Source organism: Silene latifolia, chromosome 6, assembly GCF_048544455.1.
Source record: "Silene latifolia isolate original U9 population chromosome 6, ASM4854445v1, whole genome shotgun sequence".
NCBI lineage: Eukaryota > Viridiplantae > Streptophyta > Magnoliopsida > Caryophyllales > Caryophyllaceae > Silene > Silene latifolia.
Window position 1 is genome coordinate 116996907 of NC_133531.1, and position 72089 is coordinate 117068995.

Genomic DNA, 72089 nt, shown 5'->3' on the forward strand with positions numbered 1-72089 from the left:
ACATAGCTGAGGATACCCGGACCCCAATTATACTAGGAAGACCATTCTTATGTACAGTTGGGGCCATCATTGATGTCAAACAAGGGCGTTTGACTCTTGCAGTGGGAGATGACGCGATTACTTGCAGTCTGCCCAGTACTCTTGCTCGGCCAATGATAGAGGTTACCTGTTATTTTGTTGATATAGTTGACGAATCTGTTTATGACTTCTGGTCGGATTCTTTTATAAAAGACCCGCTAGAAGCTTTGATGCTTTTGGATGAGTGTGCAGATAACTCAGATAACAATGATGCTGTGTTGGATTTGCTTGAAGCTGCTTTAGATGAGCGTGAACTCACCGACGCCGAAGGAGAGAGAGTGGAACAAATGATTAGTACTCTTTGCGCCATAGAGGTAAAGGTACCTAAGCGTAAGCCTCTTCCTTCTCATCTTAAATATGCTTTCTTAGATGATACAGAGCAATATCCAGTCATTGTTAGTGTTAAACTTGATGATGATCAGCTGACTGCTTTGTTAGTTGTGCTTAAGAAAAACAGGAAAGCTATGGTTTATTCATTGGATGACATTAAGGGCATTAGTCCTAACATTTGTATGCATAGATTTGAGCTTGAGGAAGATCACAAGCGTTGCAGACAGGGTCAGCGCCGGCTGAACCAGAAGATGCAGGATGTTGTGATAACTGAGGTAATGAAGCTTCTTGATGCAGGTATTATCTATTCTGTTGGTCATTCTAAGTGGGTGAGTCCAGTTCAAGTAGTCCCTAAGAAAGGAGGGACTACTGTGGTCAAGAATGACAAAAACGAGTTGATACCTACTAGAGTAGTAACTGGATGGCGGATGTGTATAGACTACAGATAGCTGAATGCCGCCACAAAGAAAGATCACTTTCTCCTTCCTTTCATTGATCAAATGGTAGAAAGGTTAGCTTCTCATAAGTTTTTCTGTTATCTGGATGGGTACTCAGGGTTCTTTCAGAACCTTATTCATCCAGATGATCAGGAAAAGACTACTTTTACTTATCCTCAGGGTGTTTTTGCTTATCGCAGGATGCCTTTTGGTTTGTGTAATGCCCCTGCCACCTTTCAAAGGTGTATGATGGGGATATTTTCTGAGTACATTGAGTCTATTATGGAAGTCTTGATGGACAATTTTAGTGTCCATGGAAGTGATTTTGCTCAATGTCTGTCTAACCTTGATAAAGTGTTGCAGCGCTGCATTGAGGTTAACCTTGTGCTTAATTGGGAGAAGTGCCACTTTATGGTCAACGAGAGAGTTGTCTTAGGGCACTTGGTTTTTGACAGGGGTATTGAGGTTGACAAAGCAAAGGTGCAAGTAATTCAGCAATTACCTCCTCCTGTTAATGTCAAAGAAGTGAGGAGCTTCCTCAGTCATGCTGGCTTTTATAGCCGGTTTATCAAGGACTTTTCAAAAATTGCTAAACCACTTACACAGTTGTTGCTTATAGATGCCCCCTTTGTATTTACTGATGAATGTCTTTCTGCTTTTAACAGGTTAAAGCAGGCCTTGATTTCGGCACCGATTATACAGCCTCCCAACTGGGATTTGTCTTTTGAGATCATGTGCGATGCTACTGACTACGCACTAGGAGCGGTGCTAGGCCAGAGGAAAGACAAAGCTTTAAATGCAATCTACTATGCGAGCCAAACTCTGGATGAGGCTCAAGTGAAGTACACCAATACTGATAAAGAGCTGCTAGCCGTGGTTTATGCGCTAGAAAATTTCGCTCTTATTTGATAGGGTCAGAAGTTACTGTTTTTACTGACCATGAAGCGCTGAGACGCCTTCTTGCTAAAAAGGAAGCTAAACCATGCCTGTTGAGATGGATACTCCTTCTTCAGGAGTTTGATTTGCAGATCAAAGATAAGAAGGGTGCTGAGAACGTAGTAGCTGATCATCTGTCGCGACTTTCACAGCAAGAGGGCGAAGATTCTTTGCCTATTGATGATTCTTTTCCCGATGATTCTTTATTTGCTGTTTTATCCTCTATTATTAACTAAGACCCTTGGTATGCATATTTAGCTAATTATGTTGTTAGTGGCACGCTGCCATCTGACCTTTCTCATCAGCAGAAGCAACGTTTTCTCTATAACGCTAAGCAGTACTTCTGGGATGATCCTTATTTATTTAAGACAGTCTCTACAGACGGTGTATTCAGTGGGAGACCAGAGTGATCTTGGAGGGTTATCATTCTTCTTCTTATGGTGGTCACCACGGTCCATCGCGTACCGTGGCTAAGGTACTTCAGTCTGGTTTTACTGGCCTACTTTGTTTGCTGATGCTAAGGTTTTTGTTTCAGCTTGTGATGCTTGCCAACGCTCCGGGAATATTTCCAAGAGACATGAGATGCCACAAAATGGTATCCTAGAGGTCGAGGTTTTTGATGTCTAGGGCATCGATTTCCAAGGACCCTTTCCGTCTAGCAAAGGTAACAGGTATATCTTGGTAGCTGTAGATTATGTGTCTAAGTGGGTGGAGGCGATTGTTGCACCTAATTGTAATGCCAAGACCGTGATTAAAATGTTTAAAAAGATTATCTTTCCTCGATTTGGTGTCCCTAGGGTCGTCATTAGTGATGGGGGAATGCATTTTAAGGAAAAGAAACTAACTTCTATTTTGTCTAAGGTTGGTGTTCAACACCGGCGTGGTTTAGGGTATCATCCCCAAACTAGTGGTCAAGTTGAGGTCTCTAATCGAGAGATTAAAGAGATTTTAGCTAAGGTAGTTTCTAAATCACAGAAGGACTGAAGTCTTAAACTGGAAGACACATTATGGGCTTATCGGACTGCCTTTAAAACACCGATTAGTGCATCACCATATCGGCTGGTTTATGGTAAGTTCTGTCATTTACCTGTTGAGTTAGAATGTAAGGCTTGGTGGGCAATTCGTGAACTTAAATTTGATCCTAAGTTGTGTGGTCAGAACCGTTTATTGCAGCTAGATGAACTGGAGGAGTTTAGGCTAAATGCCTATGATAGCTCACGCATCTACGAAGAGAAGACGAAGAGATGGCACGACAAACGGATCATACCTCGAGAATTTAATGTTGGGCAGAAAGTGTTGTTGTTTAATGCTCGGCTGCGTTTATTTCCTGGCAAGCTGAAGTCCAGGTGGAGTGGCCCTTATACAGTAACAGCTGTCGCTAAATTCGGGTCCGTGGAGTTAGAAAATTCCGAGGGAAATAGGTTCAAGGTAAATGGGCAATATGTGAAGCATTACCATGAGGCAAATGATGCAGACAACCGTGTTGAAGTCCTGTACTTCGACAATCCTGATGAGCCAGCTAATTGAAGCCAGAAAGGTCGTGCGGGTTCTCTTAAACCTGCGCTTTCCGGGAGGCAACCCGGACTGTTTTATTATACTTTTGTTTGAACTTGTTATTTCTTTTTATGTTGTGTGTTTAAACTTTATACGCTGAACTTTTGCCGCTTGAATTAGTCTTGTACTCCTTTAGTGCGTTTTTGCAGGTGAATTGGTTCGATCGAGTGGAAATTCTACTCGATCGAACACTTTGGTTGGCATATCTTCTCGATCGAGCATCTGCTGCTCTCGATCGAATCCCTGCAAATCCACTTTTCTCGATCGAGTACCTCATCTCCTTGATCGAGCACTTCTGGCACCATTTCCACTCAATCGACCCTCTCTGAACTACTCGATCAAGTACTTGCGTGATCCTGCTGCTATTTTCACCTGTTGTGATGCTACGCAGTTACCTGTGACCTCCCATGTTCATGGTCGGTTTGGGGAGTTCCTCCTTTACGTTGTCTTGTAAGTTTTCCGACTCCAATTCTCCTTTTCTCATCAGTTTGCATTTCTTTCCCTACTTTTAGTACAATGAGGGCATTGTACGGTTTGGTTTGGGGAGGTATGCATCCATATCTGTGTCTGCATGTTTTGTTGCATTTCCGTTTGCAAGTTTATTTATTTTCGCATGCATTGTCGTTTCAATTCAAAAAAAAAAAAAAACTTCAAAAAATTCAAAAAATTCACGTTTATTACTGTATTTATGTTGAGTCGGAATTATTGAACTTTGACGCTACTTTGAGTCCTTACCATTGCCCTGCATATTCTTGACATTATGTTAGCATGGTAATGTGCATAATCTACGAGTTTTTGTTTCTCTCTTATCTGAACGAATAGACTTGACTCATATATTGGCAAGCTACATTTACATTCTAAGGTTAGAGCTTAATAAACTGGTGACATTCATGACCAGTTTCATGTAGGATGTGAGTAGTACTCTCTATAAGGCATGTAACATCAATTTGCATAAACATGAATTCAGTCTGCTTGATACCTGTACGCATTCGGTCTTTGGTTGGTGACACATGTTAAGAGAGGCAGTTTTTTTTATTTCATTCTACCCATGAGCTCCACATAGCCAAATTGTCCGTTTTGTCCTATATAGCTACAATCTATAATTTTGCCTACCCTAACCGAGCTAGTAATAGTAGCTGTTTGGAATGTTTCATTGCAGTTTGGTTACATATCTGATTTGAGAGGTTGGTGGAAATATTGAAGGGAATGAAAAGAAGAAAAATATGTAAGAGAAAAAAATTGTTGTGAAAAAAAAACGGAAAAAAGAGTTGAAAAAAGAAAAAAAAAAAAAGAAAGATCATGAAAAGTCATGAGACGAAAGCTTATTATGTTGTGATTTATGCTCCCATGTTCTATTTGTATCTTATGGGGATTTAATAATTTTATGGAGATTAGTGAGTTTTGTGTTGCAATTTAGCACCGTGTTGTATTGATTTATTGAGTATGAAGTTGGGATGTGTTTCTAGTTTGGACCCGTTGTTGCTAGCTTGGCTGCTAACTCCACACTTCCAAATTCATTATAGCCCCTTCTTACCCATTACCTCACTTACCCAAATGTAAGTCCTCGGCATGTGTCTTGGTCATTAGTTGGGTGGAATGCGTATGTACGGATTGTAGAGATTTAATTTTATTCATGTTAAACTGCATGCATGTTCTTATAGGTCGAGTTAGGTGAGTGTCTTTACTTCTTTCTATCTCATGCTTATATACTCACCCTGTGCCTAATTTGTGTGATGAGCGACCCGTGAGAGTCCGATATTTACGAGTCTTGCAAGGTCGACGGTTCAGTAGTTTGAAACATTGATTTAATTTGTTTACAGTTACCATTTGCCACTTTGTTAGTTGTTGCATTAAACTGGTTTGGGTGGGTGATTTGTAGCTGATGAGTTGCTCCCGTTCCGTTAGTTGTCTTTAGTTGCATTCATAGTTTGCTTGGGGACAAGCAAAGGTTTGGTTTGGGGAGATTTGATGCGTGTATTTTATATAAGGTTTTTACCTCATTTTTACACGCATTTCTGTGCTATTTATGTGGCGTATAGCTACAAATGCCCCTGAATAGTCTACTTTGGTTTGTCTTGTGTAAATTGCAGGTACGGACCAGAAAGGAACAAAATCGAGCCTAAACTTGTCCCATCTGCATGCATTTTTGGAGAATAAGGAATCGGAGCCCGGAATCCATCACTTAGAGACGCGTGAACTGACCTCGGAAGGTACTAAGGAGTCCATATGTGCTAATATAGCTCGATCGACCAGTTTTGCTACACTATTTGGTCGATTGAATGCTTTATCCATCAAGAATCACTCGATCGAGTTGTTTTGCTACTCGATCGAAATGGCTAATATAAGGAGTACTTGATCGGACTCTAGTTTCATTCGATCGAGAGGAATTACAAGATTTGTCCTCGATCGAGTGGTTTCATTTCACTCGATCGAGAGACTTTGCATTCTATGCGTGTTTTTGCCTAATTTCGAGTTGGGCTTTGTAATTAAATATAATCTAGGTTAGTAGTATGACGACTACTTTTTCTTCTCCTCTGAGACTTCGATACTCTCTTCTCTCTACTCTTAATACTCTTCTCTTCTCTTAGAACCCTAATTTGGATTGGAATCATTTTGTAATTGGTACTTTTACTCTTCTCTTAATTTTAATCCTTTATTGCTCTTTATTGCTTTCTCTTCCTTAATCTATAATTGTTATCATTAATCTTTCTTTATTCTTGTTGTCATGTTTAATCTTTATTGCTTGTGTATGATTGTTGTTTCTTCAATGATAATGCATAGCTAATTCCCCCTTGCTAAGACATAGGGGAGCCATGATTTTAAGGAGATTGTAAAATAAGTAATTAAGTTTAATGCGAATTTAATCTATGTTGTTAATCGCTACATTTAACTGTTCTTGCTTAATTGAATCGACGCAATTAGTTAATAAATTACGGTAAACCTAAACCTAGATCGGAAGATTGGAAAGGGTGAGACCTGTAGCGAACATTAGGGCACTTTATTGAGGGCGGAAGCTAAGCTATTAGTGTTTTAGGGCGAATTGAGACCGGAAGGAGATATTCATTGTCCCATAAACTACACTTGCATTAACCTGAGACCTTAGATTATATTACTAGAGAATCATGGTGAACCGACTGTCTTAGCTGTTTTCTCTTTACTTGTTTACTCTCCACTCATTTGCTATCTTTCTCTCTTTTGACCTTTTTAGTTTAGAACAAACAATCAAACCCCCAAAGAACTGGTTACCTCGACAGACTTAGTTAAAGATGACATTTTCCCATCTCCCTGTGGAGCTCGACCCTACTTACTGCTAGCTTCTGTTAGTGTATTTAGGTATTTATTTTTGGTCCAGAAACGACAGTATCAACTGGTACTCAGAATGATCTGAGCTTACTTGGTCGATTGATCAAGCACGTAGGCGTCGAAAGCTTAGAGCAAGGTCTAGAATGCAAAGAGCGAAGAGAAGGGCAGACACTCGCGTGAAAAATATGGAGACCGGAGGTCTCTATCTATACTAAAAAATGTGAAGAGTTTTGGAATGACACAAACTTTGGAAAGAAATCACGGAAATATTCCGTAAACAGCCAAAACGGCTGGAGAAGAGGCGCGGCAGCTGCTGCGGTCCTTCCAAGAGGCGCAGCATCTGCTGCGTCATTTCCCCAGAGGTTTCCTCCTCCAGAAGAAAGATTTCCGCGTTTCTATTATGGAATTGCGGTAGATCTCTACTTCCTTATTCCGTAAAATATGATATATGGAAGATATTTTACCAAAAGATATAAAATTTAATTGGGAATAAATATCTAGAATATTCTAGAACATTCCGACTCGGCATTTTAAACGGTTTCTTAGAAAATAAAGCGGTTTTTGACCCGGACTCCAAATGAACTCTAATTACTGTCAAAACGACCGTATCAGTACGTAGATGACGACCAAGGGGTAGACTTAAGTGTTTAAGCTATCACCTAACGATAAACTTACAGACTGTCATAAATCGTTCCGCGTACCAAACATGCGGCCCAGTCATCATTGGGTGGTTGGCGGAAGGTGTAGAAATGAGGTATCTACAAATACATCCTATGCTATTATATAATACAAACCCCCTTATTATACTCACTAATTACCAATAATACACACACTAACTACTAATTAATTATCCAAATTAGTTTCCCTCAAAAGTTAAGGTTTACTACAAAATAAGAAAGGATAGATCTTGACTTACAATGGTGGAAGGATGAGAATAAGGTAAACAATACCCTAGAACAAGATTGAATCCATGGAAGAAGGTGTTTATGGGGTTTTAGAGAGAAGGGGGCAGATTCTGAGTGAGAATGAAGAAGATAGAATGAATGAGGATAAGGGGATAAGATATCCTTATACCGTGTTCTGATTCAGTGCCACTCGATCGAGTGACGAGTCAACTCGGTTGAGTGTCACTCACTTGGTCGAGTGTCACTCACTCGATCAAGTGCCGAGTCCACTCGGTCGAGTGCAACGCAGTTCTCAGCAATGACCAGTTTTCGTAAAATAATCATGTCTCACACGTTTCTTGGTCATTTTGGGCGTATGACCTACCGTTGGAATCGTCGTAAGAGAACAAGAAATTACCTCCAATTAGAATCACATCAATACCATGTCTAGATCTCAAGCTATGACAGTTTTAAGACGACCCATCTATAGGCGGATATTATAAACAACTCCACTAAGTCTAGTATAGGTTATACTCGGTCCCCTTTATAGTCATAATTCACTCCCGAGTGGCCTCTCGTCTAGCACAAGGTCTTATCACGCATCCCAAGGTTCCTTAGCGGGTCCGAAAATATCCGGGTATTACACGCGGCGAGTCCCAAGTGCGCGCGGTCGTGCAACTCACGCGACTTGGCCAATTTGAATTTTTTTAAAGGATTTCCATTTCGAAAATCCCTACAAATAATCAAAAATAACCCAAGCCTAATTGGCTCTAAATAACAATAATCCATCCCTAATTGCCTCTAAACAACAATAAGGGAACTGAAACTTCACCTAAGAAAACTATTCTAACTTGAATTATATCTAATCTAATTACAAAACAAAGTTAACAAACTATAATTAAGAAAATGCATACCTTATTAGATCTTGAAGTTGTTTTGATTGATTGTTTTTGTTGCATTTTTTTTAACATTTGAAGGAAGTTGTTTTATTTTAAATTAGAATTAGACCTTTTACTTGTTTTGATTGGATCTTGAAGTTGTTGTTCTTGTGGTTTATATTTGAAAGAAATTTTGAAATTGGAATATGAAGTATGAAAAAGAGACGATGAATAAAGGCAGGAGATGAGTGAAAATGAGTAAATGAGGGAGTTGTAGAAATGTGCGTATTTTTAGGACCGTCTACAAATTAAATTAGTTAATAAAAACCGTCTCCAAAAATCAACTACGATATACCGAAAATTAGTTATAATAGAAACTGTCACAAAAAAAAATCAATTACGATAATATGATAATTAGTTATTATAAAAAAAAGTCACCTAAACCCAATTATGATGAAATGATAATTAATTATTATAAAAACCGTCTCAGAAACACATTTAGATTAAACGATGATTATTTTTTTTACGGAATTACTTTTTCACATACGGACTTTACTCTTTCACATACATTTTTTCATAAAATTTTCATATCACACTCTTTTTTTCAAAACTTAATCAAATTAACTTTTATATGTACTTCTACCCCTAAAATCGAATCTAATTACTCTAAATGTGCGATTATTTAGATAGGAATATTAAAGAAAATAACAATTATTCAACTGATATTTAACTCAATTTGAAATTTAGTAGTAAAATTTATTGTTATTAATGTTTTGCATAAATCGGTGGAGAAGGGAAAGTTCGGTATAATCAAGTTATAGATATAATATAATGATAGCCCAATTACAGATATGATATAATAAAAGCTCAATCACAGATATGATATAATGAAAGCTCAATTATAGCCAAATTCATTTAGGCGGGAAAATTTGGGAGATATCTTATTCTTTTAGTTTAAGGGAGATTATTAATAGGGTCCCCATATTTCTACGAGAGGAATGAACTACTCCACGGGAAATACGGGTAATATACCCAAAGCAGCCCCCTTGTGTCAATTCTTATACCATACACCCAGGTGTATGGTACTTCCTACTCCCAATATTAAAAAAAAAAAAAAAAAATTAAATAACAAAAGTCCCCCACTACTTAATAGTTATCACTTTCCATAAACTCTTTCTTTCTCCCGTTTCAACCTACGTCTTCCGTTTCTATCAAAAAAAAATCGCCCATAAAATTTCATTTTCCATCCAACACAATGGTTTTGTAATCTTGATTCGAGTTTTGATTAATTAAATTCTAACTTATCAGGTATGTGTTAAAATTACTTTGTGTTTTGATTAATTAAATTCTAATTTATCGGGTTTGCGTTGAAATTACATAAACCCTAAAAGTTGTATAATACCGTAAATTAAATTGAGTTGTTATGTTTTATCTCTCATTATTTATGATTAAATTTGTGGTTTCGAGTGTGATATTCATCATATGACACTATCATATTCACTCAGAATTTAGTGAATATGATAATTTAATTTGATGAATATGTCTTATCAAGTGTGATATTCATCACTATTATATTCATTTTGATTTTAGTGAATATGATAATATAATTTGATGAATATGTACTATTTAGTGTGATATTCACCTTATGATACAATTATATTCACGTTGAGTTAAATGAATATGATAGTGTAATTTGATGAACGTGTGTTATGTAATGTGATATTCATTTTATGACACTGTTATATTCACTTTGAGTTTAGCGAATATCGGTCTAAATTGATGACTATGAACTGTAAATTTGATAAAACTCGAATACAAATAGATGAAAGAAAACTACGAATTTAATAAATTCAATAGGATTTTAAATTTGATAAATTGAGTAATTTAGAAAAGAAAAAAAAAGGTACTGTGAGAGAAGTAGTGGGTAGTTTATTTTTTTTTTCTTTTTCTTTTTTTTTTTTGCCCATAACTACCATGGGTGTATCTTACTCCCTACTCCTGGGAGTAGATATAATTTGCCCCCTTGTGTGATGTAAATCTTCTTCTGGGACCCACAAGACAATTTGCAGGGTTATAATGGACAATATTCGTGGCATAAGCTATTTGTGTTCGTGGATTTGTCGTCAGCCCCCTATTAATATGATGTATTGAAATTATTCAGTCCGTCTTGCTTGTGACGGAGATACCCGTCGCAAACTTGTGACGGAGATACCCGTCGCAAGCTTGCGACGGGTCGGATAGTGCCATATTGCTGGAAAATGGGTCGACAAGTTGGACTGTTGGCAAATAGTGAATGTGGACTACTGGACTGCGCACAAATAGTAGGTTGTGACTAATTACTATGGATGTATTAATTGCTCCAATTAAAAAAATAATAAACCACCCCCCTTCCCAATATTAACCTACTCTCTCAAACCTTTTCACATCCCTCCGTCTCATTTTCCTCCCTTTTCTCTCCACATTCAAAATTCTCTGAAAAAACCATCCGTATGCCTCATTTTATTTCCGATCATTGATAATTAGCCAAAAAATTAGAAAACATTTTCATTAATGATGGTGACAAAGCGAGCAGCAGTGAAGAAAAACTCAAGATCTGCGAGGGCTACGGATGATGGCGGTGGAGGTGTGTATTTCCGTTGATATTGTTCTAGATTTTTTGCTTAATGTTTATGATTATACTTCCGTGGTTTAATAATGGAGACATGCAAATGTTGGTAAATGTTATATGTTAGTTTGTTGGTTTTACTCAAGATCATGAACGATTATAGACAAGATCATACTCAAGATCATTAACGATTGTTTGATTATGTTGGTTTTGTTATTTAAAATTTTTATTAGTATGTTCTAGTTTTGTGATTATATGTTAATGTTGTTTTTGTTGTTATTTTGTTTAGGGAGTGCAAAAGGTAAGGTGACATTCAGTTTAGGGAGTGCAAAAGGTAAGGGGAAGGGGATAGCAGTAGAGGACGAGGACGAACCAGATGAAGAGGAAGAAGATATTGAAATTGGTGTATAGGTCTTTCATCATATAATGTACAATTTTTAAGATGAGTACAACGTGTGTAAATGTGTATATCTTTGGTGTGAATGTCACCTTCTAAACAATTCGAGATAGAAATAAAAAAATGCAGTAACTAAAGGTACATGTTATTCTTATATTTCTCAGAAAGGTCTATACTCTTAGGACAAATGTTGTTATATTTCTCACAAAGGTACATGTGCTGATATTTCTCACAAAGGTCTATACTTTTACTACAAATGTGACCCTGTTAACTAGATTATTTTAGTTGTAGATAATCATGTTGTTATATTCCTCACAAAAAGGATCAGATTAGAACAAAAAGTATGGCCATTTATAAGATATAAAGCAGCATGTGTATTTTATTTTAGCTTACTTCCTCCATTTGACAGGGTCACATTAGGACAAAAAGTATGGACATTAGTAAGATATAAAACAACATTTACATTGGACATTATATTACTTACTCTACTTAACAGGGTGACATTCGTCCTAAAAGTATAGACCTTTGTAAGATATACAAATACATGAACATATTCAAGTGCAATAATCTAGTTGCCATGCAAACAAAGTATCTCTCGACTTCGGGTTGTGAACTGTGATATGTTGCAATACTTCCCACTGCCCATTCTCGTTTAATTGCGATCTTAGGCCAGCTCTGCATTCGCACCGCGTGATTGCGGCATTCCTAGATTGGTTAAGAGCAATATGAGGTAAACCATTCCCATGTTTTCCTTCACATGAGCATACAAAGTATCTCTCGATTTCAGGTGTGCCAGGCCCGTTTGCTCTACGAGAAGTTGCTTTCCTAATGCTAAAACCAACAGTTTGTGAGTGTTTCCGATACATCTCGTAGATCTCTTCCCATTTATCTGTTGTCCTCCCAGATAGTGACTTGGAAAAATCAGTACCTAATGAAGTTGACGGGGTCACATTAGATCAAAAAGTATGGCCATTGATCAAATACAAAAGAATAAGTGCATTTAAATGAACTTAGATAGTGAAGTTCAATTTGCCCAAAAAATATAGACAGAAATAAACTATATTTTGTCCGTTCAAACTGAGAAAGTCAAATTGACAGGGTGACATTTGCCCAAAAGGTATAGACATCAATACAATACTAAAGAACATGTGCCAACTGAGATAGTCTAATTGACAGGGTGACATTTGCCCATAAGGTATGGACATCAATACATTACTAAACAACAATTGCAAACTGAGATAGTCTAGTTGACAGGGTGACATTTGCCAAAAAAATATAGACATGAATACAATATTAAACAACAATTGCAAATTCCATTATCCGTCTTTCTATAGTTGACAGGGTAACATTTGAACTAAAAGTGTAGACCTTTATGAATACCAACATGTGCATTTATATGAACTGCCATAATCTAGTTAAGTGGATCACATGAGAAGGAAAAGTATTGACATGAATAAAATAAAACACAACAACTGCATTTTACATTATATGTCTTATTCTAGTTGACAGTTGACATCTGCCCCAAAAGTAAACACCTTTGTGAAAGAAATGTGAACATTCTGTTGTAAGCATTAAAAATGTGTCCTAATTATACATATCTTTACTATTATCCGTAAACCCTCCTTGAATGATGACATAATCATCATCTTCGTCCACCATAGTAACATCAATTAAGGCTCCATTTTCGTCAGCCATTATTTGCAAGAAGTTCTTTTTGAGATATTATGAATGTAAATTTTGACAATTGATTTTTAAGACGCATATATAATTTTCAACACAAGCAAGATTTTAATGGGATTTATTTTTTTGGGGTTTCTTAAAAATGTTGAACAATAGACTCATTTGAATGGGAAGGATCACAATTTGGAACTGAAGAAGAAGACGCAGGAGAGTGAAGAAGAAAGTGTGGCATTAATGAGAGAGATATGGAGATATATGGCATTAAAGGCCATTAGGACTTATTGCAAATAATTGACAATAAGTGTCATGCAAAGTACACACATGTACAATATGCAATAAATGATCAACAGTGCGTTGTCTATACCATGTTTCCCGACCCGCGAAAAATATGGTATGTAATTGACCCGTCGCAAGTTTGCGACGGGTATTTCCGTCATAAGGGAGAATTTGTGGAAATTATTAGGGTTATCATTTAGAGAAAATGTAATCTTGGATGTGAATTTCCGAGTCGAATATAATGTTTTGGATGCTTTGGTTAGATCAGTATCACAAGTTGATCCTTGTTTGGCCATGCTGCTCTTCAAGTTTATGGTACGGAAAGACCACACACCAAATCTTCAAACTTTGAGCAACTTGAGTAGAAGAAGTTCTACCCATTTGTCTTGATTATTTTACAAATGTGATAAAATTGATGATGTGCGGAATTTATGAATTCTGCAAACTTATTACATCCTTACTCAAAAGTGTGCAGAAGTAGATCGTCCGAAATGAGGTTTGTCGGCGATTGGATTGACCGAAGTTGGTGAACAAGATGGTGTTGGTGAGTTGGTGGTGGAGGGAGATAGGGAAGAGAGAAAAAAAAAATCAATTGGGTGGGAGGGATGAAAAAATGATAGAGGTCGTATGTAAAAGAGTAAAATCCGTATGTGAAAAAGTACGATTTTTTTTACTGCAGTTAATTTGTGTTCAAGGGCAACTTGAAATAAATGATAAAATAGGTATAGGGAGCGTAACAAGGAAAATAGAGGGCGTTATATAATAATTTAGATTCGAATTGCCCTAAGAGCATGCACATTGAAGAGGAGGTCATCTTCCTCTCTTCAATTTTTTCTAATTTTTTCATTGGTCATAGTACTTTCTCTTTTCACTACCCAATTTCCCACTTTTTTCATAATCTTCCTCTCTTCTTCTCCACATCAAAGAGGATCTTATTTCCTCTCTTTTAAGTAGTCCCCACCACCCATTTTCTCTTTTATTTGGCACAAGGGCCAAGACAAGGACATCCATTTATAGAGGATGTCTTCCTCTTCCTCTTTAAAGAGGATGTAAAGAGGATATTGTCACATTGAAGAGAATATCCTCTTAACACTCTCTTTCATCTAAGAGGATGGACATTCTTCTTCAATGTGGATGAGGTTGACTCGTTTTTCGAGTTTAATGCTGGAGCGAGTAAAATTCAAAGAAGCGCCAGGTGGCAAAGGGGGGAATCTATAACAGTTATCTTGGCGCACAGAGTCGGATAACACAAACCCAGGGAGTCTTCTGTGAGAAATCAAAGCGCAATGGAAGTTCAATCTCTACTACACTACTCTTCCGCTATTCACTCTCCTCTCCACAGGATACCGGCATTCTACCGTCAATCTCCTCCCCCACAATTCAAACGAAGGATCAGTACGACGTCTTCCCAGCTTCAAGCTCTTACCCAATTCGATAACGGCCCCACCTCTTCTTCTTCCGGTCCGGTTCCTACTCATAAGGTTACCGTCCATGACCGTCAACGCGGCTTGACCCACCACTTCTTCGTTCCCGAGGTAATTTTCACTAATTTTCCAAATAAATATTACTCCCTCTATCCCCGTCTTTGGTTTACCATTTTTATTGTTTGGACGGGTGTGGCCCTTGCCCATTTCTAGAATCTGGCTGTATTATTGTCGTAAATTACACCATTATCTTGCAAAATGCGGCGTAATTAGTTATCCCTTAGTTCGACAACGCTACACATTGGTTGAACTTGTATTGATTAATTGTGTGGCAGGATCAATATATATTGCATACTGCTGAAGATCAGGATATTAGCCTTCCTTTCGCTTGCAGGCACGGTATTGCCTTTTCTTCTCTTTGATCTTTTTTTGGAGAGTTTGTTTAATGCTTGAAAATGTCTAATCACTCCCATACTTGTGCTGCGCCTTAACCTTGTGTGAATCTCAAGTGCTTGGCTGTCTCATTTTTGTTTTACTAGTATTTTGCAAATCTCATCTTAAGAACTCAACTTTGATGAATTGTTGCGGATTTGTATTGTTTTTCCCTTGTCAAGTACTCCGTATTAATGATTGCTAAACCCACCAAGTAACAACACATAATTCATGCAAGAAAACGATTCTTTGAGTAGTCATTCTAAGGTATGCTGGATGTTATTACAGTTAGATTGCTGTGAAGTGCTGAAACGGCATGAAGCTGAATACAAAGCATAAAACAATCTTACTTGCTTAATGAAATAAGCAAATTTTCCTTTTTAATTTGCTAAGAATATAGCCAAGGTATAGATTTTTTATTGGAGCACCTTGTTTTGTTGAACTATCCTAGGAGGCGTTTGACTGAGTGTTTTGGAATGGATTTAATCCATTAAATTGTTTGATTTGCTTATCTGGAATTTTGTTAAATACTTTATGAACTCTATATTCACCCTAACCCCGTAATCTCATACCAAGCATTCCTCCAAGTTTCCATTTCAATGCCAAACCAAACAACTGAACAAGTACAAATTGGTATGGGGTTCTAAATCCATACCTCTATGGTATCACGTTCTAATCCATTCCATTCCAACGTATTGTACCTAAATTAGTACACTTTGAATTGAGGATGAAAATGTAGATAATACCCACATTTGGATAAACATAGATAGAGAGACGGGAGTGAATAAGGTGGAAACTGGAAAGAGTTTTCCATCGAAATCTTTGAATTCGGAAATGGTTTTATTAATGACGGATCACAGATGCAGGGTAAATGGTTTCCTCATTCTCTTTCATCCCCTCGTCAGGCTCTTCTCAATCATTTACAAACTAGGGATGTTGGTTTCTTCTCTTTCTCTCCTTCACTTCATTTTCCTTTATCCAAAAAAGGGTGTCATCTTGTTAGTGATATTTCTTAAATAGATTGTAAATATGAGCTGTTCCAGTTGGGAGTGTTAAAAATTTTCGTGCTTTTTCATATTAATATTATATCTTTGACATGGGAAACTGCCTCTACTTAATGGGCGATTACTGTAAGCACCAGTTCAATTTGGTAGTGTATTTGAGAACAAAGATCAGTCAGAGTAACGAACTTTTTTGTTAGCAGTTTGGTTGGAAGTTCTGAGAACCAAAATATGTGTTTGTGATTCAGTTGTACGAACTAGGGTAGTCAATGAGGACTAAGTTGAGGAATCAATGTTTCAACATTCTCTGCTACCACCTGCGTCATATAAAAAATAAAAACACATAGACCTTGGTATAAAAGGAAAGATGATATGTCGAAAGCAACAGTCATGTGCTGAATTGAGTAAGAGAGTAACCAGCATTTCATACTATAGAAGTGCCAAATTTTCTTACACTCTCGAGCAGTCAAGTTCATTTTCCTCCTGTAAATAAAGAATCTAAAGACCATAAATCGTGGGTGCATTATTGCTGCTCTGTGAGTTGTTTGACCCACGGTTATTAAAGCTTAGTTACAGGAACAATGGTTGAGTTAAGACATTGGTAACCTGCAGCAGATTATGTCTTCACTGTGGCAATGCCACTGCCCTAAATCGTTGACTGCTCATATCAGAAACAAAAACTGTAGAAAAGAAGCAGTAGTAGCTTCTCCTTGCTCCACATTATTTCTCTCCTTCGATAAATTTTCACGAAATTTTAATGGTCTGCATTTTTTCTTTGTCACGGTGTTTGGGGTGATTTGGCCTAAAAAAGTTTTTCATTTGGTAGGAGTTTCCATTTTCAATGGATCAGGATCAGTCTCTCATCTATAAGTAGTTTGATAGATGCACAAAGCTTACGGTTTGTTAAGGCTGATTTATCACTCGATTTTCCAAAATTCCCTAGACTCGTGGTGAGATATGATATTTGCTCTTAACTGTGGAATGGCCATCATCACATGTTGATGAATAACACGCCTAAAACGTCGCTATAAAAGACGGTCAAATTAACAATTTATAAGCCACACTTTATACCAATTAACACTAATTATAAAACAAGTAAAGTAGTAAGAAGGGGATCGTACCCAAGAGAAGGGGAGGTTTTGTATTCGGTTTCCAACTATGCAATTAGAACAATTGTAACTAATTAACAAACAAGTATGTAAATAAGAGGGGGGGGGGGGGATTTTTTGGTTTGGTTTTCAAATATAACAAAAGCAAAACAAAATTCAAACAAGAGTGAGTAGCAAGTAAGCAAGCAAATTGATTTTAAGATGGAAAATTATCAAATATTGAGAAAGACTTAACCCAACCCAATTAGTGAACCACTTCGGTCGATCCTAGACACAATCAATCCCTTAATTATGTATTGTCACCTTATTGTGAAGATTACTCTCATAAATCTCCTTAATAGTGGTTAATGATAAGGAAATCACACTTAATCAATTAACCCAACTTATCAACCCACCAAGTAGAAATTACTTACATTGGTTAAATTAACAAGAAGATAAAAGCATGAGATATTCAATAAGGGTAATTAGGCACAATGAACACAATTAATACCTAATTATAAGTTAATCCTTTACTTGATGATTAAGGCAAGAAGAAATCACATTCATTAGCATAATAACAAGGTGTTGCAAAGATGAGATTACAAGGAAATCACACTTAATAATCCCAACAACAATGTAAATTAAGGAAATGTAAATTAAGGAACTTGATTTAATTAAGCAACAAGGAAATCACACTTAATTACTTTAATTAAACAAGATTTCCATAATAGAATCAATAAACACAAAGGATTAACAATAATAATAACAATTAGGGAAAGATTAGGGTGTCTTGCAACCAAAGTTTACACCTTTTTGAGTTGGATTAAGAAAGGGAGATTAGTTCTCCATGCTAGATCTAAAACCCAATTAAAAGATGATAATTCTTCAAATTACAAATTGATTCTACAATAAAGCTAAAGATGATGAAAACCTAATGGTATCCATCTATATATAGTCCTAAGATAAGAAGGATTAATGGGCCTTAAGATAGAAGCAAGCCCGTAACAAAATTGCGGAAACCCTTTATAGGAAGAATTTCGCACGGTGCGAGTTTTGTGCTGGAATTCCGCCTTCAATTCTTCCTTTGCTTGCTTCTTGAAAGGCTTTTTCAATGTCTCTTTGTTTCTTGTTCTTTGCCTTCCTTTGGTGCTTTTATTGATCCTTAAGTACCTTTAAATCCTCCTTGAAATTTCTTGTTAAATGTAGTAACACTTGGGATTGGTTAAAGAGCATTAAAATGTCCAAAAACCGCTTCCAAATGCCACTAATTGAGCTCCAAACGCAACGAAATGTAGGTAGAAATGGGAGCTCATCAAACACCCCACACTTAGCCCTTTGCTCGTCCCGAGCAAACTATAGTAAAGCTCATCACCGCTAAGCTAAAAAAAAGCATGGGTATGCTCAATCAATTCTCCTTCCTTCTCTCACGCACTGCCTTCTTATATCGCCCTCATCAAAACACAGTCACTTTCCGTCAAGACACCAACATAACTTACACTAAGTGACCCAAATACCTCCAAAGGAAGCCTCTCTTCCCTCACTCGCCTTCCTTATGCCTTCCGTCATCTTAGATGTTCCTAATTCCACCAATTCATTCTTCATCAACTCATCACAACTCTTCACTATTCTCCTTACTTCTCCCCCTTATCACTCCATTCATTTGAAACTCAAGATTGCCTATCATTACAACACCCCCAAACTCAACAATGTGACAACCTCAAAAACCTCCAAAACTAACTCAACACAATGCTAACGATTCCTCAAACAACCACCAATTCCACTCATTCAAACATACACCAAGTGTACCAAGCAGTAGTTACAAAATAGGCCTCCAAATCCCCCACCTAGCCTTGATACACTTCTAACCTACCCTTCCGACATTCTTGGGCTCCACCACTTATGTCGCCAACGCCAAATGGAAGAAGTAAAGCATGTGACACGATTTCAAGGTTTCAACATTTTCCAATTTCTTCCTAATTCCCTCATTTTGCCTAAACCGCCTTTTCGGGTTTTCACTTTAGCTTTTTTCTTACCTCTACTCTCGTGACTCGCCCTTGTTTCTTCATTTTGCCCGGACTCCGGAGTGCCCTTTCTGGTTTTCACTCCGACCTCGGCCACTTTCCCATTTTTGTCTAGGATGCCCTTTCGGGTTCCTAGCTGGGTTTTTTTTCTTTCTTTTCTTTTCTTTTTCTTTTCATTTTTTCATTTTTTTTCATTTTTTTTTCAAATAAAATGCATTACATGGAATGAAATATATACAATATATTACAAATTACCACTCATGTCCACCCCACACTTTGTTTTTCACTTTATCCCCAAAGTGTAAGTGTAAGGTGAACACCCATCTCTCGACTCAAGAGTGTGAATTTGAGGCACCCGGAGGTCCTCCTCTTCGTCTCCTAAATCTTGTCATCTCAATATTAGTTTCATTCATCTCCCTCTCTCCATATCCTTGGTATTGATTTGGAAAATTTCTCATATTTTGATCATTCATTGCCGCCACCATATCAAAGGTTGCTCTTTGGACATAACGCATCTCCTCCATGTCTTCTTGATAATGGTGGTAGCGGCGCTCATTGACTCCCCATCTTTGTCTCAAGGTTGGTCAACCGGTTAGTGACACCCGATTGCCAAGTTTGGAATTCTTGGTAGTTGAATTGGTTTGGCATGAAAGGTGGTTGTTGGTGTTCTTGTTGCATGGGTGGTGGTGAGAAATGAGGTTGCTCATGTGCAACATTGGGCGTGAGTTCATCAAAAGGAGCGTCTCCATATGGCAAGTCACTACAAGTTAAGGCCCCTCCAAATTGTTGTTGCTCACCACCTCCCTCTCCTTCATCCTCCGGTTCAACTACATGGGCTCTATCAACCCACAAATCCACAAAGTCATCATCGGGTGGCATATAGAAGTCTTCGGCACTTCCCCACTCCATATGGGAGGTAGGGGGACAAGGCAAGTACATATATCTTTGTGGCTTTTGGCCACCCATATACCAAATCACATGGAGGGGATTGCTACTCAAAACCTCAAGCATCCCCGCCTTTGTTAAATACTTAGCATTATAAAGGGTTGTGCCATCAAGTTCCCAAGCACCATTCAAGATTGGTACTCCCGTTTTGGCAATGATTTTCTCAATCATCCCCCCAATGAAAATTGTGCCTTTGGGTTCCTTTTGCAAGTCTCGACATCCCTTGACAAACAATTCCGCCCAATCCCGCCCAAGGTCACCTTCTCTAAAGACGAAAGAAACTCAAGGGTGACACATCTCCGTGTGATCTCGGGTTCCCCAATTAAGATCTCTAACCCAACCTTCCCAAGAAGTTGTATAGTCATGGGGAGCATTCACAACTCCTCAAGGGTGTCTCGGTGGAGAAACTTAGTCACCGCTACGGATGACTATGACTCGAACTTCTTCCATGTTTGGAGTTGCTCCCCACGCAACCCCTCCTTCCCCAAGTATTCTCGGTCTTCGGAACTCGAGGCTCCCTTGGTTCCCTTTGAGGAGGAAGCCTCGGATGCTTTTGTTTTACACATATCAACTCAAATTTTCAGAAATTTACTCAAATTTTGACAAAAGTTTTGGTTGAGGCCTTTCTACAAACACCTAGTATGCACTAATTCAAAGGTAGTGCTAACTAGCTATTTGGCAATGTAAATCCACCTCAAATGTTTAGGAAATGGTAAGGAGTCACTAACAACAAGAATTTGATGAAAAATTTCGAATTAACCCAACTTATCTTCACAATAAGGTGATCATACATAATTAAGGGATTGATTGTGTCTAGGATCGACCAAAGTGGTTCACTAATTGGGCTGGGTTAAGTCTTTCTCAATATTTGATAATTTTCCATCTTAAAATCGATTTGCTTGCTTACTTGCTACTCACTTTTGTTTGAATTTTGTTTTGCTTTTGTTATATTTGAAAACCAAACCAAAAAGCCCCCCCTTTATTTACATACTTGTTTGTTAATTAGTTACAATTGTTCTAATTGCATAGTTGGAAACCGAATACAAAACCCCCCTTCTCTTGGGTACGATCCCCTTCTTATTACTTGTTTTATAATTAGTGTTAATTGGTATAAAGTGTGGCTTATAAATTGTTAATTTGACCGTCTTTTATAGCGACGTTTTAGGCGTGTCAAATTTTGGCGCCTTCGCCGGCAACCAGAGTGAGCAATCATTTCATCCCTCTAGGGTCAGGCTAGGTAGCACGGACACGGACACGGACACGGACACGGACACGGACACTGACACTGACACGACACGGACACGCGATACGGCATCTCATGAAATTTAGGACACGGGACACGTCATTTAAATTTAATAAAATATATATTTTATATTTATTTATGTGCGATTTTATTTTTGAAAAAGTATGAAAATATTAAATTTAAATAAGTGAAGGTAAAACTTGACGTTAATTATAACTCATTCGCATTTCCAAAACCAAAAACTAACTTATAATCAACTATTTCGACATCTCATTACTAGTCTAAAGAACATCATTTACCGCTAATTCAACTTATTTCCCCGCCAAATTCAACCATATAACAATTCACGCCATTTACCTTAATTTCAACTTGATTCCGTTTGAAGGTGTGTCCAAATACCATGGACACGGCTCAAAATACCATGGACACGTGCCCAAATAAAAGATGAAAGTTAGACACGGCTTTATAAGTGTCCGACACGTTTTGACGTGTGTCCGACGAGTGTCGTGTCCGACACGGGAACGCCGATTAGGAGGAGTGTCCGTGCAACCTAGGGGTCAGGACATAGACATGCTCTGTTTCTCCACTTTTACTGTAGTATAAAATACAAATAACAAAATTGGCGCCACAACAATGTTTGCTTACCCTGTTATTCAATTATATTATTCTAGTGTGCTGCTATTTTTAAAAATTGTCTCCACTGTTCTTGTTTTATTGTGATACTCCTAGATTTTAGTAGCAACATACATGATTCTTCGTGGAGCTATTACAATTGTCCGTCCTTGCAATTGAGACTTGAGAAGCATATTTACGGCATACATTTTCTTGGGACAGGTTGTTGTACTAGCTGTGCAGTGCGGGTCAAATCTGGAGAGCTTCGTCAACCTGAGGCGCTGGGAATATCTGCTGAGTTGAAATCGCAGGTGCATACAATGCTCTCAGTGACATGTATTCCATGATCTGACATTTATTAGTAGCATATACTGTATATATTGATGCATGTCATTTTAGTTGTGCATTTTTGAACCATGAAGATTTTTCTAGTTAAAAATTGCTGGTGTCCTTTTCAGGGCTATGCACTTCTTTGTGTGGGCTACCCATCAACTGATCTGGAAGTAGAAACACAAGATGAGGATGAGGTAATCCTTCCATAGTTTCTTTCGCTAACTATATCTCTCGTGTTGTGTTTTTTTGAAAATCATATTTATTTATTTGCCTCACTTGCAATGAAGTCAGTGGTAAATCAGATGTGATGTTTTGAGAACATTTTATGTGTATGCAGCTTTAAAGGCATGTATTTAAGGCGTGTAAATTTTTACTCGAATGGGTGCAATATTCCGTATTTTCTTTTCCATCCAATCAATCTATTTTATTCAATCTACTCGTATGTATTTAAGGAGTTGTTTTCTTAATTTTTAAAGAACTTTTACTGGATTTGATATCTGGACTTTCCGAATCACTATGTAGGACCAATCTGAAAATCCAATATTCAATAATCTCAATCCGTATCCAATCTGATAACCCTGAAATTCAATTCAATTTAGTAACTTGGACTGGAGTGCTTTGCTATTTACTGAATTAGATAATCTTTACTGAAATGCGGTTGATATTTGCAGGTATATTGGCTTCAATTTGGGAGATATTTTGCCCGTGGTCCAATTGTAAGTTGTGAAATGCAGATCATTCAGAAACTACATTGGGTTTACTTGGGCTGGTGTGGGGACTGGGGAGCAATGATAGTAATACTGTAAACATTTTTCAAGGTTGGTGTTGATAACTAATACTAGACCGGTTATCAAATGCAGGAACGAGATGATTATGCATTGGAATTAGCCTTGGGTGATGAATGAACAACGTCCAAGGGATCTCACTCGAGATATATCTGAATCATCAGGTGTGTAGTTTTTTTAGACCTCGAAATCCAGTGAAGTCACTTGAATTCCAAAATCCTACGGAGTAATACATGTGATGTGATATACGATTAATATGTTATAAGTGTGATCCGGCATTTGCGATGTTCATTAGAGATAATTGTGAAGCAATGAAAAGCCCTTCCTTTTTACTCCCTCCGAATGCCTTAATAGACGCTTTTGATGTAATTATGTGTACGTTGTCATGACATTCTTCTCATATTATGGAATGTAAAATTGATAACTAATCAAACTTTCTAAAGGTCAAGCTTGCCACTAATGTGTCTAACGTATCTACGGATATTTCTCAAGAGACTCTTCATTCCCCCTTCAAGTACCCACATTAGATATTTGGTACTCAAATACTCCGTATGAATGCCGAATAAAGGCATTTCATTCTACTGGGACGTCTTTTTCTCGGACATTTGTAGCCGAGCTCAAGAGCATAGCTGAGGTATCTTAAATTTTTCGCCTATCAACTCCTGCATCTTTCCTGAATTCTCTAACTACCGGAATTCGACTAAGGATTAGGAGGAGCCAGTTTTAATCTATTTTTAGTCATGAGTTGTGAAAAGGAGAAATTGTTGAGACAAACACGAAATGAGATAGAAGCTACGTTACTCCGACACTTCGCTTAGATGCCGTGTCGCGTGTACGACACTTATCATGACCGACACGATACCGACACTTCACTTTAGACCAAACATTGAAAAATTCGCACAAAATAGTTGCGCCTGACAGTATCCGACACTCGGCACATGTCAGATACGACACCCGTGTAGGTAGGACATTGTAGTGGGATATCGCGTTCGAGTAACATGGATATCAAAAAACAAGAGGTAGGTTAATGTCTGATATAACAATTGACAAGACGAGAAGGGTTTGTCATTGCCCCCATATATGAGGGGGAAATTATGAGTTTAAGCCAATAGCAAAATTAAGGACAAGCTCATCTGAAAGAAATAGTGTGTTCTCTAAAAAGTACTCATATAACCCATTCATTTCTGTAAGGTTGATACAACTTGACAACAGTTTGTCTTGGACTCTTTAGTACCCTATTTTGGCACTTTTCTGTTTGGATTTATTTTTACACTATTTTTCTGTTTCAAGTATCATAATGTTGCTATCATACCATCTTCACCTTACAATTATTTTCAATAAAATATCTTTTTTTTTTTAAAAGTCTATATTCTTTTCCCCTTTGAAATTATTATTTTTAAGGATTGGATAGAATCAAGTTTCTAGAAAGTACTTTTATCTTCAATTCATATAGTGTTTTAAATTAGGAGAGGCCATAGCAGGACGTCACTTAGGCCCTCCTCTTTTCAGCTGAAAAGAGCTGAACTGAACGGATTTGAATAGAGTTGTACTGAATTGAATGGAGCTGAAGTAACAATTAATTTAAATAGAGATAAGCTGAGCTGAGCTTAGCTTAGCTGGAGCTGGAAAGAACGGGGCCTTAATAGTATTGGGTTCCTTTGTTTAAAAGTGACGGGGATTTCAAGGTTTTAACGGGAAATGTTCCCTTTTCGGTCAACGAAAGACGATTTCTAAACAACGATCCAAGAAAAAACAGATATAATCCGCTAACAAAGAAGTCCACTTGGTGCCATTCATACACAAACATCAAAGAAGATTACAATCTCATTGAAAAGGAACATCAACTCATCCAAAACTACATTTTTTTTTCTTGTCCTATTGTTACATAGGAAGGACATGGTTGCCACAATATACTCAAAACGATTCGAAATTTAACAAAAGAGGTAATCGCCTTATTTTTTGTTGAAAATTCAAAGGATAAATATTACATATAAGCTCTATATACTCGAAGATGGATGTCAATCTCCTTGGTTTGGAGATGTCATTGCCGGAAATGTCTGCAAATTAATTTGTCATAGTTTCATATTTTGGTCAGGAATGCTTCCTGTAGCCTGCAATATTTTTATCTTGTTAATACGACTGAAATTTATTCAGAAAATTAAGCGACACTTGACACCTTATATAAAATGGAATACTAATAAAAACGATGGCTGAAAATTTGTTCAAGGATTCCTGGTTTCTGTGCAGGTAACAACATGGAAATTATGTGGAAAATGAATCTGTATCATCTAGAGTATGTGGAATTTGTTCTACCATATTTTAGTATAATTGATAACTTAACATTTTGTTGTGAATGTTAATGATTTTATGAAACTCTTTTTTCCCGAATTAACAAGTCTAAAACACGAATTATGGTCAGTCGGACTGACACTAGAATCTGTATAATTGTCTTAACACCCAAATGTTACAGTAAGTCTCCCTTAAAATGGTCTTAACTCAAAAACGAGAAAATATCAACATTTAATAATAAAAGGCGGCCATTTAATGATGAAATTTTATAACGAAACAAAAAAACTGATGGTAACATTTTATCATGAAATATTTATTTTTCATAAAATAGTCTCATTTTATCCGTCTTAATTTGAGACGGAAAAGGTCCGACTGAAATAAGAATTTGCCCAAATATTAATGGGGGCATAAGAAAAAAAGTTGTAGGAGCAAGAAGCCAAGAAGTAAAAGGGGAAAAACAAGCTAAAGCAGTTAGTGTAATACTCCCTCCCAGTCACTATATTGTTCCCATTTGATATGGGCACAATACTTCAGGAAAAGTATTAAAATAGGAATAAAAGAGTTGTGTGGGGTTGGTGATAGGAGAGAGGGATGAATTATTAGTAGTTAAATAAAGAATTGTGGAGCCAAAACATAAAGGAAAGTAATAAAATAGGAGTAAAAGAGTTGTGTGGGGTTTGATGATAGGAGAGAAAAATGAATAAAATAAGAGTAAAAATTACCAAAAAAGGAAATGGAAACATTAGTTGAATAATCCGTTTCGGAAAAGTGGGAACATTATAGTGACTGGGAGGGAGTATGTGATACTAGAAGTCCATTTCTTTCAAGGAAATGGAGAGATCCCGGATCTTAAGGGTGTGTTTGGATAGCAAAAGTGGAGGGAAAGAGAGGGGGGGGGGGAGAAGGAGGGAAGAGAAAGGGATGGAAGGGAAGGGGAGGGAGAATGGAGAAGGTCATTTTCCCTCCAAATCTTGCCTTTGTTGGAGAGGAAATAATTTGGCTCGGAGGGAGAAGTGGAGGGATTCATTTTCCCTCCCCTCAAAATCCCTCCACCTCCATTTTGCTAACCAAACAAAGGATTTAGCATCCCTTCCTTTCTCTCCCCTCTCTTTTCCTCCAAATCCTCCTATCCAAACAGACCCTAAAAGGATAAGCATGGATGTATACCCGAGGGACTGATGCTTGATGTTTGACACTTAAACTGTTGAAAATAAAGCGAAGCAAGGAAGTACTTGTATTCGTATTCTAGTAACACAATGCTTGCTTCATTATGACGGCATTATAACGTGAATAATGAATGTCCTACAAGCTTTGTTATTAATTAGTCTTAATTATGACCACAAAATTGACACCAAATCACCATTTCATTTTCTAAGATAAGCTTAGTTTTATTATTGACAAAAATGTGTACTATTTATGTTTCACGTAAATATCTATAATCGAATTTATTACTCCAAGATAGGACCATTAGCAAGTCTATTTCCTTCACAGTCATGGCTGATTAGGAATTTAGGATTTAGGTTTATTCACAAAAATATGTCTACTCTTATAATACCCACCTTCTATTTTTAATGAATAGAAGCGATTTTTAATTAACTGAGACGTGAGAGTATTTTTGTAAGACTTGTAGCGTTTGCATTAGATTTCACATAATATTAACATGAGATTAAATATTTTTTGTCGAAAAACTAATGTAAAATAGTAAGGGAATTATTGGTTTTATATAGAGTATCTGTTTTGAGGGATTTTTGGGAATAAAAAGAGTGTATAAAGTGACTAACCCCAGCTGAAGTGACAAAATTGCAAACAGCGCATTTAACAGATCTAGCTCCATATTGATACATGAGTAGCATCCTGCAATTTCCACAGTTGACATGTGCCACTTGATTTGCTACATGCCACAACACCAAGATAACAAACACTAGTCTTATTATTCACTGCACAATTTGATACATTTAACATACACTTATAGAATGACACACTCCTAATTAAGTTTGTAATTACCTTCCATGGCAAGATTAATGGTATGACAGCATGAACATTGTACACTGGTTGCTCCTCTTATGTACATTAGTAGTGTGTGGCATCCTGCACATACCAGTTGCGCCATTTCTGTCCCTGTTCCCAAATTTTATGTTATTTCCTTATTAATGGGAATATTATTTCATTAGGGGCCAAAATCATATAGTAATAAACAACATTACTTCACTAGCTTTTATCGACGGCTAGCTAAGGGTTAGATATACACAACCATGTTCATATGTTGAAACCGTACCAAAAGTGAGTCAAGTTATGTGTACGATACCTAATTGATTTATACTTTAATGCCGATAGTCGTAGAAGCAAGTTGTCTCATTTTCCCAATTAGTAGGACATTTGCCCAATGATCATTGTTATAAGGTGTATCACATAAATGAGCAAACTAAAATAAGTTCACATGGTGGGATCTAGGGGGAAATAACTTTTTACATGGATGTGAGATGTTCCAAACTAGCAAAGACCTCTTTTGATACAAAACATGTTATAATTGATATGAGAAATATTGCTTAATAAAGAAATACAAAACATGTTGCCTTCGGTCATTTGTTTACCTATTCTATTTTAGAGGCGTCTCATTTATTTATTTCCCTTTCTATATTAGGAAAATTTTTAATGGGTTATTTGATCATACACAACCATTATAGTCCACTTGTCACTCACTAACAACCACTACAAATGTCAAATGGTCCCTTCCTCTTTCCTTATTTTTTGTGCCATACCAAATGTAAACAAATGACCGACAGAGGCGAGGCAGCATAAGTGATTTTTCTTAAGAAAGAAATGGTCCAAAAAATTGATAGAGGTCAATTTTCCATGGAAAATAGAGATGGCATATGGAGAATACCTGGGGGTGGAACAGAGGTAACAGCATTGCATACTGCACAACAAACAGAAGTAGCTCCTGCAGGATATAGTAGAAGATTTCTACACCCTGAACATACTAATTGGCTTTGTCCCCCTGCCATTAAAACATTTATTAGTTAACTGACTCGGACTGCCGAATAAGTAAACCAGAACGTAGAGTATGTATGATCATGACCTACTGATGCTAACTCATTTTCCAACTTATGCTGGATTGGACTTATTATTGATCTACATTTTCGAGAAATCACGACAGACAAGTATTGACCCCAAGACTTTGAACATTTTGAAAGTCGATTCTTCAGTTATTACCATATCCACATGAAGTAGCGTTGAGGACTTGAGGTGACCATCCCTATTAACCCCTAACATCGCCATTGTTTCCAAAGAGAAACTTAAATATAAAGTTATGTCAAAAAAGAAAAAGCTAATCAACTTTTGTACAGAAAAAAGAACTCATATTCTGTGTAGGAAAAAGATGTTTACCCAATTCATTTCATTCAGCAAAATATTCAAAATCCTTCCATCATTAGAATATTGTTTTTTCAAATGAAGGGAATAACAAATTCTCCTTTAAGATATCGGGTCAAGTATTATATATAGCTAAGACAAAAACGGAATGCATTAAGATTAGCGAAATACTATATGCAAGTTGAGAAAGTAGTACCATTAGAAGGTGGGGTGAAAGGAACAGGAGGAGGAGGAGTTGGATATGGAGCAAGAGGTACAGGCATCCTTCCTTAGATCTCCTATCCTTTTCAACCTCCAATAACTCAACCACACCAACTTTCTCTAATTCTCTCTATCTCTATTTATCTTGAATATATTCCTTAAGCAACTTCAATCTTACTCAAAAATTGCTTAAAGACCCATATTCATCTGCTGCATATATAACAAACAACAAGAAATAAAAATGTCAAGTAGTTGGTATTGACATCGAGTCCTTCAAATAACAAAGTAAAACATATAAGTAATACTAAAGACTAACGTTAATCATTGGCTACCGGACACTCGAGACCATATACACCCGATGTACCCAAAAATTTTCATACATAGGTAACACAAAACAGATAATGGTGAAAAGGTATTCTCAATTTCTCATATTGCTTTTAGTGTACACAAATTCTCATTTGTGACAAGTTTGTGACTTTTCACAACCGTTTTAAATAATGATAAACAAGGAAGATGGTAATGAGATGTGACAAACACCTTTTTGCTACGAGTAAGAATAACTATTTATTTTAAGACTTTTTTTAGCACCACAAACAAAAAGATGAAGGCATTATTGTATTAACAGTAGTTTGGTGAAGATTTGGGCAATCTTGATGATACATCATGTCAGAAAAATGCAATTTTCAAAGATTTACTAGGTAATGGGCAATCTTCATGATATTTTCATTCAACTTTTTTGTGAATAATTGGCATTTTTTAGGCTTTTTGCTTCTCCATAACTTCATTTTGCAGGGGGTTTTGGAATGAATGCACAATGATATGAATCAGTTGGAAAAGATGAAAATGAAATTATAAAGTAACATAATTTGATGTAATAAACAGGAGGAATTCATTATTAAGACATACCCATGAATAGAGTGGCAGAGAAATTTAGAGAAAAAAGTGGAAAAGTTAATGTTGAGAAATAATAATGGGGTGTGGGAATAGATTTGTATGAGCACAGTGTGGGGGTGGGGTATTCAAATGGCAGAGATGCAAGTTTTTTGTTGGAGAAGAGAGACAGTGAAAGGGAGTATAATTGGACAAGTAGTAACAGGAATTCAGTGGGGGGAAACAAAGGAAATATAAGGACAACAATAGGGTGGAGGCAATTGATTAAAATGGATTATGGATTAAAAAATTATTTGACTTTCTCTTACAAAGTTTACTAATCAGGTAGAGGACTAGAGGTGGCCACATGCCGGGTCGGACCAACTCGCACGATCCGGGGCGGGCTAGGTTCACTAAGCTCGATCCTGAACCGGCCCGGGCCGGTTCAAAGGGAGGCCGACCGGAAATTAGCCCATGGGTGGGCTCTCACAGGTTTAGTGTAATTTTTTTTTAACGGGTTGAGGGCGAGCCGGGTCCATTTTCTTCAACCCTGAACCGGCCCGGACATATCAAGGGTCATACTGGTCGAGGGGCGGATCGCCCGGGCCTGGAAAATGCAGACCCAAGGGACAAGCTGGCCCGGGGAAATGTAAACCCGAGGGGTGGGTCGGGGCGGGGCGGGTCGATCCGTGCAAGTGGTTAGATCTAAGTCATGGAATCATTGAATTCCTAGTAGTTACGAAGTATTTTTTTTTAATTAGAAAAGGATATCGTATTGTCTACTAGTTGATCTCTTTTAAGATGGATATATCCGTCATAAGTCTAAAACGGGTCAAATAACGTTCAATATGGCTATATAGGACAATTGTTTTCCTAGTCCTTAGCAGAGTTGCTTTGTCCTATCCCTCCAATTTAACCCGTCTTAAATATATCGGTGTTAAATAAGAATTTATGATCTTGTCTAGATATATTGGATTTTCAGGGTTTATTTTTGGTTGAATTAGCAAAGCTTGTGATAAGTGATACTCCCTCTCATTCATTGAAATCATACCAATACTTTATTTCGCATGTAAAACTAATTAACATACATCACTTTCCTAAAAGCAAAAATTTCTCATAAAACCTTCAAATCCCTATAGGGCCATAGGTAAAATTATAGGGTTGTACTTTTTCACATACTAATTTTACTCCTTTACATACGCTTTTTACATTTACACCCTTATCATTTTTTCCACCCTCAATTGATTTTCTTCATCTCCTTTCCTCTCACCTCCCTTCGTTCACCTCCATCCGACAACCCACTTCGTCCAATCATACTCCGGTTGACCCGTGTTCCAGCCAACCATGCTTCCTGCATTGTTACCCCACTAATCAATCCTTACTGCATCCTCTGGCCACTGAAAGTTTGTCAAATAAATTGGCAATCGCCATGGTTTGCATGTTCTACAACGGTAATTTTTAATACTTGCTTTCTACCAACGATAAACCCTAACTGATAAACTACACATTAATTTTACCAATAGCTAAACTAATAATTTCAACAAAACAAATTATAATTGCTAAACAATTAGATTGTTTCACTAATTGGAGAATTATAATTCATTGTTCAAGTTTTTAGAGCAATTAAATTTGATTCTAGGGAAAAACGTGCATATAAAACTTAATTTGTTTAGTTTAGGAAAAATGGTATGGTATAGAAAGTTAAAGAAAAAAAATGTATGTGAAAAAGTAAGGTCGGTATGTAAAAAAAGTAATTTCGTAAAATATATAGGCTTTGTTTTTTTGGACTTAATTTCAATTCTCATAAGTTCAATTTAGATTTATTCAGTTCAGTTCACCTTTATTAAATTTAGTTTAGATCCATTAAGTTCAGTTCAGTTCAGTTCAGATTAATATATTAAATTCAGTTCAATTTTACAATAATAATAATAATAATATAATTGCTTAAAAAAAACACCCCATACCCAGCCTCTTGTCGGGCCGCCCTCTTCAAGCCTGAAGACATCAGTCAACTCCAACCACTGTCCCACGCTCCAACTCCAGCGCTACTACCACCCTGACATCCACCACTGATCTTGTGGTCAAAAGTTCTCCCAATCACCAATTTTTAGAAATCAAGAATCCTAATCTTCTCTCTCTTTCATATTCCTTCTTTGTTGCACTACTATTATCAATTTTAGCTTTTTAATTGATTGTCATCTGATTAGTTGTACTTGAATCCAATTTTTTCTTTTTTTACTTGAATCCAAGTTCATTTTAGTTCAGATTTATTAAATTCAATTCAATTCAGCAGGCCTATTAATGTATGCAAAAGTGAGACTAATTACACATAAATTTAACTCATGATTGAGACAACTTGACGTTAAGAGTTAGCTTAGACTTTAACACAATTAAGTTGGTCCTTGGATAAGAAGTCTTTCGTTATCCTTAAATTACACCTACTTTTCATACAAACTCACATGAAGATATTAATAACTTAAAAGACATTTGTTTATCATATTTAATCTTACAGCAAATTGAGTGAAAAATTTAGTTTTTTATCCTTGTTGCAAACTCATACTTCAATTCATCGCTCACATATAAAGAATGGAGAATGGAGATCATCTCCATTACTTAAAAAGAAATATGTAAACAAATGATTGGCATAGTAAAAATTTACAAATGCGATTTTTTTTAACGTTATAATATTATAATGTACATAGGAAGAATATTAGAGCATTATTACCAGAATAGGAAAAACTAGAATGATTTTGTTTAATATTGGATATTTCCAATCGTAGTTACTATACGTATTGACCTAAGGATTCGAAACAGTGGAAAACAAATAGTGTAATAAAATGTTTGAGGACGTTGTTGTTGGTGTATCAAGATCGAAGATCAAGTTGTCAGAGGTTAAGAGTCCCCACCTCTCTCTTTCTCGATGTACACTCTTTGCTTTGATATTGGATTATTGGCCTTTTCATTCATTTTTACTGATTTTACACCATTTCTGTGAAACATTACATGCACGTGAGTTGTTGCATACAGACACACGCTCCTTCTTCATATACAACTAAATAGTCCTCCGATCCTCTTTTACCCTTAATCATACACTCAAAGAGTAGGACGTGACGACGTGTACATGCTCTCAGTAAGTTTGACTGTTTTATGAAACAAATGAGAGATTAATTCACACTATACATGTTTTTACAAAAATTATTATGTGTTGGCTTTAAAAGGAGAAATAACAAACTACTCATGAGGAAGGAATTATTAGTTACGAGTAGTTATTTTCTTGTTTACAACAAATAGTAAGACAAGGCTCATCACTTTATTTGCATGATGATATTGTCTATATATGTTTACAGTTTTAATAAAGTTATCCTTTTGTATTTATGCGTACGTACGCTTTTGAGCACTAACTAGACAGAAATCAAGGAGAATTGTGGCTTAGAGCATCCGCAATAATGGGGTTCCCCATATTTTATCTCTCTTTTTCTTATTGTCCACCTCATTTTCCACTAATTTTTCCATCTACCCTCCCCAATCTATAACTACATTTATGCAACAATGAGATTCTCCATTTACATATAAAAATTTAGGAACCTCCCCAAAAGAAACACAATTTACCCTTACATTTTTTTGGGAACCTCTACTAATAATGGTGGAACCTCAAATTATGGGGAGGTTGGTGCATTAGTGAGGTTCCCTATATGAATAGAAAAAGTGCATATGAGGAGGTAATTCTACACCTTTACGGATGCTCTAAACATAGAATATCATTAGTACATGACGACGACATGACAATGTCCAAAACCTATACATATTGATAATGTAGAGGTGAAAACTCGAAATCACTCAAAAGAAACAACTCAAAATAAAAAAGTTAAATAAATTAGTGTAATTTGATAGCTTGAATGGCTAATTGGTTATGCTTTTTGTACGATTGTACTTCGTTTGCCTATATTTGGATGAATGTATTTTTATGCCGTTCCTCTCATTGAAGACGGTTACTATCTGTTATAAGTTGAAGATGGATAGTACCCTCTCACAAAATGCAAGTAGGAGGCTAAGTGAGGGTATCCATTTCACCACACTTGCACTATCTATTTGCATTTTATGAAAGGAATATTATTCGTCTTCAGCTTGTGATGGATAATATCCGTCTTCGATAAGAATTTGTGATTTTTATGTTACCAAAATGTCCTACGATTTGATTTAGCAATTTGCATATATGCCAAAATACTAATTTAATGACCTTGTTCACAGAATAAAATATCTAAAAAAATATAAAAAGTTGTATATGTGATTAAAAATTTAAGTTATTCTCAATGTAAATTTATTACACAGGGATTTTTTTTTCTAATAAAAAATATTTCTACAGTGGCGGAACTAGGATTTCGGGGGGGGGGGGGGGGGGAAGATTTTTTTTTCTAATAAAAATTATTTCTACAGTGACGGAACTAGGATTTCACGGGGGATTTTGTTTCTAATAAAAATTATTTCTACAGTGGCGGAACTAGGATTTCACGGGAGGGGGGATGGATCCCAGCAGGAGCGAAATGGTAATGCCATATGGCAGACCTCGAAAAAAACAAAAATTTAATTAAAAAAGTTGAAATTCTCAATGTCCACCGAGGGCGAGCGCCCCTGCTAGCCCCCCTAAATCCACCACTGCATTTCTATAACATTTAAGAAAATCGAAAAAAAAAAAAAAACAGGGCGAAATGGTAATGCCATATGGCAGACCTCGAAAAAAATAAAAAATTTAATTAAGAAATTTGAAATTCTCAATGTCCACCGGGGACGAGCGCCCCTGCTAGCCCCTCTAAATCCACCACTGTATTTCTATAACATTTAAGAAAATCGAAAAAAAAAACAGGGCGAAATGGTAATGCCATATGACAGACCTCGAAAAAAATCAAAAATTTAATTAAGAAATTTGAAATTCTCAATGTCCACCGGGAGCGAGCGCCCATGCTAGCACCCCTAAATCCACCACTGTATTTCTATAACATTTAAGAAAATCGAAAAAAAAAAAACATACTAGCTCCATATGCAATATTCTTATAAACTACTCCCTTCAATTCTTTAGAATTTGCCCAATTATTAAGATTTGTGAGGACTATTTTAAATAAATAGGACAATTTCTAAGAATAGAAAGGAGTACAAAATATGAAATTGCTAAACCACGCGTCCTATTTTACTTACTATACCCCTCGTAATTACTATTTTGCCCTTTTATTATTATTTTATTTAATATCCCCCATATTTCATTGACTTAATGTCAAAGTACCCTTAAATTAGCATTTGTATTAATTAACGATGAATTAAAAAAAAATAATTAACAAATTAATATTTTTCTTATATAGATTAGACAATAACTAATAATAGCAAGGACAATTAATAATGATTTAAATTAAGACAAAAACTAAAGATTAAGAATGAAAAACAGTCATAGTTTGGTGCTTGACTGTCTATTTTCTGCGATTTTTTAAAATCGATTATCTTATCTCAAATAACGCAATGGAAAAAAAAAATGTTTTGACTCGGTCCATTCTAGTAGCCATGGTGGGTTCTTGTGAACCACATGAACCGGTATGATCAGTTTGTGTTTTTCACACGAATGAACTAGGTCAATTTTTTATTTTTGCGAGTTTTAAAATCTTAATTATCTATTTATTTTAATATTGCATTTTCATTTCAGATTTTAGAGTTCTGTTTGTATTTTGCGGGTTTTGGAAATTTCTTACAAGGGTTAAAATCTGAATTTTGTTCAAAATTGTTGTCTTTTTTGTTGTATTATCGTAACAAAAATGCAGGTGTTGAATGATTATTGTTCTAGTTAATATATGTGGAATTTTTGAAAGAATTTACAAAAGGTGGATTTTCATGTAAAATTCGCCAATAGTTAATGAGCGCATGGGCAGGAAGAAAAGCACTAGAAAGTATTTTGGAAAGACGTACGAGAAACTCGTGGATAAAATGTAGCCATGTAAATGAAGGGACCGCCATATTGTTGGACTTTACTCTTTTCTCATTTTTGTTCTCCCTCGTTAATTTTGAACTATTCTAACTGGATATTCTTCTCAATAATGGAGTATTTGTATTCTTCCAAACATCACTTGATCAACACCCAAGTATTAATTAATCAAAATAGCACATGTTGCAACCTATTAAGCATGACATTAAACAGTCCAATTTGTGCGTGCTTTGTCAAAGCGGATAATATTATACTAATATGACGGTAGGGTGATGGTAACAGTTTCAAGAGTATTTTCATTTTCATAAATGAGGTAGGTATTAAGGACAATAACAATGGTTGAAATTTCTTGCTAAATTTTATCATTAACACATCAACCCACTAAATTAATTATGAAACTTATCAATTATCCTCAATGGTAAAAGTTTCATATTTTTTATGTGGTCTTCCTTCTCCTCACCTTTTTCCTAACATGAAACCGATTTCTAAAACCTGTTTCATATAATGAATTTTTTATTATGTAGATGAATGGGTAAGGAGTTACTTATAAGCTATGAAACTTCTTATTATTTCTTCTCATTGTTATTGCCCTAAGCGCACAATTATAAATATAAATGAAATTATTTCATTTTTATGCATTTGCGGTTGCCCAAATTTGTGATTTCATTTTAGTATCTTTTGAAGATATCCATTAATGATAAAAAGACATAGAATAATTGCAAAATACATTAAAATCGACTGATCGTAAAGATCAAACAAAATAATCTCTTTCTAAAAGATACTCCCTCTTATTTGTTGTCCCTTTTTTATTTTTGGGTGTCTCAGTTATTTGTTGTCTTTTTTATTTTAAGAATGAACTTGATGAGTAATTTGATCATTTTCATTCAATTTGTTCCACTTGTCAGTTACTTATTGACCATCTCCTCTTTTTAGCATTTTCGTTTTGCTTAAAAGTAAAGACGATAATTAACACTGAGGAGAGTATCATGTTTAAATAAAAATGCCTTTTTACCTTCAATATATAATACCGTCTTTCTTCCTATCTACAACCATCTGCGAGGGAATTCAAGTTAGCTTGGGGTTGCAGATCAAATCTGGAGCAAAATATTGTCATCAGAATTAAAATATCTAGTGCTCCGTAATAAAATTGATGGGTAGACTTAGAAATAGTCAAGCAAAATTATATGATCGTCAACAGTATAGGTTGAAGCACAATATAGAACAGCCGAAAATATGGACAACGACTTGGATAAGACGACCCTTCCAATTTAATGAAGTTGCTGAAACTTTTGAATTAATTCCGTCTATGGATAAGCATTGCCATGCATTAGACTAAACATCATTTCCTCGTGAGATTTTCTACTCACTTTTCATACAAACTTCTAAGTTTTACGTAAGTACGGATTAATCACCTAAATGACAAATTTTCTTTTCGGAAACCTTTTTCCAACTCCGAGCTTATCGTGACTAGTACTACCAATATACATTAGGGTTGTAAATGAGTAACGAGTTGAGGTATCGGACTTTTACCATTAGGTCAAAGCTTAACTCGAAATCGAGTTAACCCCCTCAATCTAAGTCAAAGATGAAAAAAAAGGAGCACAAGAAAAATAAGAACCTTAACCTACTCAATTCAAATTTCAAAGTATATAAGGTAGAATGATTCCTTTTGCCCTGTCACTCCAGACAAATAGGTATTCTTTAAAGGAATACAACGGGTCGAATAATATCGTATTTGCATAAATGAGACAAACTTTTTGCTAATCTCAATGCATTTTATTTTATCTTACGTGTGATTAGAGGTGGACATCTGGTCGAATTGGTGCGGGTTGGGCTGGGCTGAGAGTGAGCTAGAGCCCAGACCACTAGCTAGGGGTGTGCGGGCTGGGGCAAGCTGAGCCGGGGGTTTGATGGCCCTGTAGCGACCTAGGTAGACATGAGAGGGGTGTGAGCCAGCGGGCCATGCAGGTTGGGGGTGTAGACTGGGGTTTTTACGAGGCAGTGCACGATACACAACCCTGGGGACCGGCACAGTATTTGGAGCGGGTTGGGCGGGCCAACAGATCGAATATCTTGAACCAGTTGTGTGGGACGGACCAGTTTGGGTCGGGCCAGCCCGCACCAGTGTCCATGTCTATGTGTGATTCTTGACCCGTCTTAAGATTAAGACAGATATGTCCATCTTAAATGAGAATTTGTACGCTCCAAAAATAGGTGTATCTTGTTTTCACCGCTTTCAACCGGATCGTTGACCTCTTGTTCGAATAAACGATCAGAAATGAATGGGGACGAACACTCAAATCCGCAATAGCTAATATAATTAATCAAAAAAATCGTCTCAAGGGCAACTAAAAATGCAATGAAGATGACACAAAAGAAAGCAATAATTTAGTAAGAACAAATAAATTTACCGCAGGAGATAAGATAAAGCAAGCAAATAGCGAAAAAGTGTAGCAGGAGGGCCATGAAGGTAGTAATAGTGAGTCAAATCAGTCACATGCATGCGTAGATGCCTTGTTAGCTTGTTACCCCAAAAATGTGGCAAACACAAGCAGATATATCACAAATGGGGACAATCTTTCTATTCCTGTCAAATTTTAGAGAAAATGGAATTCTTCAAATATACAGATATAGCTCCAATTTTTCTACTTTGCCTTTTCTTTACATAAAACTCATCTTCTTCCTTTTCATTTACACCAAATTTCGCCAACGATTGAATCTCATGTAAATGTCAAAATGCTCGACAGACTACCTACTCAATGTTAATCATGGCTTGTTCTGTTATTTTTAACTAAAGGACTTTTGCCAATTTTTTATATTTAACATCTAGGAATGAAAAACATATTGAAAAAAAAAAAACAAACAAAAAAAATCGCTAAATTAGTTGTGTTGTGCTTTTAAGTTCCACGAGAAACATTTTCAAAACAGAAATTAAAATACATCATTACAAATTCTACAAATCATTCACATGATGTGTCCAGGGATGAGCTGATTAACCTCTACTATCCAAGCTTCTTTATGTTGCAGAAGCATTACCAAATTTTTATTTATAGACAGTAAAAAGGCAGAGCAAAAGGTACTACAGAAGTGAGGGTCAACCGACAAGGTGAACCAAACCAATGCACGGCAAACTATTTACAAAAATTCAAACAAAAACAAGAAAAGAAAAATAAGAGTAAAATAAAATCAAATAAACCAAACTGTTATCCCCACAATGTAAGAATTTTAAGCCACAATCCCACTCTAGTTGAGGGTTTCACCAAGCTATTTATTTGATCATCAGCAAACAAAATAGTGCTCTTTGACAATAAGAAGTGAGATATGCTGAACCTTGGACCAGTCGCTGCCATTTGGACCCCGGCATCTCGCTGTTAGTCCAGGACAATTGATGATCTCTAGTGCATTTAATGAAGTGAGATGGGCAAGTTCTTCTGGAAGAGATGCCAGCTGAGGACAATGAGCCAAACTCATATGTTCAAGAGACGAAAAGCATGTAAACCATTTTGGGAGTGCTACCATATTGTTGCATGTTATCTCCAACGACCGAAGATTTGTAAGGTGTTGCAGCCCATTAGGGAGATGCACTAGCTTAGGAATCAAACCTAAACGCAATGTACTCAGTTTTTTTAGAGCTTTCCATGGCATGCCATCCACGCTTTGATCATTCGGTGAGAGATCTAGCTCCTTACAGTTCTCAAGGAGTAAACTGTCCAGTGAAGAAAGATGCTCCAGGCCTTCAAAAATTGATGTCAAATTTTCACAGTTTGTGAATTTCAAACATCTGAGCGAAGATAGACATTTGAAGACTTCCTCAAGCCTGGAAGTATTCAGCAAATTACGATCCATAATTTCCAGTGAAGTAATGTGACCCAAACATTCTTCTGACAAATAAATAAGGTCTTCAATCTCATCAACACTCAACTTCTTCAACTTTAAATTGTACCCAACATCACCACTCACAACCAAGCTTGTAAGCTTCTTCAACACAGTGAGGTCTTTGTTGACGTTCATTAGGACTATCTCATCAACATTAGGAGAAAGAGGAACTGTTACAAGATTTGGACAAACAATTATTCGCAATGTTGCTAGATCAGTAAATGCGAGCGACATTTTCTCTTGAACATTGCAATCATTTGATTCTGTTACTTTCCACCATCCTTTCAGATTACGCATACCTTTCAGTTCAAGTTCCTTAAGAGATGGAAAAAATGTTTCCGTGGAAGTTGGTGGCGATGATGACAGAGTCCCATGTACACTTTTTTCCATGTACTCCACATTATCTAGACATGCAAGACTAAGAAATCTTAAGTACGGTAATTGACTGAATGAAGGGACTTGTAGGCATCTTAGACAATTGTGAAGACGGATCTCCACTAGGTTTGGGAGAGTCATACATAAAGCATCTGACATTGCCCAACTCGGGAAATTTTGACCTCTGTACTCGAATATCGTTAACTTCTTCAAGTTTTGGTGTGGTTTCAGACCTTCTAGTAACACCTCATCATGGTGACTAGTTTGACTACTATCATCTGCACTGAAATCTACTCCAGATATAATAAACTCAGTCAACCCAGGTTTAGAATTTAGGTTTGCCTCCTTCGCTTCAGAGGCAGGGTCTTCCAAATTTTCAGAAAGCTTTATTTCCAGGGATCCTCTTAGGTTACTGAGGGTCTTCAAATCCCTTAGCTGGCCAGTGGCATTCAAATCATGATAGGGCATCAATCTTGGAGTTGAACTACATTTCACTATAAAATAAGGTAGTCTATGAAGAGAAGTTAATTCTCCTAAGCCAGGTGGCATATGAGTTAAGCTTAGGCAGCCAAAAACATTGAGGCTCCTAAGATTGGTAAGTTTTCTAGTATGAATAGGTAAGGCTCTAAGCCTTGAACAATGGTAGAGAATCAATGTCTGTAAATTATGGAGTCTTGTGATTGAATCTGGAAGGTCTTCTATAGGGTTCGTGGAGATGTTAAGGTACCGCAAGTGAATCAACTTACCAATGGATTTAGGTAAATGCTTGACTCCAAGCTTACATAGATCCAACACCCGCAAACATCTGAAGGTTGAAATAAGCTGTTCAAGAATAGCCTTATTAAAATAAGATCCATCTCTAAATTGTTCTGGCAAAAGAAAAGTCCTCAACTGCTTTGCCTTTAGCATGGAACTTGGGATCTCCCACGAGCCTGTCAGATGATACCCAAGGGACAAGCGACGGATTTTGTCACCGAAGCCTCTGTCTTTGAATTTTACCATTTCACTCTCAGTCCCAGCAACGGCTAGGGCTAAATCATGTATCAAGTCATGCATTTTGAAACTCGAAATGTCACCCCATTCGTCTCTTGTTATATTTTGGAAGAAGCACCTTTGCAACAATAGCATTACATACTCATCACCAAGATCTTTGAAACTTTGAGTTTCATTTTCTGGAATAACAAAGCCCTCGGCCATCCAAAGATCAACCAACGTTGTCTTTTCAAATATATAATCCTTAGGAAATAATGCACAGTAAGCAAAACAATTCTTCAATGGAGGCGACAGGTGATGGTAGCTCAGCTTTAGGATTGACATAATACTGTTTTGCTTATCTACAAAGCTAGTATCTGCAAATGAAATCCACTTCCATTCTTCATTTCCACGTAGAAGACTTCCTAAAGTTTTTAAGGCCAATGGAACAGCTGCACACTTCTTCACAATCTCTTTCCCTAATTTCACCAAATGCGGTTTCTCTCGAGATTTTCCAGGCTCAAATGCCATCTTTTCAAATAGAGCCCACGACTTCTCTTCTGAAAGGCCTACCAAATCATAAGCGGGAACAGTTCCCATGATATTTGCCACCTTTCTTGATCGTGAAGTCATCAATATCTTGCTTCCCTCTCCACCAACTTTTAAAATTGCACTCAAGTTTTGCCATTCATCAGGCTTCTCATTCCACACATCATCCAAAACAAGTAAATATTTTCTTCCCCCGATCACTTTCCTTAGTTGGCCTTGCAACTGATCCATTTCTAAGTTGTAAGACTCATTATTTGTCGCTGACATGATAATCTTCTTAATAACTTCCTTTATATCAAAGACTTCTGATACACAAACCCATAACTTCATTTCAAAAAGCTTATTAACCCGTTCATCGTTATATATGAGTTGAGCTAAAGTTGTCTTCCCTAGACCTCCAATCCCAACAATAGGGATTACAGATAACCGTGCCTCTTGAGGATCACATGAGGCCATCAGAATATCTATGATGGCCTCTCTATCATGCTCTCGACCAATAACTTCTTCTATGTCCACAAAGGAGTGAGATTGATTTCTCACTTGCCTACTAAGCGTTCGTTCCTCACGAGGGAGTAATACAAAGGCAAATTCAGAGCTGTCTTTGACTATATCATCAAGCTCTTCCCTAATCTTTTTAATCTTATTGGATATATTGAAGGCAAAAGCAATACGATTGGAGTGAGAAAAGAAACTGATTACCTCCCTAGACATGTCATCACCGCCTATAGCATCCCTTTGTGATACCATTGTTGCAAACTCATCAAACAAGTCATCTGCAGCATACAGAGCAATTTTAAGTCTGTCAAGCCAACCACGAACAACATGGCTCTCAACTTGTCTTTCCTCGGCATCCAATACCACATCTTTAATTGTATTAATCGTGTTTTTTAGCTTTTCCAGACTAGTCTTGAAGCCCCATGCAGATGCAATTTCATGTAGAGCCCTTGAGCCTAGATTTGTAAGTAGTGACTGAGCAAGGTTAAACAATATTGCTTCAGCCATTCTCTCTACTTGTTTAGTTTTGAATGGATCCTGATATATGTCAAGGTTGAAGATTTGTGGGTGGCTGAGAACAGAGTTATAAAGCCTTTAATAGAAATCCGAGTCATTGACTTTGATCGGATCAATGCCTTCCGCGCAAGTAGCCAAATAATGATGGTATTCAATACTCCACTACCATTGGACAATGATCGTGTGACTGCTTAATGATGCATTTAGTGGACTGTGTTTTTAAAATACTACTCTTAACTTTTTAAAGGGGGCTACATGAAATTGTCATCTCACTATGGATAAGGATGAAGAGTTGACAATTTATATAATAGTAGAACTATAATAGAGCAGCTTGTTCAATGGTTAAAAAATACTAGGATGGAGGCTGATTTGATCTCTCAGTCTCATCTTCGGTTGGTCTTCCAATCAGAAACATGTGTATATTATATGAATATCTATATCTACAGGCAATAAACCAAGCATTATAGCTAAAATTTTAAGCTGGTTTTAAGATTTTTAAAAAAAACAAATGAGCCAATCTTTGTATGGATGAAAAAAGTGTGAAAAGGCATAAGATGGATGGAGTCCAGAAGCCAGAAATTGAAATTTGAAGATGGACACATAGCTAAGGCCTAGGACGGAATCCCAGAACCAGAAATTGAAGATAGGCACGCAGCTACCAACCTAAAAGTATTGACTACTTACTTTGTCCGATGGTGGAGTGTGGACTCAAGTCCCTTGTACAATGAATGAAGCACACAAAAATAACAACTTTAAGCAATGGTTCTACATCTTAATAAGAATCTCACCTAAATTTCTAAACTACAGTCTACAGTATCAGTTCCCCATATAAATAATTAATTACAGATAAATTAAACAAACACGCAAGATGAATGCCCCATATCTATCATGCAAAAAAACGTCCTCAATTTCTTCGGCTTGAGCATACAACTTGTAATTTGCCATGATTCATTCAGTCAGATAACAATCAAATAACAAGTAAAGATTTTCGACACATGAACCCATTACTTTTACTTAAAGTGCTTTATCAATGTGAAATTGTGAGATTGTGATCAACACTCATATGTAAACATATCATGGTCAAGAAATTAGAAAGCCAACAGCTGACATGAACATTATAATCGAACCTAAAAGAAAATAAAAATAAAATTAGGAGAAAAATTCACCTGAAATTGTATAAGTTTGATATGCCTTCACCACTGAAGGAGTAGTTTACACACCACACAGGAATGGAGAATGGAGAATGGAGAATGGAGATGCCCGGGTTTTTCTTTGTAGAGTTAAACACAGTATTTAGGGTCCATAAACGGGAGTACCGAGTATACGGAGTTTTGATGATGCGCCCATTTTAGGTACAAGCGGGGTCTCGGTTTCTCTTAGACTTAAATCACTTTAATTTAAGTAAATCAGGTTGGTCTAGTTTGATAGTTGTTCCATTTTTTATTTTATTTTTGAAAACTCACCCCAGGCGGTATTACCTCATATTATAAATATCATCATGGCACAAATTCATTACAAATCGAGGGAGCGTAGCATCCCAATCTCTCCTACCTAGCTGCGAAGAGCAAATATGTGCTAGCTCATGTGCTACTCGATTATGTTTCCTACTAACAAAAGACCAAACAACCGAATCAAAAACATTACAAAGCTCATTAATATCGTCTAAAAGCAAATGGAAATCACTTCTTCCTTGGGATTTCGCCTTCAACTCGTCAATCAACGTCTTGCAATCGCTTTCAATGATCACACGTCGGTATCCCTTCCTTCTTGCTTCCTTCATCCCAGCCAAAGCCGCTTCAGCCTCCGCTAGCCTCACCTCCATTGTTCAACTCCTGTACTCGGCCATCCCCCACAAAACCACCCCTTCACTGTCTCGAGCCACCGCACCCAGACCTGTCCCCCAACCCTCCTTAACACCAGCATCTACATTCACCTTTACCCACCTTCTACCCGGTTTTTGCCATAGACCATGCTCCTCCTCACGCATAATTTCAGCTCCAGCCCTCCTCATGTCGCCATGAAGCTCCCTCTTAAGATCTTCCACTCTTCTCACCACCTTGAACACATCCACCACGTCCCCTTCAAAAAGTGACTTATTCCGTGCTTCCCACATCGCCCAACACCCCATCATAAAGGTATCTATCTCACTATCCTCCAGCTCCCTCCACACATCCTCCACCCACTCCCTCACCCGCTCATACCCGTTCGCCATTCGCACATCCAAACCCAGTCTATCCCATAAACCACCCGCCCAACCACAGCCCCGAATAAGGTGAAGACAAGTATCCACCTCGCTATTACATACCGGACACTCCACGCCAATGGCCTGCACCCGTCTCGCCAAATTATCCCTTGTCGCAATTGAATTATTGCACAATTGCCACATAAAGACTTTGATCCTCGGGAGGACATTCGCTTTCCAAATACGGTTCCACAGCTGCTTCTCCTTCACATAGTCAGACGAAGTCGCCTCATCCTCATTGCCCCTTGCCAATTCTTTGTACGCCGACTTTACCGAGTATTCACCATTCTTCTCTAGATCCCATATCCACTTATCTTCAGGTTTCGTATCACTAATCCGCATTTGAAGGATACGGTCTTGCTCAAAAGGGAGGAAAAAAGAGCGTACCTTATTCGTGTCCCAACTTAACCCATCCGCCGTCCAAAGCTCCGCCACTACCATCTCCAAGCTAGCGTGATTCCGCGGTGAAAGGACCCTCCTTGACTGTGTGGCTGGTATCCACGGATCAGACCAAACAAAAGTGCTCATCCCATTTCCAATCCTCCTTCTCACACCCAATTGTAGCACTTCACGAGCCTCTAAAATCCTTCGCCAAGTAAAGCTAGGAGCCGTACCTAACGTAGCTGTCATAAACGAACCATTCGGGAAGTACTTATCTCCTATAACACGAACCATCAAGCTTGATCGATCTGTGAGACATAACCATGCTTGCTTGCCCAGGAGCGCCATATTAAATTTGTGAAAATCTCTAAAGCCCAAGCCTCCAAGACACTTCGGTCTGCAAAGTTTCGACCATGCCATCCACGGAATCTTTCCCTTACCATTCGAAGCTCCCCACCAGAAACGAGATACAATCGACCGTAGTTCCTCACAGAAGTTATCCGGGAGTTTGAAGACGCTCATCTCATAAGTCGGGATTGATTGGGCCACGACCTTTATCAATACCTCCCAACCCGCCTTCGAGAACAAATGCCCTTTCCTCCCCTGCAATTTTTTAGTCAGCTTATCTCGAATAACACTCGCCACTACCCTCTTCGAATGACCAACCACAGTAGGCAAACCCAAGTACTTCTCCTGAGCCTCAACGACCCGCACCCCAAGACAATTAGCCACGTAGCTTCTATCAGTCGCCCTAGTCCCCTTGCTAAATGAGACGGTAGTTTTATCAAAATTAACCACTTGCCCCGACGCACCCGCATAGTCAAGCAGAATATTTTTCACACAATTAGCCTCGTCGTGGTTCGCCTTCACAAACAAAATACTATCATCGGCGAATAGAAGATGCGTAACCACAGGCGAATTAGCCGCTATACGAATACCATGGATAGTCTCATTCTCAGTTGCCCGTCTCATTAAACTCGAAAGAACTTCGGCACATAGAATAAAAAAGGTATGGTGACAGAGGGTCGCCCTGCCTAAGCCCCCTACCCGGTCTAAATAGCTCCGAGAGCACTCCATTTATCATTACAACAAACTGGACCGAGGACACACACATCATGACCCTATTCACCCACCTTACGTCAAAACCCATCCGAAGAAGAACCCTCTCGAGGAAGACCCACTCCACCCTATCATACACCTTAGACATGTCCAATTTTAACGCCATATGCCCATTCTTATTTTTAGAATTTTTCATAAAGTGGAACATCTCAAAAGCTACCAAAATATTATCCGTTATGAGTCTCCCCGGGGTGAACGCACTTTGATTTTCAGACACAATATCCCCAAAAAGAACTTCAGACGATTAGCTAGAACTTTTGACACTAATTTATAAATGACATTACACAAACTAATTGGTCTAAAATCCGCCATTTTATCCGAGGCTTTCTTCTTCGGAATTAAAATAATATGAGTTTTGTTAATACCTTCAGGAAACAGTGCACCTCGTAGGATTCGAAGAACAGTACGTACCACCGCAGGGCCCACGATATGCCAATAAGTCTGGTAGAAAAGACCGCTCATTCCATCAGGACCCGGAGCTTTCAAGGGATGCATTTGATTTAGAGCAGCTACCACCTCCTCCTCGCTATACTCCCATCGAAGTATAGTATTCATTCTGTTCGTCACTCTGCCTTCGATTCTGTCAAGAAGGTGCTCGAAATTACGGGGTTCTCCTGACGTAAACAGCTCCTCAAAATAATCTTTTGCCGCACCTGTAATGTCCTCCAGCCCTTCCTTGACCCTACCTTCCTCGTCCACAAGCCTTGCTATATGATTTCGTTCTTTTCGTTGGCCCGCTTTCCTGTGAAAGTACTTCGTATTTCTATCTCCTTCCTTTAACCAAAGAGCCCTTGATCGTTGCCTCAAAAAATTTCTTCTTGTTTTAACAATGTGGCAATCTCCTTCACTAGCCTCTTCCTCTCCTCTACATCGCTCCTGGACCGTCCCCCTGTTGGAAATCATATTTTAAATATCACATATTTTGGTTTAAATTTTTAGTCATAAAAACTTAAATATAGATCTTATGCATTCAAACTAAATAAGAAGAGATAAGAAAATCGTTTTCTCACCATATAATTTTCGGATTAAAAGGGCACAAGTAAGATCTCCTTCTTACTTGTTCTTGAGCTTCCTAATATTAGATGAATAAGGATTCAAGCTTAGAATCCCTCCCAAGGAATTATACCCAAGATAACCTCTTAAAAAACTAATATTATTATTACTAGAACAATACTAATCTTAATAAAATTGACCCAAAGTATTGTTTTGTCCTCTTGAAATTTCGGCCAAGAGGAGAAGAATTTTGGAGTATTTGTTCCTCTTTCTAAACTTCTTTAAGTTATTTTGTGAATGAATGAATAATGCTCTAACTTTTGCATGTAGTGTAAGAGTGGAAAAATAAGCAAAACTTTTGCTCTTTTTCATGTGGGAAAACCGAAAATGGGAAGGGGAGATAGCCCAATGCATGCTCTCCTTTTCTTCCCAAGAGAAAGCTATGTATGCAAGGCTATGTTTAGGTCTTATAATTATGTTTTCCACTTATAAATAATCAACACAATTTTTATCCTAATACACCCTCCATTTCGGTACACACACATAAAATGGATGAGTCCATTCTATTTGTGATTTTTTCAATATGTCACATGTGACACATTACATGACATCTTATATATAAAATGTATTTTTTAACAATTAAAAATCAACATATTAATAAAATATGTCACTTATAAAAATTAACATAGTAATTCACAATTACTTGTACCAAAATGGTTTACCAATTTATAAATCACAACATCTTGTATTTATAATAAATTATTCATTCAGATTCAATTGTTTCTGTAAACAATAATTTCATCTAAGTAATAAAACAATTCGATTACTTAGACCGTATCTTATTTAATCAAATTACAATGAGACACGTAAATATTACTTCCAAAATCGTCCGTCAATTTTAAGTAATTTAATTAACTCGTATCATCATACGATCAATTAAATATTCAATTAAGAGTGTTACCCTTTAGGTATGACCTAAGGGGATCAACTGATTACCACCGTCGCACGACAGTAATGTCAAACTCTAGTCAGCCAATCATTACCGATATGTGTGGACCAGTTGACTGTAAAATATTACATCTCACATGTATTCTTAAAAACGAGATTTAAACATGTGATCATCATGATCGACAGTTGTGATCGCATTATTGTCGGAGGACACATATTCCAACACCCCCTTCATTAAACTTATTTAATTTCCTCCTCTTAGCATTTAAATCTCTCACAATTTTACCGATGCTAATTCCCTTCCATTTTGGTAAATTTTCCGCACACCGTTCCAAAACATTAACCAAATCCTCATCCCCGACATCCCACGCCTGTCTAACTGCCTCTTCACACCCCTTTTACCCAATCCAAACCTGCTCGAAACGAAAAAGTTTCTCCGTAGAACGAGCCTCCACCACCCTCCTCGCGAGCCTCAACAGAATGGGAGCGTGATCTGACCACTCCCGAGTCAAATGGACCAATTTGTTCCATTTTAATCAAGTTCATTTTGGTTAGCCACTTTAACCAATTGTGATATTTCGAGTCGAGTACAATTCACGTCGGGTCAATATCGATTTAGTTGAGTTTCGGGTCATAATTTTTTTGAGTTTAAGATAAAAAATTAGCTTAAATATAACTTATATATACACTTTTCAATTTAAATTTAATAACTCATAATATACCATTTTTATTAATGACGGAAGCGAAAGCGGCACTTGCTGGCATAAAGGAGGCACTACACAAGAGGCACTTGCTGGGATAAAGGAGGTAGTACACAAGGAGTTTGGATCATCTTCATTACCTCAAAAGTAATGGATGGTCTATTACCTCTAATAGATTCATTTTATATTTTATTTTCCCTACACATCACCATCCATTACTTAAAGTTAGGACCGTTGGATCGTTTCAGAATATTATCTAAACCGTTGAGAGATAATACATAGGGGAAGTAATGGAGAGGGGAAGTAATGGAGAGAATGCAAATTGGTACACAAGGGGCACATGACTCTCATCGTTCAATGCGAGTGTAAGGAGGTGATCGATGCTCTACTGCGGAGGACGAGTGGTCGAAGCGATTTCCTTTTGCTGATTGAGGATATCTTAGCTATATGTGATAGTTTAATTTCGATTTCTTGCTGTCATGTTAGTCGGAACAATAATCGGGTGGCGCATGAATTGGCTTATGTGGACAATGGGCCACGGGGGCGCTTGGGAAACAAGCGTTTGCATTTGTGGAGTCGCCACCAATTTTTATGGGAAATTGGAACCGTTCGAATACTTCGTGCCATGTCAAGACACAAAGTAGAGACATGAACACCAAGCAATCGTTACCCTTAGCATTCTATATCTAGAATGACTCTCGTGGATGCCAATGAACACGGATGTTCACAGAGATCTGGAGTAAGAGGTGAGGGTACGTATTAGGAAGCTCTTTTGATCGAACACCTAATCCCGCCCGCCTCGATAGCGGCCTCTACTAATGATTAGGGAAATCGTCTATACTCGATGTATCGTCGATTATATGCATGCAATGCAACATCCAAGTTTTAATCCTAGCATGTGAGAATTAACTAAGTCGGTTAACACGTAATTAGCAAACAATTGGGTCGAAGTAGGATTTAATGCTCAATTACATGTGAAAACATACAAATAATACAAAATACAAGGAATAAAATTACAATAATAAGAAATTACAATAATTACAATGGATTAGGCGATTTATGTCGAAAATACCTTTAAAACGGATAATTTGAGAAAACGAATAAAAGAACGAATCAACGATCAAATCAGTAGGCGATAATACGATTAATAGCCAATTATACGTAAGCTAATTAAACTAGGTCAAGCAACAACGGAGTTCAGAGGCAGAAATCAACCCGGAACAGGCGCAGCAGAGCTGCGTCCCTTGGAATAGGCGCCGATTCTTTGCGTACATTTCTGTTTCGATCAATTCTCGCGTTGTGAAGTTTAATTGCGTGTTGTTAATACTCGTTGGTAAATTTAATGATTGATTAAATTATTTACTCGGATGAAAGTGATTAATAGGTTATTTACATGTGATTGAGGGGTCATAAAACTATAAAACATAGATGAGACGGATACAAACGAATTAATTACATGAACGAATGATGGATTAGTGACATAGGTGAACAAAATAGACTAAATATGATGAATCAACCACAAATTAATGACGAATATGACAATAGACAGATGAAAATTTATCAAAGGTCGAGTTCCAGAAACTCAATATGAACAAATTGAATTTCTACAACCCGGATTGAATTTAATGACGAAAACCCGCAAATATTGATTACTTGGGATTTAAGTCGGGTTTAATGATGAATTAAACGTGTGAATGAACAATATTATACAGATGAAATTATAAACTATTATGGAATTAAAGAACAAACGAATAAAAATCAAATACGAACAATTTACGAGAGGACGAAGGAAGAAGAAAGGAAGCGGGAACTACGGCGGCCTCACGAAGAGGCAAAGCAGTGCTGCGCTCCTTCGAAGAGGCGCAGCAGTTGCTGCGTCCTTTCTCGACGGTTTGTCTTCTGGAAATCCGTAAAAAGGGTTTTAAAGCACGGTTTTAGAAATCGGTTTTAATTGGTATTTTCGACATAAACCTTACAATTGATGATACGATAATTAAAATACAATAAATAAAAGAGAGATTATACACCCTCAGACTTACATGTTGACGAAACGAGAAGGATTAAGATATCGATTAGTGATGCTCGACGCGAATGTAAAGAAAGTGCCCTCGTAAGAGGAAAACGATTAGATTAATTAAGTTGATTGATGTAGAGTTGGTCAAATTGGTCGGTCATGCAAACGAGGCTGGTACTCAGAAGGATCCGAGCTTACGTGGTCGAATGTTCAAGCACGTAGACGCCAAAAAGTAAGAACAAAGGTCTAGAATGCAAAGGGAGAAGAGAAGGGCGGACACTCGCGTGAGAAATATGTGAGACCGAAGGTCTCTATTTATACTAATCACACGACGGAATTAGGGTAAGACTAGGATACGGAAGGAAAGATCCGGAAATAACCGACTTAGGTTAAAACACGGAAACTTGGACAAAAAGAAAGCCCTGGGAAAAGGCGCAGCAGTCTTTGCGTCCCTTGGAAGAGGCGCAACACTTGCTGCGTCCTTTCCTCGGCGGGTTCTCCTCCGCGCAAAAAGCGCGTTTGACAGCCTGTCGTATTTTAGACATAACTTTCTCTAAAAGACTCGGATTAAGGTGATTTCGGTGGCGTTGGAAAGCTAAGAAAGAGATCTAGAACTTTCCGTGAAATAGACCTGACCCAAAAAAGTCGTTATCACTTCGTAAAACGTGCCTAAAGTTCGGGTTGTCATTCAAACTAAATGAAATGCACATTTTGTAATGTAAACTTTAAGTTTAGCCTAATGAAGTGACATGAGACTCAAAATGAGATATAATCTCAACATTTTGTGACATCCTAACCTTAGGTAGACAAGCACATTGCTTTTTACTCGGGATTGGACGGTTTTAGGAAATGAAGACGGTTTTAAACCTGGACTCCAAATGTACTCTAATTACTGCCAAAATGACCGTATCGACACGTATATGACATTTAAGAGGTAGACATAAATGTTTGAGCGATCACTTGACGATAAACTTACAAACTGTCACAAATCGTTCCGCGTACCAAACATGCGGCCCAATCATCACCGGGTGGTTTGCGGGAGGTGCAGAAATGAGGTATCTACAGAGCCCCCACTTTGACTGAGGCTTGGACAAGGCGAAAGTCAAAGTATAGACATCAGGTCAATCGAAGATTACAACCTGACGACTATGGCGACGCGAGGCGGCTCAAGGGGTCTGAGCCAAGGACCTGTCGTCGGGAACATTTTAGAGTCTGTCGACTATCGGGGAGGGTCGTTTAAAGTCCATTAGACTATGTAAGGAAGCTCGCCAACCATAATAAGAGACCATACCTGATACTTCTTTCTCGAGATGCTTCTGGAGGTGCATAGGAGCTAAGGGTAAGCGTAGGAGCTAAGGTAAGCGTAGGAACTAAGGGTAAGACTTAAAAGATATATAAGGATTGTGCTAGGGTGTGGGACCCTAAAGGAAAGCATCGACGGGAAGGAGGTCAAATATAAGTTCAACTTAAGGGGTAACCAAGGTTTGAGTGTAGGAACTCTAAGGAAGTGATGATCCTAAAGGAATATGATCCTGAAGGGAAAAGGTGATCCTAAGGAATATGATCCTAAAAGGCATAAGGTGATCCTAAGGAATATGTTCCTAAGGGTAGAAGTGTATGAACTCTAGGGAGTTTGGGAACTTAAAAGAAGCTAGGTGTGCGAACCTGGGTATATGAACCTAAAAGGACGGCTGGTATGGGAACCTAAAGGCTTATGAACCTAAGAGGAATTGGGATCCTAGGGTTAAGTTTAGGAACTACTGGGTTACTAATTCTTGTTTCAAACGCGTGCGCTTAAGCTTTCTGAGGTATGAGAACTCCAAAAGGATTTTATGGGTTTATGAACCTAAGGATGTTGGTGTGGGAGTTTAAAGGTTTATGAACCTAAAAGAAGCCATTTTGGAATCTAAGAATCTAGGGGTAAGAATCCTAACTTTGAGTTTACGAACCTAAGGAAGGAGGCTCTGGTTTGGGAACAAGAAAAATTGCGAGTAGCAGGACACAAAGGGAGCTGGCCGAGAGAAAACTGCTTGGGTAGTCTTCGAGAAATATTGTAAGTAGCAGGACACAGGCGGGAACTGCTGAGGAGAAAACTGCTTGGGTAGTCTTCGAGAAATATTGTAAGTAGCAGAACACAGACGGGAACTGCTGGGGAGAAAACTGCTTGGGTAGTCTTCAAACAAACTTCAGAAGAATGTTGGGTCAATGTTGATCTCCATGTCTCGTGAGGAAATGACTGTCGGTCGTGAACTCTCGTTGGGGAACATAATCGGGAATTTATTTCCATGTCTTGAGAGAGATTGTCTATCCGCTTACTCTCGCTCGGGGAAATATAATCGGGAATTTATTTCCATCTCTTGAGAGAGATTGTCTATCCGCTTACTCTCGCTTGGGAAAATATAATGAAGGCGTGTCGAAACACCTGTCGGGAAATACTCGCTCGTTGTGACAAGCAAGGTCTTGGTAAAGTACTGCTTCTAATACTTACCTGCATGGTTAGTAGCCACACAAGAATACAATCTAATATATGCACGTAAGCAATTATCACATGGACTTTGAATAAGGAAACACATAGGTTTTGCAAAAGTTGTTTGAAACTTGTTCAAAGAAATTTGTCGTTTGTAATGCGTTATGCATATTCAATGGGCTTTAGACATAGTTCTTGACATGACACAGGTCTACTAGGATGCAAGACGATAGACTGACACAACACTGACTTAGATTTGACGCGACACAAGGATGAATTTAACAGACTTCGGCTAAGTATGCGCAACCCCTAGCCAAGTGTGGGTGACAATGCGTATCAGTTCCAAAGGTATAAGAATTGCAAGAATGATGAAGACATATAAAGGCAAGGCATGTGCCGTGTAGCATCTGTCTACCAGGACTTCTTTCACCACCGTTTGCTGTAAAAGAGACCCCTCTTGAGGCACGATGACTTGGAGAATTGATCTAAGACCTTTGTCATTGTCCTGACCGAGCACTAGCTAGGCTTAGAGGAATAAAGGAAGGGTGGCATCTTGGAAGAGAAGCCCCCAGGATGAGAAGATGACTCTGGACTTTGGTAACAAAGAGGCTGGGCGACAATAAGGAGCCCCCAGTATAGAGGTGTTGGTTGTGGAAGGGATGTTAATTGAGGCTGGAAGGTTGAAAACTGGGATGGTTGATAATTGAGATTGAAAGTTGGAAGTGGGGATGGTTGTGTCCTTGAGGACTGCCTACGTATTCACGTGAAGTGAAATCAAAACAGATCGTAGTTCTGAGGTTTGGTTAATTTTATTTGGGTGTTGTGGTTATATCCTTCTTGTGTAAGAAAGGACTGCCTACGTATCCACCTGAGTAGGTGAAATCAAACCATGCTCGTAGTTCAAGTGTGTGCCTAAGTTATGTTGTTAGGACCTTAAAGTGCAGAGGTCACAAGGGTGTATTCCTTTGGTGACTCGAAGAACTGATTTGAGATAACTCCCTCTGATCATAGATCAAAGAGGTATAACTTGTTTTGTAAAATTTCCTTGTTATGTGAGCACACTTAGTGGACCCTAAGAATGTTGGGTATGTCCCGTTCTGAGTAGCAAAGTATTTGAAGACTCCGTGTCTGGGTCAAGGTGAAACTGGATTGGATATTTGGAATGTGAGCTCGGTAATAAGAGGCTTTGATGAACAAATCTCTGGAGTTTTGATTTTTTGTGGAGTTAAGGCTTTATGGGGTTACGGCTTGTAATGTGGCTTGGAAATGGAGTCTCTTGGCTTGATGTAGCCTGAGCACATAAAGGTAGGTTAATTGATGTGGGATCAAGTTTCCATGTCTTGGCCCTAAAGGATGGGTATATTTGACGAGCTTGAGAGGATTCTCAAAATTCCTAACTATCTCCCTGTAATGGTCTCGAGAAGGACTTAGGGTGTGTGATGTGTGAAAAGCTAAGTGGGTTTCTAGCTAACCATCTTCATCGATGTCTTGATTCTATATAGACTTCAGCAGTATTCCGTATTTGATTTCATACTCGTTCTTGATTCAGACTCAGATTCTTGGTCTAGAATATATCTCGGCTTCTTGCTCAAATTCTTGATTCATTTTTTTTTTTGGGATGGCATCGTCTTTGGATATTGACTTGACTCGCTTGATTGAGCCTTCTTCTTTTCACTCTTTTGTCTTGGGTTATAGGCATAACTACGGCTTTGGATTATTGATCTTGGTCATTTCTCTTGATTGAGCCTTTGTCTTTGATCATGGCTTGTATCGTCTTGGATTTGCTTGGGTCAGACTAGCACCTTTTGATGTGAAACGGGTTGGTCTTTAGTAACACAGGTTGTTTATTGTGGGGAATGGGTTTGCCTTCCGTCATGGATCATTAACAAGGGAGATGGTCTGGATTCGTCCTAGAATCTCTTGAGATAGGCTCATCCTAGACTAGGGTTATATTGTGGTTTCTATTGCCAGACATGGAATAGGTAAGAAAAGAACACGGAGTTTCAGGTCCTCTATAACCTTGAACGGAACATCATATAAGTGCACTCACATTGACTGTCATGTGTTGTTAATTGCTCATTTTTTTTTAAAAATGTCTCAAATCAATTCTTGTTGTCACAGGAAAATGGGAAAGGAAGAGATATGATAGAATATGTGGATTGAAAATTGTATTTTTATTGAAATGAATAATGAATGTATTTAACATAGACTCGAGAAGACATGTGACTCGTGGGACAGCCCCCAGGTTGTCACTAGAAATGGAAATGGACACAAAAGAGAAATTAGAACAAATATGAGATAGAGAGCCTAAGAATCGGACTCGGACTTTGACGCGATCTTAGATCCAGACTCGTAATCATCGGCCCATGCTTGAACATTTTCTTTTCCAGCGATTGGCTTCGGCATCTGGCTTTGAGCATTCATCCATTTGAACACCTCGTCTTTATCATTGGGAATACTAGAAGGGTAAAGGCCCAAGAGACCTTCCTGTCTTTGAAGAGTAAGACACCCATGAGGGTCATTCTTTTCTCTTAACGGATCGAGGGTCGATAAAGATATCTTGCCGCGATCGAGCATATAGTGGATGGTATATTTGAGTTTGGAACATTCTTCAGTGTCGTGTCCATTACCCCTATGGAATAAGCAATATTGAGAACCGTCCCAGAAGCGACCTCTCCTCTCGTACTTAGGGTCTGAGGTTGGACCGATTGGTTGGATAAGTCCTTTGGCAAAGAGTCTTTTAAAGGCTATTGTATAAGGCATGCCTAAATTGGAGTATGACCTCGAATGCCGAGTTCCTCTTTCCGGTGAAGGTTCTATAAACTTTACGTCGGTAATGCGGATTGTTTGATTGTTGGGTGTAAATGTGGACGGTGAACCTTTTTGAATGACTTCATTGGTACGAACAATCTCTGCCGATAAGTTTTCGATGGTTTTGATGCCACCTTTCAAATGATAGGTGTAAACTGGGTACAGACAGTCAATAATGCCCTCAACCAATGTCCTCTCCTTCGACTGGTCGGGTATTTGTGAATCTATTTTTCTTCTTTTCATCAAAGGATTGGTGGATTTTGCGATGTTGAACTCCCTATAAGGTCGCTTAGCTTCTGTACCCGAACAAGTTAGGAGCGAGACAGAAATCCTACCATCCTCAATCCCATCTTGTATGACATACTTGAGCTTATAGCAATCTTCGGTATCATGCCCCCTACCCCTATGGTATTGACAATACGAGTTGTCATTCCAAAACTTAGATTTCATTTCTGGGTCTGGACTAGGTCCTATTGGTTGAAGAAGACCTAGAGAGGATAATTTGTTTAAGGCTAGGGCATAAGGTATGCCTATACTTGTGAATGACCTGGGAGAGTTGCTTAATTTCTTTGACGAAGGCTCCATGAGGTTGCCTTTGATTTTGGCTCTTGGATGAGAAGAACTAGGAATAGATCGCTCACTTTTTGCTTTCTCCTCGAGACCATGAGGTTGAGGGTTTGTCTGGACACTCTTCATCTTGAAAGATTGAGTTTCAAGCTTCTTATCCATTTCAGCAAATTGATTCCCCATGTTGGAAAGCCGAGAGTTTAGAGTATCAATGGCTCCCTCTATCTTGGAAAGCATGAGCATTCCACTTTGGATATCGTCCTCCTTTGGCGCTTTGATTTCTTTGCCATTACGAGGATCGAGGAGATTAGAAAAATCTAGGAATGATTCTTCATCGTGTTTAGTGTTGTTAGACCCAAGAGGGTCAGTCCCATCAAATTGCTCCACAAATGGTGGCATTGGAAGCTTGCCATCCTCGATCATATCTTGAATAATATGCTTTAGACAAAAGCATTCCTCCGTATCGTGTCCCCTACCTTGATGGTACTGGCAATATGAATTGCCCTTCCATCTAGGGAATATCTTTTCAGGATCCGGGGTTGGGCCAATTGGATGAAGTTTTCCCTGGGAAACTAGTCTTTGTAGAGCTACTTCATATGTGGTTCCGAGGTCAAGGAATTCTCTTTGAGCTCGTCCCGGCCTTTTGGGTGGAGTTTCCAAGAGGTTGACTCCCTTGTCTTCATTGGCCTTCTTAGATGGGTGAGTCGTGTTGAAGCTATGCCCTGACCTTAGGGTATGAGAAGATGGTAAAGGTTTCATCATGTCTATCTTGTCTTCCATATTGGTGACGAGTTCTCAAGTCTTCGACGGTGGCCTGAAGCTTAATGACTACGGTGTAACACTACGGATTTTCTTTGGTGACTACTCGACCGAGTAGAGCCTACTCGGCCGAGTAGTGATGTTGTTGTGAGTTGTTTTGGTTCTGTCGATAAATACTCGACCGAGTATAGTGAATACTCGACCGAGTAGCGGATACTCGGCCGAGTATAACTTTACTCGACCGAGTATTCGGTCTGGCGAGTATTATTTTGACGGTTTGATTAGGGAGTGTTTAAGATTATTTTATATCCCGCGTCAGTTTTCAAAAACATCATTTCAATTTCATCATTTCTACGTTAACCCTAATCTCTCCCTAATCACTCCCTAATCATTCCATAGCTTTGTTGTGTGTGAGATCTTCGGAGTTCTTACGTATAATCCCTCATCCTACTGTTGGTAAGTTCTAATTATATGTTATTCGTATTCGTTGGGGTTACTGTATATTTGCGGAATTGGGAATATGGGGGTTGTGCATTGTGTAATTGTGTTATATGATTATGGTATAGGAGAAGACTTCGTAGAGGAGCCTTTTCGATTGTTCGGTTTCCGTCTTCTTTGTTGATTGCTAAGGTAGGGTTTCCTACTCGATTCTTGTTAATTGATTTAAGACTGTGCTTGTGCTATAATTGTTGTTATCTCCGATCATCGGAGTATGGGTGTTGTGATGACGGTGTTGGTGTGGTTGTGTTGTGACGGTTGTGATGTTGTGACAATTTGTGATCGTGTGTGTATGATTGTGGTGGAGTCACTTACGGGAGTGGCTTCACACCCTAGTTCGCCCTCCGTGGAATCCGTCACGGGAGGGGATGTGCACATTAAGGGACAGGGATTGTTAGTCGCTCGTTGATGAGCTGGACTAGGTGGGGATGGGCTGCGGTCACCCACTGGCGGCGAGGATTACCTGTTGCGATGGGTAATCTGGCAGGGCTACACACTTCGGTGTGTAGTCGATTCACATGTGTGAAATCGATGATGTTTGGTTGTATTGTTTTCTTTGTCTTATATTGATTGAGTAGTACTGGCCCCGTTGTTGTTGTTTTGTAAAACCTGCGGTGATCCATTCGGGGATGGTGAGCAGACTTGACAGGTATTGCATTTGATGAGCTTGGGCGGTCATGGGAAGTCGTCATCACCAGTTGTAGTATCACAGTCACGAGTCTTAGCTATGATTTTTTAGTTGTCCTCAGTTATATTCACTTTATTGGTTTTGGTTTGGGTTTGGATTGTTGTAAACATTAATACTTTACAGTACTTCTAATAAATGTGTTTAGGACGGACGCTTTTGATCTATACTAACCTCGGGCAACCGAGATGGTAACAGCCTTTCATGCTTAGGTAGTCCTGGTAAGGTACCTCGGTATGAGGGGGTGTTACAAAGTGGTATCAGAGCCGACGATTCCGGCACCTAAAACAAATGAACTCAATGAACTTAGGGAGTCTAAATAAAATGAATCCGGGGAGAGTTGTATGGAGCTGCCGCAAAGACTTGGGAGACGTCCCGAAGTCGCATTATGACCCTCACAATCTCAAGCCGGTCACCAGGGGGAATTTGTTGTGAGTCTTTTCGATGCGTGTGTGTGGTATGTGGAACTTGAATGGTTGAATCATGTGAAAGGAAGTGAGATGTGTGGAAACATGTGTAAGACGTGGTGAAACTTGTTGAAACGGATTTGGTATAAAATATGTTGGCATGTTAAGTGTTTATTATGTGGCTTTCAAAAGGATAGTGGAACATGCATACATAATCATGATGATGTTAATGTTTGGTTGTTGGTAGTAGCATGTGATTAAGGCCATGCGTCTATGCATATGAATGTCGTGTTTAATTTCCATGTGGATATGATAAAAGTTCACCCATGTACTAGTTTTTTAGAAGTATTGGATCGTTATTGTTTGTTTTATGCATGTTTAAATTGTTTTGTTAAGAAATTTTGATTTGTATACAAACCGATTTTGGAAGGGTTGTCTTAAAACTGTCATAAGTCGAGTTCTGGAAATGATATTGCTGTGATTCCAAGTTTAGGTGATAACTTGTCCTCTTACGATTCTAACGATAGGTCACACACCCAAAATGACCAAGTAACGTGTGAGATATGACTGTTTTACAAAAACTGGACGGTGCTGAGAACTGCGCCGATACTCGACCGAGTAGTCCCTACTCGGCCGAGTATCTTTTATACTTGACCGAGTATTCCATATTCGGCCGAGTAATCTCTCTGTGATAATACTATTTAGCGTCTGGAGTCGTCAACTCGGCCGAGTAGTCTCATACTCGACCGAGTAAGGTCTACTCGGCCGAGTATTCCCAATACTCGACCGAGTAATCCTTCTGCGACAATTGAGTTTGCTTCTGAAGTCGAAAACTCGACCGAGTAATATAGTTACTCGACCGAGTACCTTGTACTCGACCTAGTATGTTATGTACTCGAGTGAGTACCTCATTGGGCGGCCACTTTGAGTCGGTGGCTATGCTCTTACTTTTGTTTTGAGTCGGTGGCTATGTTCTTACTTTTGTTTTGAGCCGGTGGCTATGTCTTTACATTGTTTTGAGTCGTAGGGTATATACACATGTATGTTTTGAGTCTTAACGCATTCTTTTATATGTGAGACGGTCTTGATACGTAAGTTACCGGAAGTTATGACATGGAGAATGATGGCTTATGAGGGACATGTGTTGGGTAAGGAAGACATGTGTTAATGTGGTTGTGAAGGATAGTGGAAAAAGAAAAGGGAAGAATGATGAGCTAATCGAGGTAAAGAGCATGTTTTGTGAGATATGATGAGTGATATAGTCGTGTGTTGAGTAGTATAAAAGTAAGTGTATATGGACAAAGGGTGATGTAAGTGTAAAGAAGCATGAGAATGAAAGATTGAGATAAGGGATACGAATAGTGGCATATTTGGATGTGTAAGGATTTATAGAGGAAGACAGCTAGGATAGAGTTGCTTAAGGATATATGTAATGGAAGGTTGTTGTAAGAAGATAGGAAAGAGAGGTATATAGTGAACTTAAAGGAAGTTATGTCGCGATGTGGATTTGTAGATAGTGGCTAAGTTTGGAAAGTTGGAATATCAAAGGGGTGAGCCTAGTGTGTAATTCTTTGGACAAACGGTATGAAGTGAATTTTGGTTTCTAGAGATGCGAAAGGGAGATATGACTAATTGAAGAGTAACTGTTAGTGTGTGGACTTGATGGTGACAAGGGTGAGTGTGAAGCAAGATGAGAGATGATAAATGATAAGAAGAATGATAAGATATTGATATGAATTAATGGAATTAGAGTTGCGGAGCTATGGAAAATAAACAAATGACTAAAAGGTTAGGTAGAAAGAGAAAAGAGATGACTTATTAATTGGCATTATTGAGTAAAAGGAGGGAAAGAGGGGTGGAAGTAAGCTGAGAGAACGTTGACCGGAGTTAAGGAGCATGAAGGTAGGAAATAATGAAATGTACGATATCCCCACTAGAGGGTGTGAGTTAATGGTTATATAGGAGAGCAGGACGACGTGTTAGCCGTGAGTTTCGAGGTATTAAGGGAATAAGAAGCTTGTGGAGTGTGGCAAGATCTGAGATTTTGGTGGGGAGCTAGGTAGCGATATGATAAAGGATAGAATTGGGAATAATGTCGAGGTATGTTTTGTTGATGGATTGGATGTTCGTATTTGGGATGTGTGGACAGCGGGCCGCCCACGGGGGCGCTTGGTGAAAACGAAACAAGCGTTTGCATTTTTGTATGGAGTCGCCACCAATTTTTATGGGAAATTGGAACCGTTCGAATACCTCGTGTCATGTCAAGACACAAAGTAGAGACATGAACACTAAGCAATCGTTACCCTTAGCATTCTATGTCTAGAATGACTCTCGTGGATGCCAATGAACATGGGTGTTCACAGATATCTGGAGTAAGGGGTGAGGGTACGTATTAGGAAGCTCTTTTGATCGAACACCTAATCCCGCCCGCCTCGATAGCGGCCTCTACTAATGATTAGGGAAGTTATTCGTACTCGATATATCGTCGGCTATATGCATGCAATGCAACATCCAAGTTTTAATCCTAAAATGTGAAGATTAGACTAAGTCGGTAAACACGTAACTAGCAAATAATTGGGTCGAAGTAGGATTAAGGTTGATTACATGTGAAAACATACAAATGATAAAAGAAATATGAATTACGATAATGAAAATTACATTAATTACATTGGATTAGGCGATTTATGTCGAAAATACCTTTAAAACGGATAATTTAAGAAAACGAATGAAAGAACAAAATAAACTAACGAACAGGAATTAGCGTGATATTACGGTTAATAGTTAATTAATACGTAAACTGATTACACGACGTCAAGGCAGAAACGGAGTTCAGGGACAGAACTCAGCCAGGAACAGGCGCAGCAGAGCTGCGTCTTTTGGAATAGGCGCAGCAGACGCTGCGTCTGTTCCTTGGCTCAGTTCTGGCTGTGAAGCCGTAATTGCAAGCCGTTAATGTTAATTGGTGATTTTAATGATTAATTGATAATATTTACTCGGATGAAAGTGATTAACAGGTTAATTTACATGTGAATAGGTCATGAAAACAGTAAAATATGAATGAGACGGATGCAAACGGATTACTACATGATGAAATAATGATAGAAGTGAAAAATATTAATGAGTCCTACGAATTAAATCAATTAATTATGTTAAATACAATGGATTAATGACAAATATATGACGAACATGTGAATAAACAGATGTAAACTATATCAAAGACGAATTCCAGAAACCCAATATTGATGAATTGAATCTCTACAACCCGGAATCGAATTTAATGACGAAAACCCGCAAATATTGGATTATTTGGGATTTAAGTTGGATTTAATGATGAAGTAAACATGAGAATGACGATGATTATAACACATGTGGAATTATTATGATATTAAGACGAAGAATTAACAGACGAAGCAAACAAAAGAAAGAATTTGAACACGAATTACAGAGGACAAACGAAGAAGAAAGGAAACAGGAACTGCGGCAGCCTCACGAAGAGGCGCAGCAGGAACTGCGCTCCTTCGAAGAGGCGCAGCAGTTGGTGCGTCCTTTCTCGACGGTTATCTACTGGAAATCCGCAAAAACAGGTTTTAACAAAGGGTTTTAGAAAACGGTTTTAATGGTACTTTCGACATAAACCTTACAATTGATGATACAAAAAGTAAATACAATAAATAAAAGGAGAGATTTACACCCTCAGACTTACATGTTGACGAAACGAGAAGGACTAAGATATCGATTAGTGATGCTCGACGCGAATGCAAAGAAAGTGCCCTCGTAAGAGGAAAACGATTAAGTTAATTTAAGTTGATTGATGTGTAGTTGGTCAAATTGGTCGGTCATGCAACGGAGAGGCTGGTACCCGGAAAGATCCGAGCTTACGTGGTCGAAAGTTCAAGCACGTAGGCGCCAATAAGTAAGAACAAAGTCTAGAATGCAAAGGGAGAAGAGAAGGACGGACACTCGCGTGAGAAATATGAGGAGCGAAGGCTCCTATTTATACTAATCACGTGAAGGAATTAGGGTTTCGGAGACTCTTTGGAAGTGAATCTCGGAAAGATATGAAAAAGATACGAGAAACATGCGAGAAAGGGCACGGGAAGAGGCGCGCAGCCATGCGTCTCTTGGAAGAGGCGCAAAGACTGGCCTTTGCGTCTATTCCCGTGAGGTTTCCTCCTGCTGAAGAAAGATTTTCGCGTTTGAGTTATGGTAGGACGGAAATAATTCGATCTTCCTTAATATTTTATATGAATATTGCGGGATTTTATTTACCAAAAGATAAAATTTGTGAAATATGGAATAGAAATATCTGGAACATTCCAGAACATTCCGACTCGGGATTTAACGGTTATCAGAAAATGGAGACGGTTTTAGGCCCGGACTCCGAATGTACTCTAATTACTGCCAAAACGACCGTATCGGAACGTAGATGACAACCATGAGGTAGACATTAATATTTGAGCAATCACTTGACGATAATCTTACGAACTGTCACAAATCGTTCCGCATATCAAACATGCGGCCCAATCATCACCGGGTGGTTTGCGGGAGGTGTAGAAATGAGGTATCTACAGAGCCCCCACTTTGACTGAGGCTTGGACAAGGCGAAAGTCAAAGTATATCCATCAGGTCAATCGAAGATTACAACCTGACGACTATGGCGACGCGAGGCGGCTCAAGGGGTCTGAACCAAGGACCTGTCGTCGGGAACATTTTAGAGTCCGTCGACTATCGGGGAGGGTCGTTTAAAGTCCATTAGACTACGTAAGGAGGCTCGCCAGCCATAAGAAGAGACCATACCTGAGACTTCTTCTCGAGATGCTTCCGGAGTTGCGTAGGAGCTAAGGTTGAGCATGGGAGCTAAGGGTAAGACCTAAAGGATATATAAGGATTGTGCTAGGGTATGGGGCCCTAAAGGAAAGCATTGACGGGAAGGAGGTCAAATAGTAAGTTCGACTAAGGATAGCTAAGGTTTGGATACTTCTAGAGAACGACACCTTCGTCGAACTCCGCGGGGAAATATTGCGAGTAGCAGGACACGGCTGGGAACTGCTGGAGGGAAAACTGTTTGGATAATCTTCGGGAAAATATTGCAAGTAGCAGGACACGGCTGGGAACTGCTGGAGGGAAAGATCTGCTTGGGTAGATGTTAATCCTCACGTCTTGAGAGAGACAGTACGTCCGCTTACTCTCGCTGGAGACATCATAGGGAATTATTTTTCTTGTCATGAGAGGGAAAGTATATCCGCTTACTCTCGCTTGAGACATAATGAATGTGTGTCGAATTCTCGTGAATAGGTAAATGCTCGTTGCGACAAGCAAAAACGGGTCTTGGAAGGAATAAACAGTCTGCTGCTGGCTTGGAAACGCGAGCCGGAACGAAAGAAAATCGTCGAACGGACCAAAAGAGTAAAATAGCATCGGGGAAGAGGCGCACCAAAGATGGGCCCACAAATAACGAACTTATAACGAATTTTTGAAAATCCGTATGGAGAGAACAAAAGGAAGAGGCGCAGCAAGAGCTGCGTCTCTTGGAAGAGGCGCAGCGCCTGCTGCGTCTATTCCCCAATGTTGCTTTCTTGCGTAAAAACGCGAAAATCAGAGGGATTGTATTCATTTGCATTCGAAACACAAATCACTCATTTCTCTCTCAAATCTTCACCATTTCCGCCAAGGTTTGATTCAAAAGCTTGCTTTAAACATGACTAATCGAGGTATGTATCTCAATCTTGCATTAATCCTCTACATTTGTTGAATTTTGAACCGCAAAATCTAGGGTTTTCGACCCTTTTGATCGAAAATTTGGGGCTTTTCCCCCAAATGAATTTGCTTTGTCAAATTGACGTTAGAAATGGATAGTAGTTAATGTTAGGAACATAACCATGTATTTGTTTCGAATTTTTGTCGAGTTTTGAGCCTTTGAGTGAAATTTTGAGACGGTTTTACAGCTAAACCCTAAATTGCTTCGAAAATAGCCTTAGGATTGCCCATTTGCGATGAAATTTGATATTTGGGATCCCTGGGTGATGGGCAAACTTTCTACCATCTCGGAATTTTGGTTTGTGACAACTTTTTCAGGACACCTTTCTAGGGCATAATCGTCGTTATAGCGAAATGCTGCCGAAATTTCGACTTGAACCCGGAACTAGGCTTCGAATTGGACTTGACTTGACCCAATCTATCACATGAGTGATCGGGTTGATGGGAATATGGCCAAGGATGGCAAGGAAAGGGCGATTTCAGGGCTTAGAAGGCTCGAAAACTCCTTAACAAGGGCTCGTCGTCATATGACGCGGCCTGAATTTGCTTTAACGTTGCAGGTGATGAGGCTTCTACTTCTGGGAGAGCTACCATGGAGATAGACGCCGCTATTGTTGAGGAGGCTTTAGAGCAGGCCTTCACCGATGCGGTGATGGCTGCTGAGTTTCACGAGGAGGAGGCCGTCGAGGAGGAGGAGATCCCGAGACGGGCCAACGTCGGGCGAGGAGGTCGTCAGCTGAGGGGAGCTCCTGCGTGGGCTGAGACCTGGGAGAGTAGGCACCTCGTGTGGGCTGCAGAGGGTCACCTGTCCTACAGGACGGTGAAGAGTTTGGTAAATAGGAATTCACTACTCACTACTCATCCTCTTTCATTCTTTTGTTCAAATTTCTTTCAAATTTCATTCAAAACTAAAGATAGCTTTGTTTCAAATCATAATAGGAGGCCGGGAACATCAGGTCATTCTCGGGGTACACGACAGCGATGGAGCACTGCGAGCGGCTGTCGGCGGAGGAGAGGGCCATGATCGAGCGTGGAGCGTTCGGTCCTTTGGTACAGGTCTGGAGGGATATCGTGAAGAGGAAGTTGCGGGCTAACCTTAGTCTGGTCCGCGCTTTCTTGGACCGATTCTGGGATACGACTTCCACGTTTCACCTGCCTTTTGGTGAGGTGGGAGTCACTTTGGAGGATTACGGCATGATTTCTCGGTCCTGGCGGGGACCGAGGAGGTGGTGTGGCGGAGAGGCGCCATGAGGGTAGACTCGGCCGAGGCGAGGAGATTGATCGGCTGGAACTTGTCGCCGAAGGTCTGTTGCGATCTTGGGTTTGTTACCCGATTCTTACGTTCGAGACTACTTTGCGGGGAAGACCCGGCTACTGGTGACGATTGACGGGAGGGAGACGGCTCCTCCTCCCTATGGTGAAGCGAGGAGGGGCTGCCGTGGCTTTGGTGGTTTTTCGTCTTCGATTTACCTCGGAGACAAGGGCGAGAGGTGTCGACGAAGCTTCTTCCCTTTCTTTCCGACCGAGTTCCCTAGGACGCTGGGGACCGGGTCATCTTGGTTTTGCGGTCCTCATCGCTTCATGAGGGCCATGGTTCGTCCGGAGTTGATGGAGAAGGGGACTTCCCCTGGTGCTGTCGGACCTGGACTACTGTTGGAGGTATGAACCTTCCTTTAGACCAAAGTAAATTCTTTTCTTTATCAAATCACGAAAGATCATTATTGATTATTCCGCTTTACAGGCGTGGGTGTACTCCTACTTCCCGAGTCTCGCGCCCAAGAGGACGGAGCCGCTGGAGAGGGCCTATCCTGTGGTGAGGGATTGGGTGATGTGCCGGACGAAGAGCAAGCGTTCTTCTCACAATGTCTACCGGCGGGACGTGAACGCTCTTCAGCTGAGCAGCGTGAGTATCCCATTTGTATTCATTTATACTTCTTATACTTTGCCTTTAATTGATCATAGGAATGATCTTTGCCTTATCTTGTCATAGTGGGTGCCCAGACCTTGGGCGGAGTACGCTGGAGCGCCTCCTTTCGTGGCTGAGGTCCTTCGACCTAGGAGCCCGAGTCGACTGCTGTTGAGGACGTCGATGGGTCCTGTGTGGTACTTGGGCGAGCGTTTGGCTCGTCAGTGCTCTCGGGACGCGTTGACGGTTCCCGTTGATCCTCCCAGGACGATGTTTAGGGAGCCTTCTGAGGCTGAGAGGGAGGCGGACTTGGCTGGTGCCAGTGGCGACGACCTTCTTCTTCCTGGCGAGGACTACTCGGCGTTCCTCTACGGGAGGTTGGCGTACTGGCCGGTAGTGGTGAGTATCTTTTACTTTTTCTTGATTTGATTTTGAGAATTACGACGAAAGATCATCGATTAATGAGAGCCATTTGTCTTTGCAGGAGGTCGAGGCGGCGGGCATCGAGCCCCCAGAGTACCCCGAGACCCTCGAGTACACTGACGCGACCGGGAGGACGACGATCTCCGAGCTGCGTGACTTTGACGTAGCTGTGACGGATGCTGGCCTAGACGACTGGCAGCATCTGATTCGGAGGGTGAGTCTCTAACTTGTATAACTTTCGTGTAGGAACACATTTGATTGAGCTTGTTCAATTTGCTGAGAATTTCCTTTGAAAATGCAGGTCGCGCCGTCTCGGTTCGTGGCGTTATGGAGGGTGGCCAACCTGCGAAGCACGCCGTCGAGGCACTCATTGGCGGTCGAGGTCGTCAGGTATGAACCTTACGCCTATTTCTCTTTTTGATTTTTGATTTTTCTATTTTCAATTTTGCTTGAATCGATTGACATGAGCCAATTTATTGCTGTTTACAGGGTGACCGCGAGCTGGAGCGAGAGTTGACCCAGTCTCGGGAGGAGACAGCTCGCGTGTTGAGGGAGCTCGAGGTTCGGGACGCCGAGATCGCCGTTCTGGCGGCGAGAGTTGCAGAGTTGGAGGGCGCCCAGCAGTAGTTTTGTAGACTTGTACATTTGGACATTTGATTTTGAACATTTTTGGACTTTGTTTGGGGCGCAAGCCCCCAGTTTGCTTGTACATTTGCTTTGTTTGGTGTATATACGACGGCCCGAGTGCCTTTTTCGGGTTGGGTTGTGTTGCTTATATCGCAGTTAGTCCTTGAACAGGTTTGGTAGATAACGGTTTGTGCCGTCATGCTCGAAATTTACATAGAAATCATGCAAAACATACATTTTATATACATATGGCCTTAATTAGCGCAAAATGAGACTCAAAAGAACGCAAAAAAGCAAAAATTTTGCCGGAAATGACCGGACGGTAGGGAGGGTTACCCCCTAAAAAAAAGAAAAAATAAATCTATAAGTTAGAGAATGTAGAAATGAAATTAAGAAACTGAAGTGAATAAAAATGCTGAAATTTGTGAATAATGGAAATAAATGAAAATTGTTTCCCGAAAAAGAAAATGAATTGAAATGAAAATTACTTCCTAAAAGAGAAAATGAATGAAGATGAAAGTTATTCCTAAAAAAAAATGAATTAAGTGTGATGAAATGGCGAAGGTGTCGACGTCGCCTCAAAATGCGTGCCCGCGAATTTAGGAACCCTGAAACATGGTAATCTTCCCGTATTTACCAAAATAAAACCCCGTAGGAATAGGAAATCATTCGTTATAGAATTAGGAAAGATCCAACGCGGAAATCACAGAAGTGAGACTGGGGAAGAGGCGCAGCATGAGCTGCGTCCCTTTGAAGAGGCGCAGCAGGTGCTGCGCCTGTTCCCAAGCCGGTCCGTTCTGACGGATTTTTGGAAACAGAGAATAGTATAAATAGAAGCGTCGATGGAGCTTTAATTCACATAAATCTTCCGTCTCTTCTTCGTCTATTCACATAAAACTCTCAAAATAAATCTTCAAAAGAAAATTGTCATTATGAATACTCTGGAGATCCGCATGAAGGAATGGACCAACGAATTTTCGAATATGGAGAAGCATGACATGGGTGCTTATAACCTTGGGTCTTTGTTGAGTTTGAAACTCATCAAGGTTGTAAAACCGTTCTTGGATGCTTGCCTTGACTATTGGGACCCGAATTATCACGTTTTCGCGTTCCCGGGGGGTGACATTTGCCCATTTCCCGAAGAAATTGCTGCTATTGGTGGGTGGGACCCCGAACATTTACCTGCCATTCCTTCCACTTCGCAAGGGTATAAGAGCAAATTTAGAGACTTGCTTGGACTGACCAGACTTGAGGTGGATCGTCTAGTTACCCCGAAAGGCGTGAGAATGTTGGATTTTGTGGACCGATTCATCAATAGGGCCGACCCCACCGTTTCTCATGTTGCTAGGAGGAGGGCGTTTGGCTTTTGTTTGTTGCATGTGTATGTCTTCCAAGGACACATTGATGAAGACTTGAGAGGTGATCCCCGTCTTTTGGGCCTTATTGAGCAAATGGAGCTGCGCAGGAGCCCAGCTTGCTTATGCTTAGGAGAGATTATTTTGGGTTTGGATAATAGGAAATCCAACCGCGATCTGCCGTTCTTGGGGAGTCCCGTCATTTTGCAGGTGAAAGACACTTCTTTTTTTTTTCGTTTTTTTTTTTTTTTTTTTTTTGTCTAATACCTGCTTTTGGTAGGTTTGGCTTATGGAACGACTCCGATTGATCGAGCCCCCAGTTCATGCACTTTCCTATCATGCTCGTTCGATTGCGATGAGGACGCGGTTGTACATGGTGGACTTTACCCGGGTCTGCGATTATTGGAAGAACAAGCTGAAGAATGATGATGGTCCGTTGATTAGGTGGGTTGTACCGTGGTGGCACCTCAAGTCTGTCACTGGAGTATCTTCTTTGGATCCCACTAGGTCCGTACGCATTCCTGGATTGGAGTTTATGGTGTGCATCTTCCCGGAAAGATTGATGAGGCAAGTTGGGCTGAAGCAGACGATCCCGAGGCTTGACACCGTCCCGCAGACTGCTATGGTGCTTACTACCGAGAGCCGAGGGGAGTGGGCTATTAAATGGGCCCAAAGAAACATGTGGTTCTTGAACTTCTCCACCAATGCTTTGTGGGTGTCGGATTCTTATCTGAGGTGGAGAAAGGCTGCAACTCCGGAAGAGCGCGAGAAATTGAGGAAACGCGAGCCCATTGACTATAATGTGCGCGAGGGAGAGAAAGAGAAAGAGAAGCATCTGACAGAGGGAGAAGAAGAAGCCGGGTTTCAAGTCATTCATCCTTCGAAGAAATCAAAGACTACTCCTGTCGCAGAAATGGTGGTTGGCAAGAATGGAAGAGCCAGGCCTCGAGAAAGACCGTTGGTGATTAGGTCTGAAGTGGTGCAAGAGCGTCCGGCTCGAGGTCGTGACAAGAAATATGACAAGAATGACAAGGGCAAGGGGAAGATGGAGGAATAGCTCGAGTCTTTATTTATTATTTGATTATTATTATTATTGTTGTTGTAATAAAAAGGAGGGATTTTTAGAATCCTAGCCTATTCTATTTTTATTATGTAACGTACTATTATTATTTAGGAAATGAATGAAATAAAAAGGTTAAATGGTTATGAAACCGTTGAGATTTTCTACTTATTATTCTTGTCGAATTTCAAATGCAATGCAAATGTCCTTCTATTTACATTTTAGATATAATGGGTTGAATCCTGTGAAGGATTGCCTACGTATTCACTTGAAAAGCGAAATCAAACCCTTGTGCGTAGTTCGAGTAAATGTAAAAGAATAATTGTTCGAAGCAAGAGCTTGTAATGAACATAGAAAATAAGCATGAGCTTTTGCTTACTCTGGAGGTGCGAATTTAGTTTATTTGATGATATGAGGATGACAAACTTGTCAAAATGCAAGAGCACAGTGACATTAGCTTATTTCAGCTGGGCCAGGGGCCGTTTATTTAGTGCCACAAGAGCGACACGTGGGTTTACGCGAGGCGCGTCTTTTGTTCCTATTCTAGGCATAGTATCGTTTCAGTTGGTCAAGGTTTGTGGGGTTTGAAAACTCATTCCCATCTAGGTCTGTGATTCTAACCGCACCCCCTGGGAGTATGGATTTGACTAGAAATGGTCCGGCCCAATTAGGTTTGAATTTTCCCCTTGGGTCGACAGGTAAAAGAGCTCTAACCGATTTGAGTACTAAGTCTCCTTCTTTGATGTTTCTTGGCCTAACCCTTTTGTTGAAAGCTCGTTTGATACGTGCTTGATATGTTTGGACATTATGCAAGGCGCGTAGCCTACGTTCATCCAGGAGGATGAGTTCTTCATATCTATCCCTTTTCCAATCGGCTTCCGGGATTTGACTTTCTAGTAGAATACGCAGGGATGGTATTTCTAGCTCGACTGGTTGTACGGCTTCCATGCCGTAGGTCAAATAGAAAGGAGTAGCCCCAGTGGGCGTCCTGACAGATGTACGATACCCCCATAAGGCAAAGGGTATCTTGCTTGGCCAATCTCTATAGTTGTTGATCATTTTCTTGAGAATCGTGACAACATTCTTGTTTGCCGCCTCTACCGCGCCGTTAGTCTGTGGTCTATAGGGCGAAGAGTGGTGATGCTTAATCTTGTATTTGGCTAGCAATTGCTCGATTTCGGCTTGGAAGTGTGACCCGTTATCGCTAATGATCTCATGTGGGCAACCATATCGACAGATGATGTTGTTTTGTATGAACTTTGCCACATTTTTAGCCGTAAGACCAGCGTAGGAAGCCGCTTCTACCCATTTGGTAAAATAGTCGATTGCCACTAGAATGAAACAGTGACCTCCTGTTCCGGCTGGGGTTATCTTTCCGATTATGTCAATTCCCCATGCAGAAAATGGCCAAGGAGATGTCATTGTGTAGAGCGTTGAAGGAGGGACATGTTGTACATTCCGAAGATTTGACAATTGTGGCAATGTCTTACGTATTTGATGCAATCGGATTCCATTGTGGTCCAATAATATCCCAGACGTGTGATTTTCTTTGCCATCATAGGCCCACTCATGTGAGGACCGCATTCTCCGTCGTGGACTTCTTTCATCACCTTTCGTGCTTGTGAATGATCAAGGCAACGTAGAACTACA

General features: G+C 39.0%; 4 protein-coding genes across 9 annotated transcripts; 1 reads left to right on the forward strand and 3 right to left on the reverse strand.

Annotated features, from left to right (window-relative positions):
* Positions 1–14512: 14512 nt before the first annotated feature.
* On the forward strand, positions 14513–23684 carry LOC141587147 (ferredoxin C 2, chloroplastic). Its single transcript, XM_074408586.1, has 6 exons — positions 14513–14893; positions 15118–15181; positions 22347–22435; positions 22583–22651; positions 23129–23173; positions 23318–23684. Exons 1-6 carry the CDS (start codon positions 14645–14647, stop codon positions 23360–23362), a joined length of 561 nt encoding a protein of 186 aa, XP_074264687.1. The 5' UTR covers positions 14513–14644; the 3' UTR covers positions 23363–23684.
* Positions 23685–25001: 1317 nt separating this feature from the next.
* On the reverse strand, positions 25002–30200 carry LOC141587149 (protein LSD1). Of its 5 annotated transcripts, none has more exons than XR_012519708.1 (7): positions 30011–30200; positions 29100–29314; positions 28416–28529; positions 27536–27649; positions 26672–27422; positions 26061–26379; positions 25002–26013 (listed from the first exon to the last, which is right to left on the reverse strand). XR_012519708.1 is itself a non-coding variant. In XM_074408587.1 (6 exons), exons 2-6 carry the CDS (start codon positions 29164–29166, stop codon positions 25315–25317), a joined length of 444 nt encoding a protein of 147 aa, XP_074264688.1. In that variant the 5' UTR covers positions 29167–29314; positions 30011–30200; the 3' UTR covers positions 25002–25314. The 5 variants fall into 5 exon arrangements, 3 of the variants coding, with proteins under 3 accessions (XP_074264688.1, XP_074264689.1, XP_074264690.1); XR_012519709.1 differs by having other exon boundaries at positions 29100–29311; positions 30011–30198; XM_074408587.1 differs by lacking the exon at positions 26061–26379 and having other exon boundaries at positions 25002–25353; positions 27313–27422.
* An 8718-nt stretch (positions 30201–38918) lies between these two features.
* LOC141587150 (disease resistance protein RGA2-like) lies at positions 38919–44100 on the reverse strand. 2 transcript variants are annotated; one of them, XM_074408592.1, is made up of 2 exons: positions 43886–44100; positions 38919–42481 (listed from the first exon to the last, which is right to left on the reverse strand). In XM_074408592.1, exon 2 carries the CDS (start codon positions 42453–42455, stop codon positions 39216–39218), a length of 3240 nt encoding a protein of 1079 aa, XP_074264693.1. In that variant the 5' UTR covers positions 42456–42481; positions 43886–44100; the 3' UTR covers positions 38919–39215. The 2 variants fall into 2 exon arrangements, with proteins under 2 accessions (XP_074264693.1, XP_074264692.1); XM_074408591.1 differs by lacking the exon at positions 43886–44100 and having other exon boundaries at positions 38919–43136.
* On the reverse strand, positions 43072–44541 carry LOC141588540 (uncharacterized). Its single transcript, XM_074409977.1, has 2 exons — positions 44198–44541; positions 43072–43159 (listed from the first exon to the last, which is right to left on the reverse strand). Exons 1-2 carry the CDS (start codon positions 44539–44541, stop codon positions 43072–43074), a joined length of 432 nt encoding a protein of 143 aa, XP_074266078.1.
* Between the last annotated feature and the right edge of the window lie 27548 nt (positions 44542–72089).

Bases quoted from the DNA above. Each gene is read 5' to 3' on its own strand.
- LOC141587147 (XM_074408586.1), top strand. From the start codon at position 14,645: ATGGAAGTTCAATCTCTACTACACTACTCTTCCGCTATTCACTCTCCT. The intron at 22,652-23,128 runs GTAATCCTTCCA...TGATATTTGCAG, and splicing joins AAACACAAGATGAGGATGAG to GTATATTGGCTTCAATTTGG. The intron at 23,174-23,317 runs GTAAGTTGTGAA...TATCAAATGCAG, and splicing joins ATTTTGCCCGTGGTCCAATT to GAACGAGATGATTATGCATT.
- LOC141587149 (XM_074408587.1), bottom strand. From the start codon at position 29,166: ATGCCTGTACCTCTTGCTCCATATCCAACTCCTCCTCCTCCTGTTCCT. The intron at 28,530-29,099 runs GTACTACTTTCT...TTTTAATGGCAG, and splicing joins TTTCACCCCACCTTCTAATG to GGGGACAAAGCCAATTAGTA. The intron at 27,423-27,535 runs GTAATTACAAAC...TGTGGCATGTAG, and splicing joins CATTAATCTTGCCATGGAAG to CAAATCAAGTGGCACATGTC.
- LOC141587150 (XM_074408591.1), bottom strand. From the start codon at position 42,710: ATGGCTGAAGCAATATTGTTTAACCTTGCTCAGTCACTACTTACAAAT.
- LOC141588540 (XM_074409977.1), bottom strand. From the start codon at position 44,541: ATGGAGGTGAGGCTAGCGGAGGCTGAAGCGGCTTTGGCTGGGATGAAG. The intron at 43,160-44,197 runs GTAATACCGCCT...TATTGCCTGTAG, and splicing joins GATGATATTTATAATATGAG to ATATAGATATTCATATAATA.